This window comes from Mangifera indica, chromosome 2 (assembly GCF_011075055.1).
Source record: "Mangifera indica cultivar Alphonso chromosome 2, CATAS_Mindica_2.1, whole genome shotgun sequence".
In the NCBI taxonomy this organism is placed as follows: domain Eukaryota; kingdom Viridiplantae; phylum Streptophyta; class Magnoliopsida; order Sapindales; family Anacardiaceae; genus Mangifera; species Mangifera indica.
The window spans coordinates 5,289,009-5,361,097 of record NC_058138.1 but is presented as its reverse complement, the minus strand read 5'-3'; the positions used below and the strand labels follow the sequence as shown (position 1 = coordinate 5,361,097).

The window sequence follows — 72,089 nt, the reverse complement described above, 5'->3', positions numbered from 1 at the left end:
CCGCTATTGCCTACGATACATGATATGTATCCTACAATACAATATAATACATGTGAAAAATAATTTGTATCCTAAGGTGTATTAAATTAATAAGATACAATGAATGTATTATACGATACGATACATATTTTATGATACAATACATATTAATAATTTAGATTGATATACCTTTTTAGATAAAACAATGATGTTGTAAGGGTGTATATGAGAAATTTTAAAATTTTAGGAGTGTTTGTAATATTTTTAAAATGATGACGTGTAAATTAAACTTTCATTATTTTATTTTTTAAAAGGTGTATTCCATAATACGATTTGATACATGATACAGATAATTAAGTTTAATATATGATACAATACACAATTTGATTATCATGATTTTTACTTAATATTAGGGCTATTTGACGAGATCAGCGTTGGCTCTTGTTTGGCCTAGTGTTAAGCTCAAACAAGTCAAACTTCAATAAGAGTAGTCCCAACTTGAGATTGAGTCAAGCAATTTGACTTAATTGAGTCATCAACAAATTCATTTTCTTTAATAACTTTAATAATTTTTCACTTAACATAATAATATGAGATATATCTAACATAATTTATTTGGGTTAGGGTTGATAGTATAACTATATTCATTCAGTATGTTTATTAGGGCTCTTGACCTGTATTTGTGGTTTGTCAATTTTTTAAATTTAAATTTAAGTTGAACCAATTCAATAATGATTGGTTGATAAATGTCATGTTTAGTCATTGATTACTTGAAAATGTCTTGGGGGATTTGCGTTTTTTCAATTTTTTTTTAAGAATATATATGTATTAACAAAAGCAATGTGTCCTTTACAAAGATAACTTAGAAATAACCTACACTCATTTTTCCATACGGGATGATACCACAAACCACAAGATAAACTCAACTTAGGCCGGTACAACCGAGGCTAAAGTAACAAAATACTCCTCTTGAAGGTTTATCAAAATTGTTTTGTGAATTTAGTCAAAATAATTAGTTTGGTACACTTAATAAAAATAATTAAAGTTTAGTTTTTTTTTTTTTAAAAGTCATTGTAATAAAAAAATTTTAAAAATTCAATCTATTTGATTGTAAAGTAAAGTTTAAATCTTTTATAATTATAATAAACAACAATTTATATAGATAAATATTCATTAACTCATAATATTATAAAATATAATTATTTACTAATGCGTTATAACAATAAATTTATATTTTTATTGATTCAAAAATTATATAAGATTTATATATATATATATATATATATATATATATATATATATATATATATATATATATATTTAAATTGTTTTACTCGAATTGTACTCTGAAGTTATATTGACTTTTTAAATTAAAAATTTTATTTGAATCAAATTATTTTTTAAAATTGAATTAACCGATTTAAACACATAAAACCTCGGCAATCAACTCATAACTAAATAATTTTATTTTAACTCATATATAATATGTAAAGAAACGAGACCTGTTATGAGGATGTAACCCCATAATAAAAGGGTCCAAATAGCCTGATATTGTCAAGTAAAGTGACCCTACTAAAATTCATGCCCTCCCTTTATCTCTCTATTGGTGGGTCTTTGTCATTTTGAGTTTCACCTACGATAAATTCAATCTCAATTGCAAACTAGATACATTTGATGTATACACGGCTTCATTGTCATTTTTGGGTTCCAAGTCATCCTCAAGTCTCCATGCAACTTTTGAAGCCAAGAAGAATGAAACTCTAGCAAATCTCAAGCAAAGGAAGCATTGCACCTTCAATTTTGGCCCAAAACCTATAGTTTGCTCTAATTGATCCAAAAGTGTGACTTTGGAAGTCTACCAATGGCCCAAATGTTCAAGCATCATTTTGAGAAGCCCAAAGGGCTCAAAATTGGTTTTTAGTTACATTGAAACTAAATTAGAATTTGATTGTTCTAATTAGGAAACATCATTCCTAAAGTTAAAAAAAAACAACTAATTTTTGTTTTTAGTTAATTACTATGTATGAGCTTGGTTTAGAATGAATAGCTTAGCTTAATTCATGCAAATTTTAGTTGACTTTTGTAGGAAATATTGTATCATTGTCATCTGTGCCTCTTATATAAAAGGATAAATCTTCATTTGTAATTGGTTGGTTGGCATTTTGAATGAAAATTTTAAAAAAACTTTGTTAGCTTTTATCTCATTTCCTTTATCTAATCATTCTTGGTGGAAGATTGGTGGTGGAAGACCCCAAAGTTGGTGAAACTTTCCTTTTTATCTTGGTTACATTTTATGTTTCCTTAGAAATCCAAATTAGAGTGTGTATATGTGTTAATTTTTCTTATGACAGAGAGTTGCACTATAATTACGTTTTCTGCCACTGAATTTGATTAATATTTTGACCACTTTATCTATTGAATCTTGAGCGCTACCATAGCTTGATAGAAAGTTTTTCGAGTCCTCTTTGCATTGATATAATTTCAGTGTGAATTGAAGATTATTTGGATGTTAAATTTGAAAACAAAAGAACTGCACATATTAAATAAATAGTAAAAACAGTTTTTGATTTTTTAGTTTTTTTGTTGCATGTTTGGATGAATATGCACCAACATTGTAATATGTTTGTTGAAATGTAAATGCAGGGTGGCCTAACATGCTATTTTCTTTAAGAGCACAGTCATTATCATGTGGCTGCTGCTTGGAAAATGCATTTGTTTTTGTCAGAGTAATTGTCTACCTACTTTTGACAATTTATCAAATAGTGTGTGGAATTGCAAAGAAAAGAAATTTTATTGAAAATATAATGATGAGTCTATCCAAACAAGGGGCATGTGTATTCATAATTTATTGAAAATATAATATCAAATTTTTTACTTTTTTTGGTGTAACAATGATAGTCAATTATTAGATTTAAGTTTTTCTTTTATTTGATAAAATCTGATTAAATAAAAAGAAAATAATTCTTTGTTATATACAACATAAATGATTTAACTAAAGTAACAGTTTTTCCTTAAAAAAAAAAATTGTATACAAATGAATTTATCAAGTATGAATCTAGAAAAATCAGGGAAGATACAAACATTGAAATGGTTGTTGAGACATTTATCTCTCTATTGGTGGGTCTTAGTCATTTTGAATTTCACCTGTGATAAATTCAATTTCAATTTCAAACTAGATACATTATAATATGGTTGTTGAAATGTAAACGCAGAGTGGCTTGACGTGCTATTATCTTTAAGAGCATAGTCATTGTCATGTAGCTACTACTTGGAAAATATGTTTGTTTATATCGGATTAATTGTCTATCTACTTTTGACAATTTATCAAATAGTGTGTAAAATTACAAAGAAAAGCAATTGGAAGTAATTCTTTGTTATATATAAAATGAATGGTTTAATTAAAATAGATTTTTTTTACACAAAAATAAAACAAAGTATGCAAATGACCTTTGACGGATAGCTTTAATGGCAATTTAAAAGTGAGGACACCGACATGGCTGAGGCTGAAGCCACGGACTCGGTAAAGCTTGGAGCAAGGCGAGCTCGAAGGAAAGCTATGTAAATTGTACACTACGTTACGTGACGGCTGACAAACACGAGATTAACCTGCCGTGTTTTGACTGTAAATAGTGTAGTTGTCCACCATTTTCGCACGTAATCTGTACGATGGCAATAATTTTTTTATAATATCATAACAATTAATATAATTTATTTTTTTCATCTTCTTTCTTTTGAAGAAATAATTTGGGAAATCAATAGATAAAAAATATTACCAACATATGATCCTGTGGAAACAAAATATATTTTTTTTGTTTTCATATTCTAAGTTGTATTTGGTTGACAAATGATTTATTTTGACAATAATCCTATTGTTTATTTACTAATTTATCTCGCATTTGAGATAGAGGAATGAAATAAATCTTTTTCCTGAGCAATTTCATTCAATTTCAAATAAGCAATGTTATATATACATATTTTTTGTACATATTTTGAATACATAGATGATGTATTATTATGTAATTGAATATTATTTAATTTTTAATTTAAAATTATCTGATTAAATGATAACACATTATCTGTATATCCAAATTATTTATAAAAATATATACGTATAATTTTATTAATTTTAAATTATGATTTCCCTAAAAAAAATCATAAATATCATAAATATGCTATAAATTAATGAAATGAGATAATTTTAAGGAAAAGTAATAAAAAATGAAGATAATACATAAGGTTTGTGAATTGTGTATTGATAATAGATAAGCTACCCATGGCAGCTTGCATGGGCCGAGCCCTGGTTTTTTTTACGCTCTTCTCCCATTCATCTTTACCGATTATATTAACAAAAATTCATACTTTCTCTCAATAGTTTTTAAGAGAGTCTTATTCTTGACTTTCAATATCCACAGTTAATTTCATCTAATATGGATACCCTTGTATTGATCCACCTTCACGAAATATATCCATTATAAAGATTATTAAAATTAACAGAAAACCCAAGATAATAAAAAGTTTAAAACCAATTAGTGAATAGATTTATTGAATATAGAAAATTCAGAGTCTGCTCTAATCATATCAATTGAAATGATACATATTGGTTATGGCACAATTTGTGAACATACTTTACGTATGTAATAAAGCTTTTCACACAAAAAAGTAAGGACATCGAAACAAAAAAACATGAGTTTAAAATTTAGTAATGATATATTAATATCAAAATTTTTACTTACCTAAAACAATGATCTTGAGGTTGATTACTAAATTTAGGATTTTATCTAATTTAATATAATCGGTTCAAACTTAATTAAATTGAATTTATAACTATCAGCTAAATGTAAAATAAGTGATTTAACTCAAGTAAGAATTAATTGCAAAAAGATAAAAAGGTTATGCGAACGAATTTATCATTTATGAATCTAGAAAAAGCAGGGAAAATAAAAACATTGAACTGGTTGTTGAGATATTTCAGTTTCTACATTATTTCCTTTCATTCTGCACTTCCTTCATCAGCTCCATATCTATATTACATAGCAATAGACTTTAAAATATTATCCGATTTCAATTATTTGAAGAGACATTCACTGCTTGGAAAATGAGTTTGTTTAAATAATCTAACTACTTTATTTTGAGGTCAATAAGTGTGGGGATTCAGCTTCTCCATTTTTTATGAAATCAAGCCATGGAGGTCAATAACTGTCATTGGATAGAGTTCAACAACAATCTTACTGTCGAAGAATGAACTTCAGCTGCTAAATAATGGTCAACGATCTCTGGACTGCAGGTCGCAATTCCAGCTTCCCTAAGACCTCAATCCTTTGCTGATTATAATCTTTTTGCCCTCTTCATGCTACCCAAAATATACGATTCCACATAATCTCAGCAATGTAAATAGCAGAAACACGTATTAGAAATGTAACTCAGAACAAATACTGGAAATGTAGTCTTTATTAATTTTCTGTAATGAGAACAAGTTTACATCAAAGTTTCAATACAAGTTTTCTGAATGCTTGAAAGACAAGCTGGTTCACATTACACGACAAACATCAAAGTGCCATGCAGTTTTTTGAGAGACCTGCAACTCTCCTTCTACTTCTTCAAATTCTTTCTCTAAGGAGACTCTTGCCCTCCTTCTCCCCTTTTATTTGCCCCCTGTTCCATCACAGCTTCAGTCTCCTCATGTTTGTCATCTGCTGCTTTTGTTTGTGGTGGACCTCCTTGGCTGCCGCGTCTTGGGAAATAATTTCTTCTTTTGATTTCTCTTCCTACAGAACACATAAATGTGAGTCCGAACAAAAAGTAAAATAAGTAATGTTAAGCTTCTGCTTTGGAGGGAAACTGAAAAATTTTTTCTTCGATATTGATCCAATATATAAAAACAATTCTAAATCATACAGTAAAATTGAAGTTAAATATAGGCAAAAATGTAATGGACCACAAGATCATTTTTCAGAAATTGACTTGACTCAAATTAAATACCCTAGCACTACCCTCATTGATATCCTATCAAGCATGACTTAGCAAAAGGAGATTTCCCAAGTGCATATTGACCACAAGTACTTAACAAAAAAATACAGTGGACCAAAAAGCTTATGATGCCACAACGTTTATGGAGATTTCGACAAATAAGTTTCTCTTTGGAATTTACAATGCAGTGGCATCATGTCACAGATTATAAGATGGCTAGGTAAAGTACAACTAATCAGGCAATTTTACAATCATATGACATTATAGACTGATTTCTAGTGCAACTCGACCAAAACTGCTAAATTAGATCCCAAAGAAGCTTACATCCCATCATGGCGAGTTTTCCACCAGGGTAATTTAGAAACTTTCTAATTACAGTTTCATTTCTTGCATTGAATCCAAAGACCCAACCAACAGTCTGTGAGTTATAGCTTCTGGTACCCAACCTTTTTCCAACATCAGATCCAATAATCAGGATGCCTCACATTTTAGACCCTCTTTCCAGAGGCCATTGATAAGTATGTTACACATAGATGAATCCAAAGTATCACTATTAGAAACTAGTTTATCAATCCCACTTAAAACCATGTGCAAGTCAGATTGGCTAGCCAAACAACACAGAAGTGTATGCATTCTTTCTTGGTCAGGCACTAAACCCTCATTAACCAGCACATTGAAAAAGAAAGCAGAATCCTTAGTTCAATTTTGTGCACTCATGCTTTGTATGAGGATGCAATATACCTCCACATCTATAGCACAACTGTCCACCAAAATTTGTGAGAGAATTACCATTAGTCCTATAGCCATTTTTAATTTTGACAATCCATGCATGATTGTCGTGTAAGTTAGAGTAGTATAAGAAGTATTAGAACTGTAAGAAAAACCCCGTAGCCAAATTGCTTTATCCACTTGTCCCATGCTACACATGCCACCTATCAGCATATTGTAAGAAGGACTGAGGGAGCATCTGTTCTTCTACATGACATGAAATACTTCAGCAGCCTCCAAATCTTTCCTGCCTGGCAAAGGCTCTCCATAAGTCCTAATAAAATATAGAATCCAGAACCCAATTTTTGATACAAACCCGATGGAACACCTACAGAGCATCCTCATACTTTCTCAACCAACAGTTGCCTACAACAAGAGCTGAGTATGTCGCAGAGTCAGTAACTATGGAAAATATAAACATTCTACAAAGAAGTTCATCAGTTTTCCTTATTTCCATATTCTCAGAAAGCCATGTGATTAGAATATTCCAAGAATCAGAATGGGTTATCTTTCTCTCATCCATTTTGTCCAGGATACTTTTTGCCAAAAAAACTTTACCAGCATTACAGCAGCCTTCAAGCATAGCACAAAGGCCTACTACTAGATCAACAAGCACATCAATAGCAGGTGTTCTACCGTTTTCCATCATCTCTTCAAGAAGATAATTCGCATCATCTAACGTATGGGTCTCACTCGTGCATCTAATTAACTCCCTATAAATCAACCCATCTGGCAAAAGATTTGAAGCTCTCATCAACCTTAAGAGTCGGATTACCTCCCCCAGTTTTTTTTTTTTCCCTACAAAACTGTGGTATTATACGGTATAGAAACTTAATTTCAGCTCAAATCCAGCATAAAATCTTGCCTAAAATGATAACCGAATGATCCACTCGATTGCTCAAAATAAGACCTTTTATAATTATTATCTCAAAACTTCTACTACTAGGACTGCACCCTTTCTTGTTCATTCTACTAAACTACAAAATTATCTTACCATAAGTATCAGCTGTGTTGAAACCCTTTTTGGAGAGATACCCATTTAAATATCTTCAGAGCCGCGTTCAAGTCGCCAGTGCTATCCAAAACCCGGATAAGATTATCCGGGTATGGCTTATTCCTCAAAGATTGAATCTTTGCTTCATAATCAGTAACTTGCAGTGCATTAGCACACGAAAGTGAGGATATACAGGCAGTTAAATTAACCAATTTGAGGATTTTGCTTGAAAATGTTCAAGATAAAAACTTACTCGCCATTGAAGGCGCTCATGAACAAGTTAAGACAATTTGGCATCACTCAAACAGCACCCTAAACAAAAATAAGAGAATATTAAGACTTGAAATAAGCAATACATGGAAGCTTAATCACTAACTACCAGTGATAGAGATTGAGTCCGGGAATCTACTACACTGTTTGTAAAGGAGAACACATTCGCGGGTTTGCCATCTTGTTTTTATTGCTGTTATTTGGATAAGTTTTGGGTTGAAGTAGGGGAATAGGCCCATTGGGCTTTTATGGGCTGCATCTTTACCTTATAAAGTTTGCATAGCAACATTTGTATTAATATCATTAATAAATTTTATCATGATTATCAGTATGCTATTATAAAGAATAGATCTGAGCTTTGTGAGAATAGACCAGATTTACCCTCAAATTAAGAAAAATATTGAAAATTGATGTCAAAGCCCACCCTCAATTCAACATAAAAAGAAACCTCTTTATAGTCCACTTCAATTTCAAGATATGATCAACTCACTTGCCACCTTAAAGATTACTACCAACCGAAACTAATGGAGCCCACAAGTAAATTTCTTTTGAATTGAAGTTTAATGTAAAAACATAACTTTCTTATGAATTCACAACAAAAAAATATGAATTTGAATATCCCGACGTTTGAATATATAAATACATATATATAAACACACATATGCACATATTCTTCACACTCTCTATGTTCTTTCTTATTATAAAATCATAAATTTATTTTACTTTTAACTTTTCAATTTAATCTTTTAGCTTTAAGTTAAGGTATGCAAGTTTACATATTTAAGATTTTTAATTGAATATTATTTTAGTTATTATGAGAGATATTTTAGCATAGTTAGAGATGGTAGTAGACCAAACTGGGTTGACATTAGCAAGACTTACGAGGCCTACAGGCTAGACTGAGCTAGAGCCTGCACAATAGCAGATTGTATAAATCAAACCGATCCAAAGAAAGCTTGAGGCCCACAAACCAACCCTACATACATAGGGCCTGACCAAGCACTACAGTAATAGGTCAGGTCTAGGTCTATAGTAACAAGTCAGTCCATTAACTTTAATAAAAAATATTTTTTAATTAAATGATTTATCTAAATTATTTTTTCTAATAAAAGAAAACATATTAAGAAGTTAAATTGTGATTAAAAATAAGACAAATTTATTTATAATAGGTGAGTTGAGTTCTCATTATTAATCTCACCAATGTGGATTTCAAAACTTGAGTTTAACTAAACTTTTTACTTTACTTAACATTTATTTATAATGAGTGAAAATAGTGAGTGATTGCATTCTTTTAGATGTATGAGTTTTGCACTTATATTTTTGCACTTTGTAAAGAGTCTTATATCTAAAAAAATAAAATCATTTACTTCCTTTACCCATTATAAAAAAAATGGTTAAGTAAAATGTTTTAATCAAACTAAAATTTTGATTATCTCATATATATGAGATTGATCATTGATACAAAAAACTCAATTCATTTTTTTAAGTCTAAAATTTTTATTTATAATTTTTGATTATCTCATATTTATAATTTTTTATATATTAATTAATTAATTATATCATAATATATTTTAAAATTGTGAATAGTATCAGAGCCAACCCATGAGCTTGTGCCTAGGCCCACAACCAAACTCAGACAACCCATGGGCCTAGCCTGGCTCGCTCACTTTTATAGTGGGCCAAGCTCTTTCGTGTTAGACTTTCTTTTGGGTTTTCATAGCCGGACTCATTTGACATCTTTAAGCGTGTAGGTGTAAATGAATGTTATTTAGTATTAATTGTATAATTATTATAGTTTATTAGGCATAAATGTTTGAGAATTAAGAAATATTTTACAAAATGAATTTTAGTTGTACAAGGAAAGGTAACATATAGATTCAATAACAAGTTTTATTGTTTTAGATTTTTTCGAATGAGATGAAAAGAAGTCAATCATATAAGATGCAAATTAAACTTAATTTTTAAGCAATTCCATAATAATTAAAATTGATTAATTTTAAATGCACATTGATGAGAACAGGCAAAATTGTTTTCAAAACAAAGATACCATTTGGATGTCTTATCCCCTAAAATTAAAAGAAATATTGTTAAAACTGAAAAGTTTGATCAATTTTCAGAAACCCCCTCTAAAGTAACTGAGAGCAAATTGTAAGGTCAATAAGCTACCAATAATTCAAATGATTAATTTAAATTTCTTAATTGTTTTAAGGATCAATTCAAATACACCATTTTAATTTGTTTTTATTTTTAAATAATTGAAATTTAAATATCTTAGTTTGTTTTTATTTTTAAATAATTGATATTCAAATATTTAAATATTTAGACATACCATTATAACTTAATTTTTTAATCATACACAACGAGATAAGTGGATCTTTAATATGGACAATTGAGTTTTGATTTTAATAACTGCATTTGAGTTATACAATGTAAAATATTTTTTTATGGATTGTGATTGTTGTAAACATTTCTTTTATCATATTGGATTTAAGTGAATTGTTAAATTTCCACAATTTTTTTGCTGACTTCATATTGAAGAGCTTTTTTCGTATAAATAAATTAGACATGTTTTATATTTTTTCTTTTAGTACACTATTTCATTTATTCAATGTTTGGTGGGTTTTTCATAAGTTTTCACTAGGAGAGCCCCTTCTAACAAAAATCTTGGATTCATCATTGCGTATGATACACGATACATATCCTACAATATAATATAATATAATACAAGTAAAAAATTATTTATATCTTAAGATGTATCAAATTAATACGATATGATGAATATATAATATAATACAATACATATCCTATGACACAATATGTATTATTCATTCGAATTGATGCACATTTTTAGAGAAAATGATGTGTTATAAGGGTGAATATGAAAAATTTTAAAATTTTAGAGGTGTTAGTGATATTTGTTAAAAAGATAACATATAAATTTAAATCTCGTTATTTTATTAATATTTTGTTATTTTATTTGTTAAAAGGTGTATTCTACAATACAATATAATATACAATATAGATAATTAAGTTTTAAATATACGATACAATATGTAATTCGACTATTATGATTTTTACATAATATTAGGGCTATTGGACCAGATCTGAGCCAATTCTTGTTCGGCTCAGTGTAAAATAAAGTTTAAATCTTTTGTATCTATAATAAATAACAATTTACATAGATAAATATTTATTAACCCATAATATTATAAAATATAATTATTTACTTACAGGTTATTAACAGTAAATTTGTATTTTTATTGATTAAATAATTTTTTAGATGATTTAACTTGCATTGCACCTTTGAGGTTATATTGACTTTTTTTAATTAAAAAATTTTATTTGAATCAATTTTTTTTTTAAAAATTGAATTAACCAATTTAAGCACTTCAAACTTTGACAACCAACCAATAAATAAATAATTTGATTTTAACTCAAGTATAATCTTTAAAAAAGGAGATTAATTATGAGGATCGAATTCCATTAATGAAAGAGTTCAAGCAGTCAGACATTGTCAAGTAAAGTGACCCTACTAAAATTCATACCCTCCCTTTATCTCTCTATTTGTGGGTCTTTGTCATTTCAAGTTTCATTTGTGATAAATTCAATTTCAATTACAAACTAGATATATTATAATATGGTTGTTGAAATATAAATGCAGGCTGGCTTGGCGTGCTATTATCTTTAAGAGCATAGTCACTATCATGTGGCTGTTGCTTGGAAAATACATTTGTTTTATTGGATTAATTGTCTACCTGCTTTTGACAATTTATCAAATAGTGTGTGGAATTGCAAAGAAAAGAAATTTGAAGCAAATAGCCATCCAAGAAAGATTAAGTAGTAATGATGAGTCTATCCAAACAAGTGGTGTATGAATTCATAATTTATTGAAAATATAATATCAATTTTTTTACCTTTTTTGGTGTAACAATAGCAGTCCATCATTGGATTTAAGTATTTCTCTTATTTGATAATCAGTTCTAATATGATTAAATAAAAAAAAATTCTTTGTCATATGCAAAATGAATGGTTTAATTACAGTAAATGTTTTCCCTCACAAAAAAAGTAATTGTATACAAATGAATTTATCAAATATGAATCTAGAAAAAGCAGGGAAGATACAAATGAATTGTTTGAAGAGGCATTCACTGTTGCTCGGAAAATGAGTTTGTTTAAATAATGTACTTACTTTATTTTGAGGTCAATAAGTCAATAATATTCTAATGGCCAAAGGACTTATTCCCCCCCCCCCCCCCCCCCCCCCAAAGTATGTTGTTTTTTCAAGTTTCTCCCTATTAACTTTGAAAATCTTATTTACACATCTATGACCTATTGAATTAACTTTGAAAATGAGAAGTTTGCTTTTTTGTTTGAACCCTTTTTCTCACATCTCTGATCGACCTATCAAATTAAAAATTCAAATTCAATTCAATTCGAATTAAACCAAAAATTAATTCAAATCGAGTTGACTCTGTTTGAGGTATTAAGAATATATAAATTATTATGAAAGAAAATAATAATTAAAAGAATGGTGTTTTAATAAATTTATCAAATAGTGTGGTCCTATGTTCACACAATGGTAAGTTTCTATTGTCAAATCAATTGAATTTATTGAATTTTGTGAAACTTTGAGTTGATAATGAATCATGACCAATTGATTCTTCTTCAATGAAATCTCTCTCCATCTTCAATTTTCTTCTCTCAATCATTTAGAAACCACTCAGAAATTCCTTCTCTCACAAACCTCTTTGAACCCATATCCTTTGATTTCTTCAGTTTGTACCTTACTTGCCCTGTGGTGGACTGGAAAACATATTTTACATGTAATACATTAGTATAGAATATTGGAATGCATTGATTTACAAGAAGAAATTAGAAAATTGAGTTCATAAGTAGAAGGTCACTCATGTTTCAGATTATAGATGACAACATTTGAACATGGCCCTTGCTTTATGAACCAAATTTCTTTAAAACTTCATTGAAGAAGATTATAGATGACAACATTTGCAATGGGCCTTGCTTCATGAACCAAATTTCTTTGAAACTTCATTGAAGAAGATGTAATCTCAATCATCGTATTAAATAAGAAGACAACCTCTTTCCCTCCAATTACTATGTATAATATAATGAGTCTTTCACTAACATTTTAGGTTTTTGGATTGTATATATTATTGTATTTGTCCTATATTGTCAAATTCAGGACCTTGACTATGGTTTTGTAGATCAAGATACACAAGACCTTGGATAATTTAAGGAGTTTGGTGGAGCTCAAGAAAACATCAAAATTCCCTTAGATGGTAAAATAAAGGTATAGAAACACCTCTAAGTGGGAAGATGCAAACTGGATATTGATTGGAATGCATGTATGTAACTTAACAACATTTCAAGTGTAAAAGTTTAACTTCTCATTAACATCCATTACCAGGCCAAAGTAAATGTCATACTAGTTACGAATGCTTATGAAAGGAAGGCAAATTGGTATGTTTGTCAACTGGAATTCTTGAAGGCACTTGAACAAACACTTGATGTGTCAGCTCTCTAGTGTTTAATGATGCTGACCATGACAAAGAGATGAATTCAACGATCTACCCTTGCTTCTAAATAGATTCATGTAGCAAGATCATCCCTTGTATTAGAAATAGCCAAACCCAATGAACTAAATGTTGTCATATTTGATGCGGAAAACATTTTGGATCGTGTTCAACAAATGTTGGCAAGTTAAGCAAACTTTTTTGTAGTTTGATTAGAAAATTTCAAGCACACTTTAAAACCCGAATAAGCAAGCTAGAGGATGTTGTCACAACATGACAACATAATTAGGTCAAAGGTTATGTAAAATGTAATTCCATTTTGTTTATATGTAATATTCTTTCAATTTATGTTCATTTTATGCTAATATTATGCCTTTTCCCAGTAGGAAATTAGGAATGATGTTAAGATTGACATTTGCAAAGAAAATTCAATAAAAAAATGAGTTAACAAAATTAGTATAGTATTAAAATTTTTAGAAAAAAATCTTTAGTTTAAGTTTTTTTCATGTTTGTGAAACATTTTTAATTAATTACTTAACCCAAAAAAAATGTTAAGATTAACTAACTGCCTTTTCAAGAGTAGACACCATACAAACCTTAGGGTCATAAGTTAAGAGGATATGAAAGAAATAGGCTAATAGAGGTTCCAGAAACGATTATATTCAACTCTGAACAATAATATGATCACAAATCCATATGAAATTTGGCCCAAATTTTTCTGAAACTTCCTTGAAAAAGATACAATCTCAATCTGCGTATTAGATTGTAGAGGTCAAGGCAAGCCTAAGTCTGTCAAATCGCATTTCCGTCTAAATTCAAAAAGATTTGTTTTCTTCATAATGCTTTTAATTAATGTTGAAATTGGGATAAGGATAACCACTATTTTCCACCGGTTGAAATTGGGATAAGGATAACCACTATCTTTAAGTAAAAAATATCAAATTACCATTTTCCATCCAAAATTTTCCAGTTAACTATATTCTGTAAAGGGTATAATCGTAATTACAGTATACTAAAAAATTCAAGGATTTAGTGAAAAAATCAACTGGCAACGAATCAGTGGTGGGGGCATTTGGCCGTTATAATTGACCTAAAGAGAAAATTACAAAAATAAAATTATAAAAAAATTCAATTTTTGCTAGACACCACCGCAACCTTTTTTATTGGATTCATCTTGTGCATCCATTTCAGTCATTAACCACTGTGAATAAATTCTTTATTATATGCAAAATGAATGATTTAACTAAATTTTTTAATTTTTGGTGCAAAATGAATCAATTCTTTAGTATATGCAAAATGAATGATTTTAATTTTTGCCGCCCAATGATGATTGTCAAGGTGATGGTATGTAATCAAATTTTTTACTTTTTTGGTGCATACGAATGGGGACAATCATTGGACCCAAGTTTCTTTCTTACTTGATGTGATCGATTCAAGTTTGATTAAATGAAAAAAGTAATTCTTTATTATATGCAAAATGAATGATTTAACTAAAGTAAAAGTTTCTCCCCACAAAAGAAAAAAATAATAATGCTAAAAGATAGCTTTAGGGGCAAGGGAGGGACACTCAAGCAAGAAAGCCTGGGTTTGAAATAAGTGATGATATATTAATATCAAATTTTTGACTTACCTAGAATAGTAGTTTTGAGGTTAATTATTAAACTTAAGATTTTCTCTAATTTAATGTGATCAGTTCAAATTCAATTCAAACTCAGTTAAGTCGAATTTATAACTCTCAATTAGATGTAAAATTTTTTATAAAATCTATTTAATCAATAATGCATTCAGTCAATTATATTAAAATGAATTAACTACTTTATATGATAACTTACAAAAACAAAAAGCAAAAGCTTGATATCACTGTAACTAAAGGATATTTTTTAAAAAGTGAGAATAATCCTCGAGATTCAACAAGCTCAAATAAAATTTCTTAAAAATGGTAAAATGAGAAGAAAGAGAAAATAAAATATATTGACCCAAAAGTCAAGAAAGAAGACAACAAGAAAGGTGTGTATCTATTAAGAAAGGGAACTCCATTAAAGAAATAGCCTAAGCAATCTGATTTTGTCAAATAAAATGACTCTACTAAAACGCATACCCTCTCTTTATCTCTCTATTGGTGGGTCTCAATTTTCTTCTCTTTTATCTTTCCTTTCAAATACCCTAAAAAGCATCATTTCTCTCTAAACAATGTCCTGTCAAAGTTTCGTAGGTGGAATTGTTTAAACATCCTTGTCTCTACCCTGTTGGTGGGCCTCTACTCTCTTTATCTTTCAATTTTCTTCCCTCCCATCTTCGCCTTCAGATACCACTAAAAATATTGTGCCTGCTGCCTTGGAAGATGCATTTGTTTTTATAATTGTCCACCTACTTTTAACAATTTATCAAAGGCCAAAAGACTTTTTCCCACCCAAGGTTTGATTTATTTATTATCCCTCTTACTCGATAAATTTTAAAAACTCAAATATCCACTAATCACTTAGTTTCTATTAAAACTTACTATTAATTATAAGAGTAAAAAAGTTATTTAATCAATAATATTAAAAAATTAAAATTTTATTATATTTCTCCCTTTTTGTTAAAAAAACTAATAATTTAGCTATACTCAAAAGTTTGAAAAGTTATGGTTTCCCCCTTTGGGTTTAATTCCATCTCTTTTCTTCTCCGACAATGTTCTCTGGCTAACCTCTTATCTGCCACAAAGTCGACAACTTCAAGCTTACGAAGCCAAAGACCCTTTTTCACCCATGAAGCAACCACTCAAAGTGGAGTAGTTGAAGATCCGTTGTACGACGAATCATCACACTTCACCCAGATCCGTCACGCGATGGTCAATGATCAATAAATCAGTTATATAATTCTATTTTTATTTAACAAATATTGTGTTCACACCGTGCTGAGTTTCCATTGATTGAAAGCCAAAATTAAAATCCCAATTTATATAGGTAAATATTCATTAAATCATAATATTATAAAATATAATTATTCACGAAATTTATATTTTTATCGTTTATAAAATTATATGTGATTTGTATAATTTTTTTTAATCAAAGACTTACTAAAGCTAGATTACCTCTTTAAAATTGAATCAATTTATTTTAATTAACAAGTATTATTTGAATCCAATTATTCTTTTATAATTGAACTAACTCATCCAAACAAAAAAAAAAATAGTAACCGATTCCATATCTGATTAATTTAATTTTAATATATCAGATTTCAACCCAACTATAAATTATAAAGAAATGGGATCAATTATGAGGATGACACTCCATTGATGAAAGGGTCCAAGCAGTCTGACATTGTCAAGTAAAGTGACACTACTAAAATTCATACTTGCCCTTTATCTCTCTATTGGTGGGTCTCAATTTTCTTCTCTTTCATCTTCCCTTTCAAATACCATTAAAAATATTCTATGTGTGCAGTAGTGAGTTTCCCTGTTAAATCTAGGGCTGGATACGAGCCGAGCTGAGCCCGAACAAGGCCCAGCTCGTTTTTGGCTCGTTTTCAGTTAAATATTTTTTCATTTGAGTGAACAGCTAGCGAGCCAAGCTCAGCTCGTTTAATTGGTGTTCGGATTCAGGCTCGTGTTCGTTTTTGCTTAAAATTTAGGCTCACGTTTATGTTCGGGCTCGTTCAAGGCAAGCTCAAGCTCGGGTTCATTCCAGCAAAGCTCGTTTCGAGCCCGAACAAGCTTACTTTGAATCCAGTCCTAATTAAATCAATTGAATTTTGTGGAACTTTATGAATTATTGCATTAAAATTATGAGCAATTGCCTCGAATGGGATAATGCAAGGAATTTAAAGTACAAGAAAGGAAGAATTCAAAATTTTTTTGATAATATTTTAAGATTAAATTTTTAATTTATTTATTATAATAATTATAAAATTGTTGACTGAATTTAAGTTATCATGTGCTTAGTCGTGATGAATTCTATTTTAAAATAGTGATTAAATTCAAATAAAATTTCTTTATTGTCAAAATCATAATGATTAGAGAGTCATTTCAAAATGTAAACACAAGCTGGTCTGGCATGCCATTATCTTTAAGAGCATAGTCATTGTCATGTGGTTGTTGCTTGGAAAGTACCTTTATTTTTGTTAAATTAATTGTCTACCTATTTTTGAAAATTTTACTAAATAGCGTGTGGAATTACAAAGAGAAGAATTTGGAAGCAAATAGCCGCCCAAGAAATATTGAGTGGTAATGATGAGTGTATCCGAACAAGAGGCGTATGTATTCATAATTTATTGAAAATATAATATCAAATTTTTTACTTATTTTGGTGTAACAATGGTAGTCAATCATTGGATTTAAGTTTTTCTCTTATTTGATAATCAGTTTTAGTCTTATTAAATGAAAAAAGTAATTATATGTTATATACAAAATGAATGGTTTAACTAAAGTAAATGTTTCTCCTAAAAAAAAAAAAGAAGTATAAAAATGACCTCCAAAGGATAACTTTAGCAGCAAGATAGAGGGTTAGTAAAGACGCCGAAACAAAAAAGCATGAGCTTGAAATTCAATAATAATATATTCATATTAAGCTCTTTATTTAAAATAATGGTTTTGAGATTAATTACTAGATCTAGGGTTTTCTCTAACTTAGTATAATTAGTTTAGACTCAATTAAACTGAATTCATAACTCTCAACTAAATGTGAAATAGATAATTTAACTCAAATACGAGTTAATTGTAAAAATAATAATAATAAAAATTATGCAAACAATTTATCAGGTATGAATCTAGAAAAAGTAGGGAAGATAAAAACATTGAAATGGTTGTTGAGATATTTCAGTTTCTACATTATTTCCTTTCATTCTGCACTTCCTTTCATTTTGCACTTCCTTCATCAACTCCATCTTTTAAAGTCTATTACATGGCAATAGACTTTAAAATATTATCCGATTTCAATTATTTAAAGAGACATTCACTGCTGCTTGAAAAATGAGTTTGTTTAAATAATCTACCTATTTTATTCTGAGGTCAATAAGTCAATAATATTCTAACTCTACCATCCTCTTTTTCTTTGATAAATATTCTGGTGAGTTTCCATTGTCAAATAAAGTGAATTGCGTGGAACTTTGAAAAGATGATGAATGATTGCATTAAAGTTACGAGCAATTGTTTGTTTAAAGGGGAAATCGAGGAAATTACAAATAAGAAGGGAATCACATATTTTTTATGAGATTTTAACATTAAAATTTTAATTAATTTTGTTTAGATGTTTGTAATATTAGTTTTTTTAAATTATAATTTGTTTTTTAAATATTATTATATTTTTTAAATATAAAAAATATGTATTTAAATATAATGATCTAATATCACTCATCTAGCTTTCTCTTATTAAAAATACTTATATAAATAATTGATTTATTTCAACATACCAAAATCAATTTAATTCAACTCTGCTCTCTAATTAATGTTTGTTTATTTTTAATAAGTCTTCTCTTTTTAATTAATATTTGTTTATTTTTTATGATAATTTTTTAACTTTTAATAAAATAATCAATCATAATCTTTTAATAGTATCTATTACCATTTTGATATATATATATATATTTTTAGATGAATCGAATCAAACTAAGAGCAAATTTATAGATGAACCAATCGAACCAACTAATTTTATCCGGTTCTAATAATACTATGTAAAACCATTTAAAAACTCATGGTTCACATGATGGAGCATCTAATGCTTCATCATCACCCATTCACTTTAATGACAAGTGGTGACTACCTTTTACTTTTGGTCAGACAACGATGCTATGTGCTTAACTTTTCTTTTGTGAAATATCTTGTGCAAGCCATGTGTTCATGGGGTCTTATTGTCCTCTATGTCTGCAATAATCATTCTGAATGTCTGTACATTGAAATACGATTGTTGAAATGTAAATGCAAGCTGGCCTGGCCTGCTATTAATTTTAAGAGTACAGTTACAGTCATGTGGATGCTGCCTTGGAAGATGTGTTTGTTTTTGTCGAATTAGTTGCCTTAGTTGCCTTGTTACCTTTATTTTATTTATTTATTCTCTATTTCCGGTTCTTCTTTTCTTTGTAAAAACAAAATCCTTTTAAATATTTCTGGTATCTTCAAGAAAGAAGAAAAACGCATATACTTTTGGTTATATCTTATCTGGTTTACTAGAATTAAGGTTCATTTATCTTATTTATTAATTTCTCTTTTTTCAGACTTGAAAAATAAATTAAAAGAAAAATGATTCATGTTGCCGGGTGTTTATCTTGTTTAAGGATCAATTAATCGAATATTAATAACAAGAAATATGCAAGATTATAGATAATAAAGCATAACAACAAGAAATAAAGTATGACAAGATATTTACTTAATTCAAGTCTCAAATTAAAACCCTATATGAAAGACAAAGAAAACCTCTAATTGAATCAATTATAGAATCAAGATTATTAAAACTGATAGTATTAAGACACTCCAAATTGTATGATATACAACCTAAAAACTAAACTTATCAAAGATAGAATAAAACCAATAAATTTCTCTTAACAAGAAAGTAGTTAGGAAGAACAGACCATATAATCCTCGGGTTATATACCAAGGGTTGTTACAAATATTTGTCGTACAAAATCACTGTATCCTTGAAAAGCATTCGGAAAAAGGATAACTATTATTTCATACTTTTGTGTACCTATATTATTCTCATTTTTATTTAGGATGATGATCCACTAAATGGAGATGTTTCAGAAGTTAAATCGATGCTCCTCATGGCATGGGATTCAACAACCACTAGAGTAAGATATGAGATAACTCTTTCATTGGACTTGGTATGCCTAATTGATGGAGTTCACTGTTGGTTGTTAACTTATTTTTAATATCATTCCTTTGCTGCAACTGTTTCCACATCAATTTTATTGACCAGTTTCACTCTCTCCTCCCCCTTTTTGGGCACCTCTCTTGTCGAAGACCATTGTTTTCATTAGAGATGAACGTTTTAGGATGATTCACATCAAAATTATTAGCAATTGTAATAAGATCTGTCCTAAAATATAATCTAAGTCAATATAAAAGTTTTTTTTTTTTTTTAAGTTATGAGCCCCACTAAAAACATTGAAATAAATGGTTGAAATGTAAATGCAAGCTGGCCTGGCTTGCTATTATTTTAAGAGTACAGCCACTGTCATATGGCTGTTGCCTAGAAGATGCGCTTGCTTTTGTCCGATTAATTGTCTACCCACTTTTAACACTTTATCAAATCGCGTGTGGAAACAAACTTTGGGTGGGAATTTACTTTAAGAAAAAAACAAAAAACTTTGGCTGGGAATAAGTCCTTCGGCCTAAAATAGACTTCTTATTGCACAAATGCCGAAGCAGAAAGCACATGCACCATATTCAGACTCAAGTAACTTGAAAAAATAATTGCTATTACACTACCAGAGAGAGAAGTACTCACAAACGGCAAAAATAATACAAGGCCTTGAGCTTGAAATTTGAAGTAGGACTTTTTGTCCAGTTTAATTAGAAGCAGTATAGGGAAATTACTTGTAAAAAATTGAGAGAGGAATAATACTATGGTAACAATAATGTTAAAAATTATAATAATATTAAATTTTCTTCTCTCGTGTCTTTCCCTTCAAATACCACTAAAAATATTGTGTTTACACGGTAGTGAATTTCTATTGTTTTGAGAAGATGATGAATGATTGCATTCAAGTTACGAGCAATTGCCTAAAGGGGAAACGAGGAAATTACAAAAACAGAGGAGAGTCAAATTTTAAAATTAAAATTTTAATTAATCTGATTAAATATTTATAAAACCAATTATTAGACTTGACTAGATCACCATTACGAAACACATGGTTCACATGATGGAGCATCTAATGCTTCATCATCACCCATTCACTTTAATGACAACTGGTGACCCAGGACCACAACTCTGTACAAAGAATGTTTGTACCACCTTTCACTTTTGGTCAGGACAACGATGCTACGTACTTAACTTTACTTTACTTTACTTTTGTGAAAAATCCTGTACGCGCCATGTGTTCACGGGCACTTGGTGTCCTCTATGTCTAAAATAATAATTGTCCTGAAGGTCTGTCCATTGAAATACGATTGTTGGAATGTAAATACAAGCTGGGCCAAACCTGCTATTAATTTAAAGAGGACAGTCACAGTCAGGTGGATGCTGCCTTGGAAGACGCGTTTGCTTTTATGGGATTAATTTATCAAATAGTGTGGTCTTGTTCTTTAACAAATCTGTTATAAAATTATATGAGGTTTGTATAATTTTTTTAATCAAAGACTTACTTAAGCTAGATTATTTCTTTAAAATTGAATCAATTTATTTTAATTAAAATGTATTATTTGAATCCAATTATTTTTTTATAATTGAGCAGACTCATCCAAAGAAATTAAAAAATAGTAACTGATTTCATATCTAAATAATTTAATTTTAATATATCAAATTTCAACCCAACTATAAATTATAAAGAAATGGAATCAATTATAAAAATAAAACTCCAATAATGAAAGGGTCCAAGGAGTTTGATATTGCCAAGTAAAGTGACCCTACTAAAATTCATATCTACCCATATCTCTCTATCAGTGGTCTCAATTTTCTTCTCTCTCAGCTTACCTTTCAAAGACTACTAAAAATATTCTCAGTGCATGGTAGTGAGTTTCTCTTGTTAAATCAATTGAATTTTGTGGAACTTTATGAAATAAGAATTTTAAATTTTTTTGATAATATTTTAAGATTAAAATTTTAATTTATTTATTATAATAATTATAAAATTGATGACTGAATTTAAACTACCATTTGCTTAGTTGTGATGAATTCTATTTTAAGATGATGATTAAATTCAAATAAAATTTTTTTATTGTCAAAATCATAGTGGCTAGAGAGTCATTTTGAAATAAACACAGGCTGGCCTGACATGCCATTATTTTTAAGATAGTGGTTAGAGAGTCATTGTCATGTGGCTGCTACTTGGAAAATACATTTGTTTTTGTCGGATTAATTGTCTACCTCCTTTTTTGACAATTTATCAAATAGTGTATGGAATTGCAAAGAAAAGAAATTGGAAGCAAATAGCTGCCCAAGGGAGACAGAGTGGTAATGATGAGTGTATCCAAACAAAAGGTGTATGTATTCATAGTTTATTGAATACATACACTATGTGTAATTGGTTTTCTACGGTTTTCTCTAACTTAGTATAATTGGTTTAGACTCAATTAAGCGGAATTTATAACTCTCAATTAAATGTGTAAGAGTTAATTGCAAAAAATAAATAAATAAATAAAAATTATGCAAACAAATTTATCAGGTATGAATCTAGAAAAAGCAAGGGAGATAAAAACATTGAAATGGTGGTTGAGATATCTCAGTTTCTACATTATTTCCTTTCATTCTGCACTTTCTTCATCAGCTCCATCTCTATATTACATAGCAATAGACTTTAAAATATTATCCGATTTCAATTATTTGAAGAGACATTCACTGTTGCTCGAAAAATGAGTTTGTTTAAATAATCTACTCACTTTATTCTGAGGTCAATAAGTCAATAATATTCTATTTCTACATCCCCTTTTTTTTAATAAATATTCTAGGGAGTTTCCGTTGTCAAATCAATTGAAATTCATGGAACTCTCTCTTTTTCACTTTTTTTATTTCAACTTTTTTCCCCCAACATTTCTGGTTCTCATTTTCTTTGGGAAAAAAAATTATATTTCAATATTTCTTATTTCTTCATTTAAAAAAAAAAAAGTCTCACTTTCAGTTATTTCTCATGTACCAGAAAAAAATTCATTTCTCTTAAACTACTTTTTTTAATTTCAAATTAAACCGAACTATTCTTCAACCCAATATAAACTAAATCACAATTTTTGAACAATTTCTAATCGACCTATCAAATTAGAACTTCAAATTAAATTCAGTTCTAATCAAACCAAATACTAATTCAAATCAAGTTGACTTTGTTTGAGACACTAAAAGTATATAAATTATTACGAAAAAAATAATAATAAAAAGAATGGTGTTTTAAGAATAGCAGCTAAATTAATGTTGCAGAGGGATAAATTTACAAATCTGATTATTCTGAGAATACCTGAAAATAAGATGAATGAAGACTTGTCAATTCAACATATGCTCAAGAATTCTATTGGGAAGATCTTTACAATATTGTGCAATCTTCGCATGACTCATCTTGATATCTTCATGGTTTGATTTGATCATAGGAGAACAAGCATAGCTTCCACGGGAACATTTTCTATGTTTAGCTAATTACATTTGGATGTTTTCTTCATATAATTCTATAATTTGTGTCATATGCTTCTCTAAAAAATAGCCAAAGTTATTGCCTTTTTTCTTGAAGATACAACCAATGTCAAAATTTCTAAAATAAAAATAAATTGTAAAGAGAATGTTAAAAATTATAATAATATTTGAAACAATTTGAGTAAAAAGTAAGAGCAGAAACTAGAAGGGCAAAAATGTATTATTTCTCTCTTAACGTACACTTCAATTTTCCATTATCAAATGGATTGAATTATATGGAACTTTGAGAAGATCATGAATAATTGCATTATGAGGATGAAACCTTATTAATGAAAAGGTCCAACCAGCTTGACTAAAATTCATACCCTCCCTTTATGTCTTTATTAGTGGGTCTCAATTTTCTTCTCTTTGATCTTCCCTCTCAAATATCTTAGTTAGTAAATATGAAAAAAAATGATACAAAAATTATATAAATATGTTATGATAAATAATAAAAAATATATTTATAAAAAAATGTTAAAAATTTTGGATGCAAAAAAGATATAAAATATATATATACAAGTTTAATATGATACATTATTAATAATACATTTTTAAAAATATGATAATATTAATAATAATTTTAATACATTTAATAAATTTTTTGATTAATAATTCAAATATAAAATATTTAACTGACTATTAAACTTAATGTAATATAATATATAATTAAGATTTAATCATTATAAAAAATCATCAAAATATATTAGATATTTAAATAATAAAAAATTAAAATTTTTATCTTATATAATTATGATATAATAGTAAATAATTGAAAATATAAATGCAAGCTGCCTGACTTGCTATTAATTTTTGCCTAGAAAATAAGTTTGTTTTTGTCATTGTCTACCTACTATTTAGCAAATAGTGTGTGAAAATGAACTTTGGGTGGGAATTTACTTTAAAAAAAAAAAAAAGGGTCCTTCGGCCTAAAAAAGACTTCTCATTGCACAAATGCCGAAGCAGAAAGCAAATACAACTTAGCCTAAAAAAGTGTGGCCTATTCAGACTCAAGTAACTCGTAAAAATAATTGCTATTACCAAGGTTTTCAAAACCGGACCGAAATAAAAACCGTTTTAAGTACTGATTTCGGTCGGACCGCTTGAACCGTATGAACCGGCCGATTGGACCGTTTGGACCGGTTTAATGTAAAAACCTAAAAAAATTATGTTTAATTAGTAATTACATATGCTTTACAGAATAAATTTTATATTGTGCATACTTTTCAGTTTTCACAATTAACAAAATATATATATCACAGAAGACTGATATTCAACTTTCAAATTCTTAAAAACTAACCATATTACGAATAAAATACATTCAATGCAGACATTCAATCCAGACATTCAATACAGATGCATAATAAAATTACAAAACACCAATCAACATAATTTTGGCATAGTCACCAGATTTTTAATTACACTTTTATATTACGAGTATAAATTGCAGGCGGATGAAAATTGTGTACTTATAAGTTAATAATTTTATTCATCAAAATTACTGAGTTTACAGCCATCAAAATTATAGAGTTTAATTTAAAACTTTCAAAAGTTTTACAGCCTTAAGCAATTTATCCACCAAAGAGTTTACAAGGCCTTACAAAACACCAGCTTCCCGTCGTTGCCTGAGAAGTCGTTGGTCACAACAGCAACGGAAACTCGCCGTCGTCAGCCACCGTCTGAGGCTGAGAAGTCACTGTGAAACTTGTAAAAATAGCCATGAAACTGCTGCCTTGTGAGCTTGCAAACCAACACCCCTCGGCGGCAACGTCGTCATCGGCAGCCGTATTTAAACAGTCATCGGTAAGGAACAGGAAATTCGTCAGAGAAAGTCGTCGGGTGCAGCAACTGAGGACTGCGTCTACGTCTGCGTGCACTGCAAGGAAGAGGAAAAAAGAAGAACAGTGCCTCATATGCAGCCTTGAACCGGTTTCTGCATAGACCGGTTGGACCACGGTTTAGGAGAGAACCGGCGGTTCAACCGCGGTCCAACTCGATTTTAATACTAAAACGGTTTTGCCTTCAGCAGGACCCGGCTACAGTACCGGTTCACGGTTCGACCAGCCGGTTCGGTCCGGTTTTTAAAACCTTGGCTATTACACTTTCAGAGAAGTGCTCACAAACAGCAAAAATAATACAAGGCCTTGAGTTTGAAATTTGAAATAGGACTTTTCCGCCTATAATATCCATTTTTGTCCAGTTTAATTACTAGCAGCCAAGGGAAATTACTTGTAAAAGATTGAAAGAGTAATAAAACTGAAATAATAATAATTTGTAAAAAGAATGTTAGAAATTATAATAATATTTGAAACAATTTGAGTAAGAAGTAATAACTGAAACTAGAAAGACTAAAAGTTATTTCTCTTTAAACAACGTCTCGTCAAAGTCTCGTAGCTGGAATTGTTCAAACTTCCTTGTCTCTACTCTACTGGTGGGCCTCTACTCTCTTTATCTTTCAATTTTCCTCCCTCCCCTCTTCGCCTTCATACCACTAAAAATATTGTGGCTGGCCTGACTTACTATTAATTTTAACAGTACAGTCATTGTCATGTCATGTGCCTGCTGCCTTAGAAGACGCATTTGTTTTTGTAACTGTCTACCTACTTTTAACCATTTATCAAATGCCAAAAGACTTATTCTTACTCAAGGTTTGATGTATTTACTTTCATCAGTTAAATTTTAAAAACTCAAATATTTACGTATTACCTAATTTCTATTAAAATTTATTATTAATTATAAAAGTAAAAATGTTAGCTAATAAATAATATTAAAAAAATAAAATTTTATTATATTTCTCCTCATTTATTAAAAATTAACAATTTATCCCTATTCTAAAAGTTTAAAAAGTTATAATTCCCCCTTAAGATTTAATTTCATCCCCTTCCTTCTCTGACAACATTCATTGGCTGACCTCTCATCTGCTACAAAGCCAACGACTTCTAGCAGATAGCCGACCACTCAAAGTGGAGTAGTGGAAGATTAATTATATGGGATTTGTATAACTATTCATTAACTCATAATATTATAAAATATAATTATTCACTAAATTTATTTTTTTATCCTTTATAAAATTATATGGGATTTGTATAAATTTTTTTTAAATAAAAGACTTAATTAAGATAGATTACCTCATTAAAATTGAATTAATTTATTTTAATTAAAAAATATTGTTTGAATCCAATTATCCCTTCACACAGTGGTGAGTTTCCCTTGTCAAATCATGAGGATGCTGAATTTGCATTTAAGCATCAGAACATGGCTTCTTTGGGGGTATTCGTCCACTTACATTGTTATAAGAAAGAATAGATTAATATTAACTTTCTCAGGAAGATTTTCTAAACAAGCTGGAGTTGAACCACTGAATAAACTATGGGACAAATCAACAGCTCCTTGCAAACTGGTTACTGGACAAATTTCCCATGTTGCAAGGGATTGGACCATTAAAGTTATTGAATGAGAGATCGATCAAGTTTTTCAAGTGATAAATTTATTAAAGTTCGAAGGTACTTAAGCTTGCCAATCTCATTTGGCAAAGACCCAGAGAAGGAATTCCCATAAAGGACCAAACTTTGTAGCCCCTGAGCTAAAGAAAGCCATAAAGAAGGAAGAAAGCCGTATAATTTCTATATGTATTTATTTTAAGTACATAAATAAGCATACACTTATGTGTGTTATCACATAATAAGATATTATTTTATTTTTTTATTTAAACTCATTTAAACAGATATTGAATATGTGTTTATTATTTCAAATATATAAATAAATATACATAATTTTATCGATAAAATAAATATAAGCGATTTTAATATAAAGAGAGAGAACAATCCTCGAGATTCAACACACTAATATAAAATTTTTCAAGAAGAGTAATATCAAAAGAAAAAGAAAATAAAATATATTGACCTCAATAGAGAAGAAGACGATAATAAAGAATCTACGAAATATATTGAAAAATAGGAACTCCATTGATGAAAGGGTCCAAACAGTCTAACATTGTCAAGTCAAGTCAAGTAACTCTATTAAAACACATATCCTCCCTTTATCTCTCTATTGGTGAGTCTCAATTTTGAATTTTTTTTCCCAAGATAGTGAGTTTCCTTTGTTAAACAATTGAATTTTGTGGAATTTTATCGATCATTCACATTAAAATTATGAGCAATTGCCTGGAATGGGGATAATGCAAGGGATTCAAAATACAAGATAGTAAGAATTCATTTTTTTATAATATTTTAAAATTAAAATTAAAATTTATCTATTATAATAATTATAAGATTGATAATTGAATTTAAAGTATCGTCTATTTAGTTATAGTGAATTTTATTTTTAAAAAATGATTTAATTCAAATAAAATTTTGTTGTTACCAAGATCACAGTGGTTAGAGAGTTATTTTGAGTTTCACCGGCGATAAATTCAATCTCAATTGCAAACTAAATACATTGAATATGAGATTAATCACTAAATTTGAAGCTTTATTTATTAAATTGTGATGAATTTATAAAAATATATAACTTAAATAAAGTTTCTTTGTTAAAAAGAAAGTTATATGCCCAACTACAAATGTTGAAATGCAAATACAAACTAGTCTGATACTGTTTGGTTGTAATAAGATCTGTCTTAAAACATAATCTAACTCAGCATAAAGTTTTACTTTTTTCACTTTAAGTTATGAGTCTAACTACAAACATTGAAATACATTGTTGAAATGTAAATGCAAGTTGCTCTGACTTGCTATTAATTCAAAGAGTACAATCACTGTCACGCGGCTGCTACCTAGAAGATAGGTTTGCTTTAGTCTGATAAATTGTGGAAATGAACTTTGGGTGGGAACTTAAAATAAAAAAACAATAAGTCCTTCGGCTTAAAATAGACTTCTCATTGCACAAATGCCGAAGCAGAAAGCAAACGCAACAGAGCCTCGAAAAGTATAGCTCTACAAAATAATTGCTATTACACTATCGGAGAAGTGCTCACAAACAGTAAAAATAATACAAGGCCTTGCGTTTGAAATTTGAAATAGGACTTTTCGGCCTATAATATCTGTTTTTGTCCAGTTTAATTACTAACGGTAAAGGGAATTGACTTGTAAAAGATTGAAAGAGGAATAATACTAAAATAATAATAATTTGTTAATATAATGTCAAAAATTATAATAATATTTGAAACAATTTGAGTAAACAGTTATAAGGAGATTAAAGTGATTGCCCTAAAAAGCATTATTTCTCCCTAAACAATGTCTGTCAAAGTCTCGTAGCTGGAATTGTTCAAACTTCCTTGTCTCTACTTTGTTGGTGGGCCTCTTCTCTCTTTATCTTTCAATTTTCTTCTCTCCCATCTTCGCACTAAAAATATTGTGGCTGACCTGGCTTACTATTAATTTTAAGAGTACAGTCATTGTCATGTGCGTGCTGCCTTGGAAGATGCATTTGTTTTTGTAATTGTCTACCTACTTTTAACAATTTATCAAAGGCCAAGGTTTTATATATTTACCCCTCACCCGTTAAGTTTAAAAACTCAAATATTCACTTATCACCTCATTTCTGTTAAAACTCACTATTAATTATAAGGGTAAAAAGGATATTTAATCAATAATATTAAAAAACTAAAATTTTATTATATTTCTCTCTCTTTGTTTAAAAAACTAATAATTTACCCCTACCTAAAAGTTCAAAAAGTTACGATTTCCCCTCAAGGTTTAATTCCACCTCCTTCCTTCTTTGTTGACACTCTCCGGCTGACCTCTCATTCGCCATGAAGTTGACAACTTCAAGTGGATGAAGCCAAAGACCCTTTTTCACCTAGGTAGCTAAACACTTGAAGTGGAGTAGTGGAAGATCTGTCACATGACAAATCATCACGCTTTATCCAGATTTGTCACACAATGGTCAGTGATCAATAAATCAATTATATAACTTTCTTTTTTTTTTTAAAAATATTGTGTTCACACTGTGATGAGTTTCCATTGATTGAAAATTCAATCTGTTTGATTGAAAACCAAACTTATAATTCCAACTTATATAGGTAAATATAAATTAACTCATAATATTATAAGATATAATTATTCACAAAATTTATATTTTTATCATTTATAAAATTATATGAGATTTGTATAATTTTTTTTAATCAAAGACTTACTAAAGCTAGATTACCTCTTTAAAATTGAATCAATTCATTTTAATTAAAAAGTATTTTTTGGATCCAATTATTCTTTTATAATTGAACTAACTCATCCAAACAAATAAAAAAATAGTAACTGATTTCATATCTAAATAATTTAATTTTAATATATCAGATTTCAACTTAGTTGTAAATTATAAAGAAATAGGATCAATTATGAGGATGAAACTCCAATAATAAAAAGGTCCAAGCGGTCTGACATCATTAAGTAAAGTGACATTACTAAAATTCATACCCACCCTTTATCTCTCTATTGGTGGGTCTCAATTTTCTTCTCTCTCATCTTCCCTTTCAAATAGTATGCTAGTGAATTTCTCTTGTTAAATCAATTGAATTTTATGAAACTTTATGAATTATTGTATTAAAATTATAAAATTATGACTGAATTTAAGTTATCATTTACTTAGTTGTGATGAATTCTATTTTAAAATGATGATTAAACTCAAATAAAATTTCTTTATTATCAAAATCATAGTAGTTGGAGAGTCATTTTTTGAAATGTAAACACAGGTTGGCTTGACATGCCATTATCTTTAAAAGCATAATCACTATCATGTGGTTGCTGCTTGGAAAATATTTTTGTCAGATTAATTATCTACCTACTTTTGATAATTTATCAAATAGTGTGTGGAATTGCAAAGAAAAGAAATTGAAAGCAAATAGCCGCGCAAGAAAGATTGAGTAGTGATGATGAGTGTAGCCAAACAAGAGGCGAATGTATTCATAATTTATTGAAAATATAATATCAATTTTTTTTACTTATTTTGGTGTAACAATGATAGTCAATCATTGGTTTTAAGTTGTTCTCTTATTTGATAATCGGTTTTAGTCTTATTAAATCAAAAAAAGTAATTCTTTATTATATATGAAATGAATGGTTTAACTAAAGTAAATGTTTTTCCTCACAAAAAAAAAAAATGTATAAAAATAACTTCCAAAGGATAGCTTTAGTAGTAAGATAGAGGGTTAGTAAAGACACCAAAACAAGAACGCATTAATTTGAAATTTAGTGATAATATATTAATATCAAAACTCTTTACTTACCTAAAATAGTGGTTTTGAGGCTAATTACTAGATCTAGGGTTTTCTCCAATTTAGTGTAATAAGTTCAAACTCAATTAAGTTGAATTTATAACCTCAACTAAATGTGAAAGAGGTGATTTCACTCAAGTAAGAGTTAATTGCAAAAATATATATATATAAAATAAAAATTATGCAAACTAATTTATACAAAAAAAAATTCTGGTGAGTTTTCATTGTCAAATCAATTCAATTTTGTGAAACTTTTTCTATTTTTCAACTTTTTTTTCCCCAACATTTCCGGTTCTTATTTTCTTTAGAAAAAAAAATTACGTTTCAATATTTCTTATTTCTTCATTAAAAAACAAAAAATCTCACTTTTGGTTATTTCTCGTGTGCTAGAAAAAAATTCATTTCTCTTAAACTATTTTTTAAAATTTCAAATTAAATCAAGTTATTCTTCAACCTAATCTAAACTAAATCATAATTTTTGAACAATTTGGTTTGAACCCTTTTTCTCACATGCCTGATCGACCTATCGAATTAAAACTTCATATTAAATTTAGTTCAAATCAAACCAAACATTAATTCAAATCGAGTTGACTTTGTTTGAGACACTGAGAATATATAAATTATTATGAAAGAAAATAATAATTAAATGAATGGTGTTTTAAGAACGGTAGCTAAACTAATGTTGCAGGGGGATAAATTTACAAATTCAATTATTCTGAGAATACCTGAAAATAAGATGAATAAAGACTCGTTGATTCAATATATGCTCGAAAATTCTACTTAGAAGATCTTTACAACATTGTGCAATTTTCGCATGAGTCATCTTGATATCTTTGTGGTTTGATTAGATCATAGGAGAACAAGCATAGCTTCCACCAGAACAATTTCTATGTTTAGCTAGTTACATTTGGATGTTTTCTTCATATAATTTGTGTCATATGCTTCTCTGCAAAGTAACCAAAGTAATTGCCTTTTTCTTGAAGATAAAACCAATGTCAAAAATTCTAAAATAGTAATAATTTGTAAAGAGAATGTTAAAAATTATAATAATATTTGAATCAATTTGAGTAAAAGTATTAGCAAAATCGAGGATGATGAATGATTGCATTAAAGTTACAAGCAATTACCTAAAGGGAAAATCGAGGAAATTACAAATAAGAAGAGAGTCAAAGAATCTTTGTACCACCTTTTGCCTTTGGTCAGGACAACAATGCCGTGTGCTTAACTTTAGTTTAGTCTTGTGAAATATCTTGTACGAGCCATGTGTTCATGGGCTCTTAGTGTCCTCTGTGTCTGCAATAATTGTCCTGAAGGTCTGTACATTGAAATAATGTAAATGCAAGTTGCCTGCTATTAATTTTAAGAGTACAGTCACTGTCATGTGGGTGCTGCTTTGAGAGATGTGTTTGCTTTTTTGTCGTATTAATTTATCAAATAGTGTGGTCTTGTTCTTTAACATATATTGTGTTCACACGGTGGTAAGTTTCCATAGTCAAATCAATTAAATTTTGTGAAACTTTGAGTTGATAACAAATCATAACCAATTGATTCTTTTTCACGGAAATCTCTCTTCATCTTCGGTTTTCTTCTCTCAATCATTCAGAAACCACTCAAAAATTCCTTCTCTTACAAACCTCTCTGAACCCATATCCTTCAGATTTCTTCAGTTTGTACCTTACTTGCCCTGCTACTCTCGCTTTTTTACTTTCTTTATTTCAAATTATATTTTTGCCTATTTCTGGTTCTCTTTATTTTTGAAAAAAAAAAAATCCGTTTCAATATTTCTCATTTCTTAAAAAGAAAAAAAAAAATCTTTGCATTCGGTTATTTCTCGTTTACTATTAATTTCGACAATTGTGTTTACTCTTGTTCTGTGATTTTTTTTCATTTGCTGTACTTCTCATCTGTTTTTCAAACTTGAAAAAAAAAAAAAAAAACTTTTTAAAAATGGTTGATTGTGCCGGAAGTATTGGGGGTGTGTTGAGTCCTGTCCTTGAAGTAGGCAAGTGGTTGGCTGTTCCAATTTGGCGTCAATTCAAGTACTTGTACAACTACAGTACCAATTTCAAAAAGCTGGAAAAGAAAGTTGAGGAGATGACGAACACAAGAAACGAAGTTCAGCATAAGGTTACTGTTGCTGAAAGAAATGTGGAAGAGATCACACCGAGTGTTAAAGGTTGGCTGAAGGATGTGGAGAAGACAATTACAGAAGCAGAGCAGTTGATTCAAAAGAAAGCAAACAACCCTCGATGTTTTAACGGATTGTGGTCCAACTACAAACAAAGCAAGAAAGCTTTCAAATTAATCCGCGATGATATTGATCCACTCCTCCAGCAAAAAGAGAAATTCGGTGGAATTTCCTTTGCTACTATTCCAGAAGATATCCGGCTTGTAACTAGTGAAGATTATTTGGTACTCGAATCAAGAACCTCCATTATGAAGAATGTATGGGATGCATTAAATGATGAGAATGTGTACACGATTGGTGTTTATGGGATGGGCGGTATTGGGAAGACCACTCTTGTGCAGAAAGTTGGTGGGGAAGCGAAGAAATTATTTGAGGACATTGTTTTTGTTGAGGTATGTATGAACTTTCTTATGATTATACCGAGTGATAATTATTTATATGATTGCTATTATTTGAGTAAAATTACTAATAGACAAATGAAAGAAAATAAAATAGCTATAAAACAGAATTATTTTTCTCTGTTTGTTATTCTTAAACTGGCCATCTTATTCTTGTCTTATAGGTAACACAAAATTTGGATATAAAAAGAGTTCAAACAGAAATTTCAGACACGTTAGGCGTAAAATGTGCTAACGAGACTGAAAGAGCAAATAAGTTATATCAGAGATTGAGGAGCGGTAAGAAGATCCTTCTAATTTTAGACAATATTTGGGAAGATGTTGATCTCAAGACTATCGGTATTCCTTCTAAAGCGGATCGTGGAGGATGTAAACTAATGTTCACAACAAGAGACTTACATGTATTGGAGAAGATGGGTTCTATGCGTAATTTCAACATGGGCATTTTAGCAGAAAAAGAAGCTTGGGACCTATTTGCCAAGATGACAGGTAATTTATCTTACAGAATTTTCACTTGTATGTTTTCTTAAGTTTCCTTAAAACCCAAGAATGCATGTAAATACAAAATGCAATTAGTATAATCCTAGCTCTCATTACAGGTGACGTTATTCAAATAAGTGAACTGAATTCTCTAGCAAATGATGTATGCAAGCAATGCAAAGGGTTGCCTGTCGTTATTTGTGCTATAGCTAAAGCATTAAGAACCAAGACTCATCCATCTGAGTGGAAAGTAGCCTTAAAAGAATTGAAAGCTCCTTTGCCATCCAAGTTTGAAGGATTCCTAGAAAAGGAATACATGAAAATAGCCTTAAGTTACGAGTATTTAAGAAATGATGAACTTAAGAAAACATTTTTAATTTGTAGTCTAATGAAAAATAATGCTTCCATTTCAGACTTGTTCATACATGTTGTGTGTCTTGATATACTTAAAGGAGTTAACTTGACAATGGAAGATGCACGTGATCGACTGGATAAATTGGTCCGTGATCTCAAAGATGCTAATTTGTTACTTGGCGAGGTTACAAGCAAATATTTTGCTATGCATGATGTTATCCGTGATGTTGCTATCATAATAGCATATGTTGATCATCATGTATTTACAACAAAAAATGACATTGAACGACATTGGAAGAATAGAGATAAACTCAGGAAATCCACAAGAATCTCCCTCCCTGGTTATAGTAATATTATTGATCAACTTTGGCCTGATGATTTGGATTGTCTAGCTCTTGAATATTTCTATATGCCAAACTCTCATTTCAATTTCCCAAATGACTTCTTCAAAGTGATGCCAAACCTCAAAGTTTTAAATTTAGCTGGATTGCACCAATCGTCATTGGTGCCATCCATTTGTGATTTGAAAAAACTTCAAACACTATGTTTAGATTTCAGCAGAATTGAAGATGTTGCTATTATCGGGGAGTTAAAGAAACTGAAAGTCCTTAGCTTGAAATATTCAGTTATTAAGGAGTTGCCTATAGAAATAGGTCAGTTGACTGAATTGAGGTTATTAGATTTAAGCTATTGTATACAGTTGCATGTTATTGTGCCAAATGTGATATTAAAATTATTGCAATTGGAAGAATTTCATATAGAGGGATGCCCTATTGAATGGAAGGTTGAAGTACTCATGGAATTAAAACTCTTGTCTAATCTCACGAGTGTAGAATTGGATGTCAGAGGTAACATGGTGCTACATGAAAGCTTATTTGCCAAAGAGCCTACAAGGTACAAAATATCAATAGGAAATTATTGGGAGCCTAGAAGGAGCTTATTTCCAGAATATGCCGAAGAAGAGAGGATGTTGGAAGTTACAATTAATTCTATCAAGTTACTAGAAGAATTTAATATATTCAAGAATGTTGAAGTCTTAGGGTTGGCTGAAGTTTCAGAAGATAAGAACTATGTTGAGGATTCAAATTTGGATTTGCAGTCCAGTGAAATCACGCCTTTATTTAATGAAAAGGTTTGATTTCTTGTATTTCTCTATTATATATTCTTGTTTTCTTTTATACTTATTTACATTTATTCACATATAGTTGTGATATTGTATTATTATTTTCTTCTTTTTTTTTCTAGTGATTTAAATTTTTAATTCAATTTCACTACCAAGTCCACTTGAATCTCCGTACAATGCAATTTCTGTCAAATTGATTTTATTAAATTATTTCTTTTTAAATTTCTTCTCATATAAGTTCATATATATTAAAACCACAATTAATTTTGGTTGCAGGTTAATTTTACCAAATTTAGAACGTTGGTATTGTACAATATTAGTTTGGGAAGGATTTGGGACAGCCAAATTTCAACTTTCTCTCAAAATTTGAAACGATTGAAGTTGGAAAAATGTGGAAAGATGACATATGTGTTTCCATTTTCTATAGCCAAAACCCTCAGAAAACTTCAAAGCCTAGAGATAAAAGCTTGTGAGGTTTTAGAGAAAATTGTTGAAGAAGAAGAAGGAGCAGAAGTTGTTGTTAATTCTATCTTTCCTCAGGTAACCGAATTGGTGCTCATAAATCTACCAAAACTTACAATTTTATATCCAGGAATACATGCTTCAGAATTCTCGATGTTCAAAAGGTTGCATATAAAATATTGTAAAAATTTGACTTCAAGATATTTGGGCTTGCAAGATGATAACAAGAAGGGTGCACTTCCAATATCAGAGAATAAGGTACGAATCTCTTGTTTTAAATATGTGATTCTTAATGTCTATTTTTGCTTGAACCGAAATCTGTAAAAAAAAAAAAAATTGAATGATCAATTGAATTTGGACAATTTCGTTACGGGAATAGACAGGAGCAAAATATTATTGCAATTTTGAAAAAAATTGTCTATAGACACTATCTAATATGAGTCACACATTTTAATTGCATTACACTATCTAATATGAGTCGCACATTTTAATTGCATTATGTGATTTATAGCATCTCTTTTATTTTTTTATTTTATTTTTTTGTTGAAGTAATGCTAAATTGTAAAAGCCAAAAAAATAATTTTATTTTTTATTAGAAATATATTTATTATTTAATAGGTGCATGGTCTGTCTTATTATTGGAAAGCTTAATGAGTTGACTGATTTTTCATTATTATTGATCTTATATACGACTGAAGTAAGAGGAAACAGGAAAAAATAAAGATTTTCCAAAAAAATAAAAAGTATGTAATAACGAATAAGTCTTTAATTAAACTTTTTTTTTTTTTTATGAATATGTAGATCAACCATAATTTGGAGGATTTTGAATTGACGAATGGTGCGAGAGACATTACTTGGCAGGGTCCAGATAAATCTCTTACAATCTGGAACGATAACTCAGCATATATTCCACTTGGACTCCTCCAAAGATTTCAAAGTGTGAAAAAGCTTGAACTATATGTGTGTGAATACAAAGAAATTAAGAGTGTATCTAATCTTCCAAATCTTGAAGGTCTACGTGTATGGCATTGTACGAAACTGATGAGTCTAGTGCCATCTTCAGCTTCCTTACAGAATCTTAAAGTTCTCGACGTCTTCTGTGCAAATGCATTACTTACCTTAACAACGCCTTCAATAGCTAGAAGTTTGATGCAGTTAAGAGAATTGATAATATCTAGTTGTGAAATGCTGCTTGAAATAATAGAGAATGAGGGAGATACAACAACAGGTAGCGAAATTGTTTTTGACAATTTGAAGTTGTTGTCACTTACAAAGTTAGAGAGTCTCGAATGTTTTTGCTTTGGGAATTACTCTTTTAATTTTTCATCACTAGAAGAATTAATTATAGAAGAATGTCCTAATTTGAAGACTTTTTCTCGAGCAATGTTAAACACTCCAAAGTTGCACAGTGTCAATTACAAGGAAATAGGGAATGAGGGGAATGATCTTAATAAAATCGTACGTGGATTGTGCAAAAATAAAGACGAGGTATGTATGCAATCAATTAATTTGTTTTCTATAATTACTTATTTATGCAAGTTTAGTTAGTTTAGAAAAAGTGACAAAGAATTTATGCAAATTTTAATTACTTTATATTGAAACAATTATCAACTTCTAATTGAAACAATTAATGCAGGAAATCTCAATTGATCCTTCTATCAAAATTTGCTCCAATGATAATTCTATAGAAATTTGCTACGACCAACATCCAATTTCCTTCTATCAAAATTTGACACACTTGATCCTTTGGAATTGTGGAAATATAAAATACGCATTTCCACCTACCATTGCCAGAACTCTCCACCAACTCCAACAACTAAAGATAAGGGATTGTATGGCTTTAGAAGAGATTGTTGCAAAAGAAGAAGGAGCAAATGCTGTGGTCAATTTTGTCTTTCCGAATGTAACCATATTGAAGCTTAAGAATCTACCAAATCTTACAACGTTCTATCCTGAAATACATACTTTAGAATTGCCAAAGTTGAAGGAGTTGGTGGTGAGAAATTGTGACAAATGTCTGAGCTTCAAAAGCAGCATTGAGGAGAGTGAAATTGATAGTTTATATCTAAAAGCTATTTCCTTGGACAATAAGGTATGAATATCTTCTTGCAAAAGAATTAATATTTTCTGTCGATATGTTTTAACACTTTATTCAAAACTTTAATTGTAGAATTCTTATCTTCTTTGACTTTCCTTTGGAACTGAAGTTTAGAAAAATTCATGGTTATTTGATTTGAAAATTTTCTCTTTAGGATTATATCAATTAGAGTCATTTAAGTCCTATTTTTTAAAATATATTATCCATTATAATTTTAGAAATCAACAATAAAATTTTGTTTTTACTCAAAAAAAATTTGCAACTTGACTGCATACTAAACAGGTTATAGAAATCAACAATAAATTTTGATTTTTACTTTTAGAAAAATGTGCAACTTGCATGCATACTAAAAAGGATGATAAATTCAAAATTAGTGTAACTGGATTGAAGTTTTCTTTTAAGAATATTAAATACTAACTGAATTTGGTTTTGATGAATTTGTAGATCAACTCTCATTTGGAGGTATTTGAATTACGGAATGGTTCAGCAGAAATTACTTGGCAAAAGCAATCTAAATCTCTTTATATCAGCTCTATAGATGAGTCAGCATATATTCCACTTGGACGTTTTCAAAGATTTCACAATTTGAAAGAGCTTAAACTAATTTGCTGTAATTACAGAGAAATTAAGAGGCAATTGGATCTTCAAAGTCTTGAAGTTCTAGATGTATCTCAATGTGAAAAGTTGTTGAGTCCACTACTATCATCTACACCTTCTTTCCAAAATCTTAAAGTTCTTAAGGTAGAAGGTTGCCATGGGTTGGTTAACTTAACAACACCTTCAATGGCTAGAAGTTTGGTGCAATTAAGAGAATTGAGAATATCAAATTGTGAAATGTTGATTGAAATATTAGAAAACGAGGGAGATGCAATGTCGAGTAGTGAACAAGTTGCTTTTAACAATTTGAAAAAATTGTCACTTAAATATTTATATGGCCTCTCATTCTTTTGCTCTGGGAATTACTCTCTCAATTTCCCATCTATGGAAGAGTTAATTATAGAAGAATGCTACAATATGAAGTCTTTTTGTCAAGGAATGTTAAGCACACCAACGTTACACAAAATCAATTATGAGAGAGAGGAGATAGAAAATGAAGGGAATGACTTGAATTCAACTATACAACAAGCACACAAAGAAAAGGTATGCATTAAATTAATTAGCTTAAGTAGATTTCTACAATTTTTTAATAATAATATATTTTGGGTGTTAATTATAATAAATTTGTTTTAAAAATGTTGACCTTGATTCCACATAAAAAAAATATTAGTTTGTGCATATACTGAACATTATTATTTAACTAGTGGTCACTACACATTTTCACGCCCCTTTACTAGGATACAATTGACTATCAATTCATTATATTTTTTTTCTCCTTGGTTCCTATTGAAAATAATTAAATTTTTTTGCATGTTTTTAAGATAAAATTAATTTTAAATTGATTGACACATGTTTTTTCTTTAGGTTAGCTTCAATATAAGGACATTGAATTTAAATGGAAGGGATATCATGGCGATTTGGCAAGGAGACTTTCAGGAGAACTTTTGCTTAGTAGAAACTCTTAATTTGATTATGGATGAATATACATATATTCCAATTCAAATCCTTCAGAAATTTGTCAGACTTGAAAACCTCATAGTGAAAGTGAGTTCATACGAAGAACTATTCTCGTTTGGAGAAGGTGAAGAGGACATTGGAGTAATCACAAACCTAAAACAATTAGAATTGTGGGGGCTTTTTAATTTAAAGTGCATTTCAAAGCAAGACTCCCAACTAAATTCAGTTCTTCAAAATCTTCATTCTTTGGATGTCAAGTATTGTCACAATTTGACTACTTTGCTACTGCCTTCACAATCTTTTGAAAATCTAAGGACTTTGACGGTATACTATTGTAATAAAATGCAAAACTTAATGGCATCCTCAACAGCCAAAAGTCTAGTGTGTCTTGAAAGTTTGTCAATACAAGAATGTGAAATGATGGTAGAAGTATTAGCGACTGAGGGAGATATAGAGAATGATGAAATTGTTTTTAAGAAATTGAATTACTTGTCCTTAGATGGTATAGAAAGTCTCACACACTTCTACGCTGGGAATTACACATTAAAATTCCCATTCTTGAAAGACTTAGATGTGTGTAGATGCTCTAAAATGAAAACTTTCTCTAGAGGAGGCTTAAGCATGTCAAGGTTACTAAGTTTGAACGGGAAAGATTGTTCAAGTGACCGAAATTCAGTTATACAACAATTACAAAATGGTACGTATTCATTTATTTAACAATATATTTTTTATTAGACTTCTCCATTCTCCTTAATTGAATTAACAATAATCAATCTTGTATGGTCTTTACTATTGAATCAAAATCCTTAAAGTGAGAAGCTATAGTAATTTCAAGTGATTTCAAGTAGTAGTGAGGTGTTTATTGACATAATTCTTCATCTTCTAATATAATTTTCCACAATTTTTGTTTTTACCATTAATGCATTGTTCTCTATAATTACAGATTGTGCAAGGTTATGGGAAAGATTGCCATAGTAGCAAACTGCAAAGTCACATGGTAAGTGTGTAGTATTAGATGAGTTTACATTGTCTTTTTAAACATAATTCATAAGAAGTCAATTGACTAAATAGATTTTGGGTATTATATTTTAAGATATTGGAAGGTTAAATATAATATTGATTAATAATTCAATGGACTATAGTGACATTAGCTAATCATATAAGTTTTGGTAGAGTTAGGGGTCTAATGGAAAGGGTGTTTAAAAAAATTATGTAACTAAATCGAATTGATTTTTAAATAAAAAATCGATACAAAAAAAGGTTATTTGAAAAACTAGTTTAGGTACCAATTAAAAAAAATACAAAAATCCGGTTTATCAATTTTTTATAAAAGGTTAACCAAATGAAGCCGGTTTTAAAAAAATTAAATTAAAAATTAATAAAATATTGAACCTATTTAAAAATATTGAAAAAATAATAATGAAAATAAGATTCAAAACCGATTAATTGAAAATTCGGTTTGATTAATTGATATTTTCAGCTCGATTTCAGTTTATGATTTTCTCCAAATCATAAAGTGATTTGGTTAACCAGTTTTGAACACCTTTATCTAATGGCAATGACTCATGTCAAGTTTGCTCTGGTATCTAGCTTAGTAGCTTCATTTTACCATCAATTTCAAACCGTCATAACAATTACATGATAAGAGTTTGATTTGAGCCAGGCTGACTTGAGCTCAAATGTCAACTTAGCTCAATCGAGCCCAAAATGAGCAGTCATGGCTTGAGCCATAGTGTTAAGAATTTCTCTGAGTTAAAGCCTTTTTCCTTTTAAAGCCTTTTTCTCATATGGTTGTTCTTCATAATGGCAATGCATTCTAGGCAGTGGTCTTATGCATTCAATTACAATGTACACGTGTTCAAATTTTTTTTACTGGGTCCGGGTTTGGTCTTTTTTGTTGCATTCAGTTGTAGTGGTGGTTAAATCCTTTAACCCTTTATATATCATTAAATTTTAAAGATTCATTAACAACCGTAATTGACTACTGTATGAATTAGAAAAGCAGAGTTTTTGCAACCCAAAAGGATTCATGTGACGTGGGATGTTCATAGACAAGCAATATCTCTCGTGTTTTGTCAATGCGGAATTCCCCTATGATGTTACACATTGGTATCACTTTATGTGGATATTCGAAGGTGTTGCTTTTGATAATTTCTCTGTTCCCAATATTCTATCCGTTCGTTATCTCTGCACCTTAATCACTGATGTGGGAAATATGCTTTTTGTAGCAATCTTTTCTTTGACTTGGATATATCTTTCCACAGGTGTCTGTTAAGAAGAGAACGCTGAAATGTGTTGCAGATTACATTGTTGATGTAGCTTGTAAACCGGCTGGACTCAGTCACAACTATGGAGCCATATTTATCGCGTAAACTGTCTTGCTAATTCTCAAAGTATATTCACTTCCACGTTTGATTCTGAAGTTTCTAGTCTCAAATCCATGTTTCCTGCCTGTTTCCATCTTCTGGTGTGTTTTCAGCCTTTTCTCTCTAATTCCCTAGAGGTCTCTGGCTCTCTGTGGTTCTCCTTTGCATCGGCCTAGCTTCTTCCCGTGAGTTCTTGGGTCCTGTGGAGGCACCGTTCTGCTGCTGGTCTGTTTTGGCTTGGGTTGGCTCTCTGCAGCTGCTTTGGTGCTGAAATCCTCTCCTGTTCTCTTGCCTTTCTCCTTCTGTGGAGTTGCTGATTCCTGCATCCCTCTCCCCTGTTTCTCCCCTGCATCGGGGTTCATTGGGTTTGTTGGGGCTTCTGCTGCCTTACTGCTGCCGAATTTGAGTTCTTGGCTGCCGGTTCTGCTGGCACCTTCCTACGTTTGATGGTTGCTGCTTTCTTAATCCTTTCTCTCCCAGCATCTTTACTTGTCTCTCCTGGAGCGTTCCAGCAGTGTTTTTGCGCGGTTCCAGTAAGTTGCTTCTTAGTGAAATGGTTGCACATTGGTCCATTTCTGTCCTTGCTCCTGGTTCCTGGGATGCTGCATGCTGTATCAGGTGTGTGCCGGTTGACGCTTCATACTGTTGGCTGGGTTCTTCTTGCTGTCTTTGGCGTCCTGCCATGGCTGGATGTGCTGGGTTCATGGTTATTTTAATTTCAGTTGGTCGTCTCAAGTACGCTTTCTGTTCTTAAGTGGTTTGTTGTTGGTTTGCAATTAAGTGAGAGTTTTAGCCATTGGGCTAGTGATGTCTTGTACTTGGAGTGTTTTTTGGCAATCTTGTGGGATGAGCTTAGGATGTCTTTGTGCCCCCTTTCGGGTTTTTAATATATATATATATATATTTACTTATCAAAAATATATATATATATTTGAGTTGCAAGTGTTTCTGCGTATTCTCGTATTGGAGTCCTGTGATCTAGGATGTAAATTCTTGACTGCAAACCATGAATGTTTATAGAATACAGGCTATTTTGTGTGCATTGCATGCGCTTTGTAATCATAATTCTTATACAAATATCTATCACTTGAAAAAGTTAGTTTTTTTCACTACACTTGAAATACACTATACTTCCTATTTTTCTGGCACAAGTAGACAGGTATATTGTAATCTATTTAGACAAGTGGCACCAATTTATGACATGAAGTTACTATACATAAGCCAGCTTCTCCTTTATTTTAAATTGACATAAATATTTTTCATTCTTCCAAATCTTATAATGTTCTTCAAGCTCCTTCTATACAACGTTTTTCACTAATTTTGTTTCAATATCTTTTAATAGATCACATATTTATATGTCAGATGATGAGCAAAGGTTGAAGAGATTTCAATCTTTTTCAAATTAAAGGGACTTTGGTTGAATGTATAGGGGAGCTTGACCATTTTCACTTAAGTTGGATGTCTATGTGATAAATGAGTGGGATGTTCGTGTTCTTCTACAAATCTGTGTAATTTTTTGTTAATTGAGGTTTAATATTTTAGTTTATGCTTTGATGATTTGTTGTTGAGAATTTTGGTTGTATCGATCAATTTAGTTATAGTGAATTTGAGATTTTCAGACTTGGTCTCATTGATATAGACTATGTTTATAGTTGAACTATATGATCATTATTGTTCCCACCCACTACATGTAATGCTCGTTTATATACATATTTTGACCATAACCAACTTGTATAATTTACAATTGGTGTAGATTTATTTTAATGCATACACATTTTCACAATTTTATGTATTTTTAGAAAGAAAAGATCCTAACAATATGTTTCTTTAACATTATGAAATCAGATTTTTTCATTAAGTTTTAGAAATTTGAAATTCGTGTTTCTTTAACATGTTGGAGATTTTATCCACGAATCCATCTAGTTTTAAAATGAAGTATGGTAATTTGGAGATTTTTATGATGATTTCCTCATTTAATTAAGGTTGTTGATGAATTTTAGGCCATATATATTACAATTCTAGTAACTTGGTTAAATCTTAATTTGGTTTATGTTTTTTACTGTGTCTTTGTAAATAGGGTATTGTTTGTTGTAATTGAGAGTACCTCTGCAAGTTTGTGATTTTGTTTTTATTTTAGTTGTTTGTAATCCACCCCTAGTTAATATTAATTAATGCAACATTAACAATGGTAGCCTCGGAAATAATTTTTCACTTACTTGATGATATATAGAGTTGAATTTGAATCAAATTGAGCTCTAACTTGTTTCAAAATTGTTTGAGCTTAGCTCGCTTAAGAGGAATTAAGTCGAGTTTGGGTTTAGGGTCGAGCTCAATTTAAGCAAAAAATGACAAAAATAAAATCATTTTGATGTGTATTGATCAAGACAATGTCGTTTCAATTGATTCATATAAAAAATTTTCAAACTCGAAATCTTGGCAAGTTGAACACCCCTAAAACTCAAGTTCAAAAATATTTAACTTTCGAATTCAAGCTTGAGTGCATTTAAGCCGAGCCCATTTCTGGTCGTTTGAGCCAAATTTGTTTTCAAGCTCAAACAAATTTAGCTCGAATCCGACCTAATAATATGATACAAATCAGACATATTTTATTTGGATTTTAAATAATTGAACTAATTCAATAATGTTTTCAAGCAAGTACCATAAAATATTGGTATTTACAGTATGAAACTTGCTATTTTCCAAGCTTGAAAACCTTAAAACTGGCAGCAACTTAACAGAAAGAAAAGTTTCAATGCAGAAGTGAAAGCACTATCCAAATGGGGGCAAAAATAAGAAACACTTGATTTTTCTACCAAAGTTTGCATACAGGAGACTTAAATATAAGGATTATAACCAAAGGACTAATGGTTTCAAAAGCTCTGAGAACCATACAGCTTTCAAAGAAGAATAGCAAATACAGTGGCAAACACCTAAACTGATGCTGCAGAGGGATGAATTTACAAATCCAGTTATTCTGAGAATACCCGACAATAAGAAGAACAAAGACTTGTTGATTCAACACATGCCCGGGAATTCTATTAGGAAGAACTTTACGGCATTGTGCAACCTTCGCGTGGCTCATCTTAATATCTTCTTAAAATGATGTGATCATAGGAGAATGAGTAGCTTCCACCAGAACATTTTCTATGTTTATCTAATTGCATTTGGATGTTTTTTTCATAAATTTCTGTAATTTGTGTCATCTGCTTCTGTGCAAACTAACCAAACTCTTGCTTCTTCGATGCCACTTTTAAATCACGCCTTGCATTTAGAGTTCTCATGGCACCACGAACTATATGAGAGGTAGGAAATTTTTCTGCAGAAATATTCCATCCAAATTTGGAAACAGCAAGATCATCCTTGCAAGTGTCGATAGAATCCAGAAGATGCAACAGATGATCAATTTCTTGTACCTCAGAGCCTGGCATTGTATACTCTTTGACACATCAAGCAAATTTTCAATTGAAACTTCATCTCTAATCGAAAATCTAGATGGTATCCATTATGTGTAAGAACTTTCATCACTAGTAAATCTACAGAATGAGTCTTGGCATGAGGAGACTTTTTAGTAACCTTATTGCAACAAATCATCTATCTATATACACTTAATACCCTTCAAACTATCAAGTGGCCACTTTCCCTTACCATGGATAGCTAGTCAAAACTTTATAAACCAGATTTAGTGCCTAATTCATGGCTGCACTTTGCAACAGCGAAGATAATCGGCTGCCATCCTGCTTGATTATGAATAATCCATTTCTTTATGGTAATTACCATGTTCAAGATCTGGAGTATGTCACCTAATGTAAGCTCTGTCAAGCACATATTCTTCAAAATAGTACCGGCTTCATACCTATAAACAAAAATGCAAAAGCACACAAGACTGAATGAAAAAACAGTCCAATTATAAATCCTAGAAGCTAAGTAAGGCTAAACTAAACAAACAAAGGAAATTTACCTGCATTGAGAAGCCATTATTGTAGATTGTCCTCCAGGAGACACCGGAAACTTTTTAATTTTTTCCCATGTCATTTCCGGTATTTGCATAGGATTACCAGCAATAGGGTTCACACATTTCCAGAGTTTCTCATTCTTACCAACATACAAGTTCATAGCTCCAAATTTTTGCTTCACTACCATCTGCTGATCAACCGCAATTTCCAAGGCTTTTTTAATGTCAATACTCCGATGCTTTGGATCCCCATATCGAATGCAATCAATTATATTACCTTCAGTCGGCATTATCTTTTCAATTTTCAAGAAGTTCAATGTTAGAAACACAAAACCTATGAGGCTTTGGACACAATGAGAAGGTTTTGGACACCCCGACGTCCCCCATATGACACTACTAGGAATGTTAATCGAGTTCACTGGTGAAGAAAACGAAAGCTTCCTATGCTGTATATGTCCATTTTGTGACTGACTCAATAATGCAGGCTTTGGATTCATGCTAGTAGGATCAAATCTGGTGACTCCACTACCCTTTTGGACAGCACTAGGAGGTTGATTAGGGAGATTGTTTAGCCCTAAAGGCTGTGGTGGATATTGATTTCTACAACCATTCTGAACAACACTGAAAGGAGCAAATCCATCCGGGCAAGGCCCCATCAGGGAACTCTTGGGATTATAATTAGTACCAGGGTGGTGATAATTTAGTGGTTTCTGATCTTCCAGAATATCAACTAGTGCGTTATTACTAAATTTCTCATTAGGATTTCCTAATTGGGGAACTTGTACATGAACAAAAGGCATATCATTAGGGACAGAAATTTTGTTACCAAGTTTAGTTGTTAATGGAGGGCCTCCAGCCACAAGACTTGTCCAGAAAGCAGAATGTTGTATCTTCTCATCCTCAATTGATGGAGAGCATTAGAGAAATCTCTGTCTCCAGAAATTAACATTATATTTGCAGGTGCAGGATTGTCCACTGCCCAGAACAACATGTCCACTAGAATTTTCTTGTCACTTGCATCTTTAACCCTTGCTCATTCAACAAAACAACCCATAAATATTCATTGAATTTTCTGAAAATCTTCAACCCAGAAAAACAAAATTCCTCAAAAAAAAATGCAAATTCTAGGAAAACTAAGTCGGTAAGATCAAATTTAGAAATGTTAATCCAAATCCATCCTGATCAAAACAGAAAATTAAGTGTAAGTAATAAATTTTTTTGTGAGTCTAGAGTTATAAGAATCTTAATCTCACCTGCACTCCATCTGCATAAGTTAAGAATCGTAACAGTAAAAGCAAGAAAAGTAAAGTTGAAAGACGGTAATTATATATGATGATAAAAGAGGTACCAGGAGGGACTTGGTTGAGGGAGATGCCGGTGCTGGAAAGGGCATGTTGCACAGATTGAGGGATCCAATTGGTGTCACCATAGGCAGAAATGGACAAAGGTCCACAGTAATTCAACTTAGCAACGGCAGAGCTGATATTCTGAGCAATTGCATGAGGCTCACACCCTTTTGGGACCTGACAATTCTCTATATCCCACCACACTGAAATCTTAGCCTTCACATATTGCTTCTCTGCAACTCCTCCTCCAACTCCCATGGCTGAAATCTCCACCTCCTTCTTCGTTCAACAGCTGTTCTCTATATGGATGTAAAACTTAACGCTGAAGAAGATGAGTTCAAGAAGCAAAGAGCAAAGAAAGGACCAGTAATGTCTAGCCTTTTCTAAAAATCTATATATATAGGTGCATTGTAAGTATATGCTTCGGTGCTTTACCTGTGGTCTGGGGGATGACTAGGTCAAGTCTACTTGATTCATTTTCTTTAATTTCCATGCATACGAGACTTTTGATTCTTTGCATTTTAGTCCTTGTGGGTCCAAATATTATTCTTAAACACTAAGAATGCTTTTGGATTGAGTAATTTTTTATTATCTTAAATGAAATTTTAGCCTACGAAATTATCTAGAGGATTATTAAGTATCAGACTTTTTAGTCTTTCATCTTTTTTGAATCGAGGCCCAACTCGGTTCACGTTATTAGAACATTGTTTGTTCAATTAATTAACATATATAAATAATTATAGTATTTGATTGGTAATAATAAAATAAAAAAAAATATTACTTTTTTGAAATACCCTAAAATATGTTAGTGGGAAACTATAACAAATCAAAGGTGGGAGATTTGAGAGAAATGGAATAGGATATATTGTAGTAAATCAAAATGTGTGGATTGAATAAAGAGTCTTAACACTTATGGTTAAGTTATGTTGACCCACCTTGGATCAACATCGAGAAAGCAATGTCATGGGATTAGGTGGAGGGCAATATCAAAGTGGTGATGGTTATCCGGTGGAAAACAAAAGGGTGGTGACAACAAAAAAGGGACAGTCTCATGAAGCCAACCAGAGAGTTTTAGTGATGTAAGTGAGGGCGATGCAACCAAGAAATAGAAATCTTGGTGAATGACATTGTGAAAGAGGAAAGATTGCAAAGGTTAAGGGTTACTTATTATTTGAAGAGTAATATTATGTATATTCATTTTTTATACATAATTTATATATGCAGATAATATATTATTTCATAATTTAATATTATTTTATCTTTAATTTAAAATTATACAATGATATATCATTTGTATACTACAATAAATATACATAATTTTATTATTATTTTATTTAAATAATAAGATATTTTTATCCTAAAATAATAATAAATAAGGGAAAAATTGTAATTAATAATTAGATTATTTCATATTACCTTTAAATTATTTAAATAATATTTTTTATTATTTAACCAACTAAATAAAATAATATCAATAATAACAAAAAATTATTTGGAACCAAACTTACCCACGAACTTCTCAGCTCGTTGTAACTCGAGATTACACATTGAAGGTGAAGGGGAGAAAATTTTGCAAAGATTGATGGAACAAGTGGGTTCTTTAGATAGAGGACCAACGACTATTATTTAGTATGTGCTTTTGACTACACATGCAAAAATAATAGGAATATTTTTCTATGAATTTCAGGGGCCAATGAAGGAGCTCGTGCACGTCAGACAACCTGATGTGGCGGTTCCTTATTGGTTCAATAATTTTAGGACGATAGAAACCTTTCTTCACGTTTTATCTCAAAGCCAATAGCATGAAACTTTCTATTACAACCACTAGCTTTTTGTTTTGAGGTCATTTTCAAATGTGGAATTTCCCTAATGGACTGATTTGACTTAATGATGTTACATCTTCTGATTCTTTCTTCACGGATAGGTTCAAACCAATATGGTTCGAAAGGAGTATGATATGATTAAGTTCAAATTTAAGTTTAAACTCAATAATTTAACTTAAATTTAATTTGAATCTTACACAAATATCTCAAGAGCATTCAAATTATTTAATTAAATTTTCAGTTGAGAGAAATTTTAATTAATTAAAGAAAAAGAGACAAGGAATAGTTGTTTGATTTGATATTTGGTTTAATTCAAATTTAATTTAAGTTAAAGTTTCAGTTTAATAATTGATTTAAATTCAATTTGAATTTTCTTTCAGTAATATTATATATCACATTGATAATATTATTTAACTTATCAACAACTCTATTACTATATATTCAATCATATTAAACGAGTTCGAGATTGAGTTATACATTATAAATTTAAATCAAACTTAAGTTCGAATAAGTCTATATTTAGATTCAGTTTGGTTTGAATTCAATCCTTTTTTTTTTTTTGCATAATTTTTTTATTTATTTGATAAATTATCATTGACTCTATTACAAGTGTCTGTTTGTGTGTGAAAAAATTTATTCTTGAATTTTTATATATAAATATGATATAAATTAATTTGTATTAAATTTTTTTCAAAAAAAAAATTGTATTTAGCAAGTGAGTAGCATTACATACGTGTATTAATAATAGACATAAATTTATGTATAAATATTGATATATTACTGTATGATTCTGTATTATTTTATCTTTAATTCAAAATCACCTGATGACATAATGACGTAGTCAGGGATGGCAATGGGGAGGGGCGGGGAGGGGATATCAATCCCCGTTCCCGTCCCCGTAGGGGATATCAATCCCCGTCCCCGTTACGGGGATAAAAAATAATCCCCATCCCCTCCCCACGAAGGAAAATCCCCTCCCCATCCCCTCCCCGTCCCCGTGGGGAAAAATCCCCTCTCCATCCCCGCCCCGTCCCCACGGGGAAAAATCCCCTCCCAATACCCGTAAATATAAATTTTAATTCTTTTATGTATTTCAATAAATAAAATAAATCATATTCTCCCAAAATATCACTTGCTACAAGAGCTACAAAATATTCATTATTATTTTAGTTCAAATACAAAGTTTTCATAAAATCTAATAATATGCAATAATCAATCTCTTCATTAGTAGCTCTTCATGTATGTGATTTAGGGTAATTTTATAATAACATTAAATTTAACACTTTTCATTCACTTCAATTGATTTTATCAAGTTTATAATTTGTTTTTTTTTTTTTTTGTGTAAAACCTGGTGGATTGACTAACTAGGTTTTGAAGTTGAAATAAAATTAATTTGGTGCATTTGCATTTTATGATAATGAGATTCTGGGGTCTTTTTAATATATTAGATTAATGTTCAGAAATTAGTAAAAGCTGATAATTGATAATTCAAAAATTAGTAAAATTAAAGTTATAGTTTTAATAAATCATAATGTAAAAATTTCTAGAACTTAATAGTTTAGAAATTATTATATTAATATATTAGATTTAAGGGGTGGGAAGGGGTGGGGTGGGGAGGGGATGGGCCGGGAGGGGAGGGGAGGGGAGGGGAGGGGCGGGGCGGGGCGGGGAAATATGTATCCCCGTCCCCGACCCGTCCCCGACTACGGGGATTTTTTTCATCCCCATCCCCGCCCCTTTCCCCGTTTTTATCGGGGAATCCCCTCCCCGATAGGGTCGGGGCCCCTAAAATCGGGTCCAAATTGCCATCTCTAGACGTAGTATTATTTTTTCACAAGTTATCCTCATTATTTGTACAAATAATTTTACATGGTCATCTTTTTGTGTTGTCTAACTATCAAACTAGTAAACTCCCAGTTTAAAATATAAAATTAGTAAAATTTTTAAAAAAAAGTCACAACAATTTGCATATTATTTAAAATGTAAAATTAGTAAACTTTAAAAAATAAAATTAATAAAATTTAAAAAAAAAAAAAAAAACTCCCAGTTCTGTAAATTAGGTCAGCACCCTTCTTCCAAGAAACTTAATTTCCAATTTGCAGAACAATTGTCACCATCTAGCCGACTTGATCATAGCACAACAAAATGGAAATATACGTTAGTTCAAAATCCACTAAATTCTAAATTCCAAAAGGACACAGTCAACTGTTAGTCAACTATAAATTTTTATTTTTTTGTCAATGGAGTATAGAATGGGTGGATATTTTTAAATAATTATGTGGATGTTTCCTATTCATTATCACATGATCCTATAGGTTTTTATGTATGTTATATTCGAATCGAATCACTATTTTTTATCCGAACTTTGATAAAGGGACGATTTTATATCATTTAAATTTGAAAAGTCTATTATCTCATCTATTTATTAGGCTTGTTGGTATAATCAGTTAATTTTTCCTTTTTATAAAATGTATAAAAAGATAAACTTTTTGTCTATACTGAAGTTAAACAATAATTTTACACCTAAAAAGGTTATAAATTTGTTTATCCATCCCTGATTAATTTTTATAAAAACTAAAAATTATATTGAAAAACATTGGAGAATTTGTCACTTCTTGCTCTGATTTATTATTGGCGAGTTTTGTTTCAGTTGGATCTTATTATTTTCACCAACTCTAAAATGTCTTGTTGCCCACATGAGCCCCAAAGACGTCCAGCTTTATTAGCTTTCCTTATATGTTTTCCAACAACCAAGAATTTAGTTAGAAAAATATAAAATAATTAAAATGAAAATATTTTGTTTCTACTATAAGAGATATAAATAATATATATCTTTTGAGTATTAAAAATAATGTTTGATTATGTTAAATATGTGAAAAAATAAAAGTCGTTGTCAAAATTCGGATGGGAAATAGTCATTTGGCCTGTTATATTCTTGGTTATTTCATTTTCTCTTTGGAGATTAATAATTTTTTCAAAATAATAAAATTATATGTATTAATAATATATACAATTTTAAATATAAATAATGGTATATCACTATATAATTTAGTATTATTTTATCTCTAATTTAAAACTATCTAATCATATAATTATATATTTTTTTATATATAAAGTTATGCATATTATTTGCTCTTAAAATTATCTATATTATTTGTGCATAAAACTGTACATATTATTTGTGTATATAATACTACTCTTATAAAAAATGTGTAATAGTTTAAAGTTGTTTGATACCCATCTGTCTCTATTTGCAAATGTAACAAAATAGACTAGTTTTGTTAACACTTAACATTTTACAAGATTATCTTTAAGGGTATGTTTGGTTTAATTAATATTTTATTATTAAAAATAAAAAATTATCACAAACATATATTATCTTGGAAATTACTAGGTAGAAATTATTACTGTGTTTGAGAAATTTTGATAAATTTAAATACGCATAAATAATTATTGTGAGATAATTAAAATATATATATAACCATTGACAATAAAAAATTATTAGAATTTTTTATTATTGATAAAACAAACAAAAAAATATTGGTAATCTTTATATACTTTAACTAAACATTCTCCAAAAATTTATCTTTAAAAATAATATTATATATATAAATAAATTATAAATTTTCTTTTTTTACAAAATAAGGTGATAGAATTTGATTGCATGATTCCGAAATAAGAGAAAAATTAAACACACATCATCTTATTACAAACTACCACTTTAGTTTGTAAAAATAAATTTATATAATTTATTTATACATATAAATTTGTTATGTATTTTATTATTAATATTATTTTATTTGGCTTACATTTTAATAAAATATAATAATAATATTTTATTAAAATAAGATTTTATTATTAAGGCGGTGGGAATCTTAATTTTTTCATATGAGTTAATTTGATTAACGCGTTCTCAATAGGTTTTAGCAAATTAGTAACTTGATGTTAATTTTTTTACCATTTTACCTTTGTTCAATAAATTAATTTTAATATATTAAATATATTTAATTAAAATAATATCTTAATATAATTTTAATATAATATCTTACCATTTTCCCCTCTTTTCTTTCCTTTCCTTTCTTTCTTTTTTTCCTTTTCTTTCCCTCTTCCCTTTCTTTCTTTCTTCCTTTCTTTCTAGAAACTGTAATAACTGTTTATTTGATAAAATAGTCTTTTTGTCCAAGTATTTTAATAGTCCAAATAGTCTCCAAATCATATAAACTATATGTCATTGAAAAGAGGGTTTAAAGAGGTTTCCAACGAGCTATAACAGCATTCATGATTCATCAAATAAGATAGTCAAAATGAGCTTTCTTTCTCTCTATCTTTCTAAAAACTATAATTATTGTTTATTTGGTAAAACAGTATTTTTGTTCAAGCAATTTAACACTCCATATAGTCTCTAAATCATATAAACTATATATCATTGAAAAGAGGATTTAAAGAGTTTTCCAACGAGCTATAGCTACACTTATGATTCAATAGATTATGTAGTCAAAAGGTGGGATGAAATTAGTGGTAAAATTGTAAATATTTCCTAACTCCCTACCATGAACCAAAATGACACACATAGACACCCCAAATGGCAACACAACATTTCTCAACCTCAAAATCATCATTTATAATATAGAGCAAAAGAACCAAAGGCATAAAACATAAAACATGGTGTTTATTTAGCAAACTTAGGGCAGACCAAGAATGATTCCACTTACCTTGCTTAAAGCCAACACTTGGAAACTTGCACCCTCCTCTTTTCTGTAACATCCGAATTCAGGTGTGTTAGTAAACTCCACTTCCAAAATTACCCCTAGAGTTGATTTTGTAACTTGTTGTGTAAAGAAATTGCAAAAGAATTATAGAAAACTACTAAATGAGCAATATTTTTCAAAGGGGGTAAAATGGTCATTTTATAAAGATTCAAGGGACAAAGTGGGAATTAAAATTGAAGGGCACACTTGAAATTATATGGTGGTGCTAAGGGTTTTTGGTAATTGGCTAAGGATAAAATAGTAATTTATGGAAAAGGTTAAGGGCAAAATGGTCCAAAAGGCTTATAAAATATATAATCTATTCATCTTCTTCCTTATTGCCGAGAACTCCATTATTTTTTAGCTAAGCTTTTTCCCTTAACCAAAATTCGTCCAAAAATCTAGCTAAATCACCTAATTTCCAGAGGCCCCAGTTATAAAAAGTATAGATCTGTCAATTCTGATTAGTTCTAAGGTAAGAAATTTAATTTTTAAGATATGTGAAATTTGGGAGTTTGATGGATGATTATATTTTTGGTTGATTAAGGTTGCCAAGAAGAAGAAAAGAAGGTGAATAAGCTTAAATCACCTATTTGGCAAAGAAAAGGTAAGAATTTCATACTTTACATACTTGAAGTAAATTTGAGTTAGGTTATTTAAATAACCTTTACTTATATCAGTGTGTAAGGTATTAGAATTAAGGTGATTTATGCTTAAAAGGATAAAGAAATTCATTAGGATTCATGATGTAATTTTTGGCCATAAGGGTAAAAAGGTAAATTTTGGCCATAAGGGCAAAAATGTCATTTTATGCGATATAGGTTAATGTTGCTTAATTATGTGCATGTTATGTGAAATAACCCTTATATTAAGCCTATATTGTAAATTGAAATTAATTTGAGGCATGATATATATATATTTATATAAATGCATGAGAAAATAATATGATGTTTGAGAAGGAATGAAAAGAATAAGGGAAAATAATAAATGCGCATATTTCATATTATGGTTATATATGCATACATGAGGAATCATAACATATGCATGATTTAGAAAAATAAAGAAAGAGGAAAAATATTTTATAAGTCACGCATGCTTTTATAATGACTCATTTGATACAGGAAAGCAGAAAACATACTAAAAATCCTTACACGCCAGTTGTACTGTGTGGACAGCAAAGAAAATAATCGGTTGTACTGTGTGGACAACCAGCTGTACTGTGTGGACAACAAAGAAAAATATCAGTTGTACTGTGTGGACAGCAAAAGAAAAATATCAGCTGTACTGTATGGACAGCAAAAGAAAAATATCAGCTATACTGTGTGAACAACAAAAGAAAAATATCAGCTGTATTGTGTGGACAGCAAAGAAAAATATTAGATGTACTGTGTGGACAACAAAGAAAAAAAAAATATATGCGTGTAAGAGAGAATTATACTTTGTATGGTGACTGCAAGTACTATCATATGTAGTCTAGATCGATCAATGAGAAAGAGAGAGAAACAAATTAGTAAATATTTTATGAAAGTCATTTGCATTAGAATTATGCATACAAGCCTGTGTGGCTGATAAAGAGTTGAGAAAGATGTACGATCAGAAAATAGAAATGTCATGGCACTCATACATGCATAAATCATAACGAGTGAATCATATCTGTATAGTAAGGAAATGAATAAATGTGTGAAAGGAAAGAATTTTGATATGTGTTTAATGCGTGTCCATGTCAATAATTTTATATATGAATAGCCCAGACATGCTGAGTATGAAAGAGATTAATACTGGTATGAAATACTTTAAGTGTTTAGTATGATTTTCTTACTGAGCCATAGTCGCTCACTCCGTTTAATTTAACATTTTACAGGTAATGAAATGCAGCAAAGGTTCCCGGGGAGCACTAATGAGACATGAGGCTGAAGGAAGGAAGGCACCATATTTTTATTAATATATATATGTTTTGATGTATATGTGAATATATGTCTATATATATATATATACTTGATGTAGATATTGGTGGATATGTATATATATATATATATACAGCTAGTTATGAAAATTGATTATAAAGTTTCTGTGGGTGATAATTTTATAATTGTCATTATTATGTATTTATTTTACTAATGGTAATTAAGTTGATGAAAATCCAGTCGATTGGTAGGACTGGTTTGTGTGAATTACAAATTGGGAGTGTTACAGGGCATAATGAAAAAGAGAAAAATATTCCCCGGACCCTCTACAATAGGGGAACTCATGCCGTTTTTCTGTAACACACCCAATGGTTAGGAAAGGTTACATTTTCCTTACTTATTTCCTCACCAAGAACCATCTCAAATCACTACCAAAACACACTAATATATTCATATAACATACTCCAATATATAAACATAGGTGAAGAGAAAAGAAAGAGATCTCTTGGTTACCAAGGCCTCCAAAATGTTTGTTCTGCTTTTATTTCCTTACTTGTCTTCCAAAACCCTTTCAAATCATCACCTTTTCTTTAAAAAACAAAGCAAAAGCATAAAAAAGGCTGAGTTTCTAAAAAGGAATGGAGAAGAAGATGAAAAAAAGCATAAATTTTGTCTTTTATCCTTATATATAGAGAGAGAGAGAGAGAAAGAGAGAGAGACACACACACACACATTTGAACATATATATTTAAGACTAAAAATGTATCAAAGTAAGACCAAAAGACATAAATACCCCTAAAACATACTTGAGAGTGGGATGCATACTTGGCTAAGTGCTCCTAACACCAATCTGCTCCAGCCCTATCACATGTCTGTATGTTTTGGTAATGAACAAAAGAACTGTGTTCAATTTATCACATTGCTTGCGCTTTTGAGTGCAGTATCTTCTTCGTTCACTTTATCAGTTTTGTGAGGGTTTCCCCTTTGATAAAGCAACTAATAGTAAAAATGACTTATCCCAGTTTGAGAGTTTCGGTCTTCAGTCTTCCATGTTTTACTACTGTGCTATTGTCTGACATTATTAATAAAATTATGTATACTTATAATAGGTTTCAATTTGAGTAATAATGATGTATCACTATATAACTGAGTAATTTTGAATTAAAGATAAAATAACACTTAATTATATGGTAATAAATCATTATTGATATTCATTGTAAGTTTATATAGTATTATTCCTAATGTTATTGTGTTGGAAAAAAAAAAAGAAAGTGTGTATTTCACACATGTTAACACGGTATGCACCTATCAGTTGGTTGGTTCTATGCACAAAAAGTCTCTTTCTCATGGTTGAGCAAGTTCTTGGATATAAAAATGGTTGGACATTCTTCACCAGTTTTCTCCTTAGGATCATGTTCCAGGGATCGTGGTCAAGGTTTGATCAAAGGTGAAAACTTGTACGATATATTATGTAACCAATAAGATGGTATGTTTGGATTTAAGAGACTTAGAAGAAGTAAAAAGAAATTTATGTTTACGTTAAATAAAAGGGTGGATTTGAACTAAGTTGTCTTGGGTTCGAGTCCATTTTAAGCTAGAATGAGTTAAACTTAAATTGAAGTTTTAGTTTAACTCAAGTTCAAGGATTCGTCAGTATTATTGCATTGAAAATTTTGTCTTTCAACAATTCTACTTCTTTGACAATTTTTTATTCTTTGGTGATTTTTCTCTTCTTTGGCGAATCTTTTTCTTGTTGATGTTACCATTTACCGTTTGAGATGGTTCAAATAACTTTGAGTCAAATTCGAGTTCACCCTTGTCAAGTTTTGTTTGAATGTACTCGTACTTGAATGTATGATTGATGTTAACATTAGCATGTTTGAATTTAAGAGATTTAGAAAATGAAAAGAAAAAAGAAATATGTTTAATGTAGAGGTGGATTCAAGCCAAATTGGTTCAAACTTGAATCCATGTTAGTCTTAAGTGAGTTGAACTCGAATTGAAGTTTTAGCTTGGCTCAGGTTTGAGGCTCGTTAGTGTTGTCATATTGAAAATTTTCTTTTCTGATGATTTTTTTGTGACTTTTTTTTTTCTAAAAACGACTCTTCTTCTTGCTAATGTTACCGTTTATCATCTGAGCTAATTTGAATGGGTTTAAATTAAATTTAAATTGAGTCGTATTCAGGGACGGTACAAATCCAACCATAGTTTTTTTTTTTTTTGGGCTAAGTAAAAGCAAACTGAATTCAACATAGTTGATTGTGAGGTTGATGGACCAAAATATTATATTATGTTTTTATTTTATGCAATGAGATTATTAGTTAGGAAAAGTCCAACAAAGAAGGGTTTAGTCCAATAATGAAAAATATTTTCAAAATAATAATAATAATTAGAGATTCACACCCATAATATGTATAAAAAAAATATCATATTAGAAAATTCAATTTCTAGTTTTCTTTATAGTAGTAACTTATAGCTATCTTAATCATGATAGTCGTATTGTGTATGGAAAATTTAATTTTTTATATCATATATCTAGTATTGTATCGCATAATACACTTTTTAAAAAAATAAAAAAATAAAAATCATATTTGACAAGTTATCATTTTAGAAAAATATCACAAATACTTTCAAAAATTTAAAATTTCTCATATATACTTCTATTGCATCATCTATTTCTCTAAAAAAATGTATTGATTTGTTTCGGTAGTATATATTATATTGTATGATACATATCATATCGTACACTATGTTTACTATATCATATTAAGTCGATACACTTTATGATACATATCGTTTTTCACTTGTATTGTATTACATCATAAAATATATATTGTATATCGTAAGATTCTTGATAACTATGATCCTAATAATTCATATGATTGTGCAATGAAAATTCATTAATTTGTTATACTATAAGTTAGATATTTAATGATTTTTTTAATTTTATAAGAAATACATTTTAGCTCAAAAATAGATTTCTAAATATATCCAAGCATGGTTTCATAAAAACATTATGTTTTATTAACAATATATAATTAAAAAAAGTAGACTAAAAACATATAATATAACAAGTCTATTGGGAAATTTATTATTTTAATTTGACATCTTTCAAGTTTAATATGTTCTTTAATGGTTTCTTGATAATACTAAAATAAAAATACATCATCTGTATATCTAAATTATATACAAAAAAATATATACTCATAATATTAGTCATTTTGAGATGGTGGATAATGAACTTCATCATCTTTCAAAGATGATAAAACTAAATATTATTATAAACTCATTTTTGTAACATTTAATTTAGATAATAGAAATTGTAAATGGTGGATATGACCCGGCCCACAAATAACCGTAAGGCATAAAGACTTGAAATCCCACCTAAGGTATAGTGAAATTTTAAATACATATACATAGATTTTCAAACCAAAACACCCTCCCATCACTCAATTTCAGTTAGAATTTTATTTTTATGGTTTAAGGTAAAACCATCATTTTATTAATAATATTTAAAAAGTTATAATTTCATTCTTTTTCCTCTCCAGTTTTGAAAACTAACAATTTCATATCATTTTCAAAACTTTTCCAATTTTGAAAATAGTGATATATGCCTCTTCGTCTCTGTCGATAAAAATATATCTTTGTCGATGGAGAAGAATAAAATTATAATTTTTTTAATATTACTGATAAAATAACTTTTTACCCTTAGCTATAATATAAAATTCTAATAGAATTTTGATGATAAATAAGTGTTTATATTTTTAAAAGTTAGCAAGTGTATGTTTGAGATTTTACTATACTTGGGTGGGAAGAAGTCTTTGGGCCTAACTATAAAAAAGATTTTAAAGCCCAAATGGGCGAATTTGTGATGGGGGCGACTTGGCATAAAGCCAACTACTAGCCAAATTTTTGATTTGCCGGACCACAAGTCAAACTCAAGCGCTAGGTGTGGACTTTGTCATTTATAAGCTACAGCTTTGGAATCAGGTTCGGATTCTCCACTAAACGGTAAAATTCAATTGCCTCCCTTCAGGCTTTCTAATTTTCATTTTCCCCCATCATTTGGAAAATATACTTGGACTACACTTGTAAAATTAGGGTGTGCATAATTTGGTTTAAATTGTAAAACCAAACTAAATCACTTAAAAATTATGGTTTGATTTAATTTGGTTTGTAAAATTATTTTGGTTTGGATTGATAAATTTTTAAAAAACCATTTTCAGTTTAGATTATAATTTGAATAATTTTTAAACTGAATCACACTATAAATCGTATTTTCTTTAATATATATATAACTATATTTGGCATAATTTTTTAATAAGTGATAAGATATACAACTTATTTTTTCATTTTTTATATTTATATTGTATATATAATTCATATTTATTTTACATATTTATATTATGTTCTAAAAAATTATAAATTTATTAAATAATAATATTTTGAAGGGAATGATTTTAATAAATTCAAAGCATAATTTAAATCAGATTAAACCATATTTTTTATGTTTGGTTTTATTTGATTTGGTTTGAAATTTTTCTAAATTGTTTTTTTAGTTTAGTTTAAATTTTTTTTTAAATCGTATCAAATCAGACTATAAACACCTTTATATAAAAAGATGATGTATCATAAAAATTAAAATATTATATGTAAATTAGTCATTTTTAATACATATGTAATTTTGAAAATTTTTTGAAGCTAATGAATTTACTTTTGTGTGCTGTAAAAAAGAATGAGCACAATAGCTAAAATATTTAATGGAAGTATGTAACGTAAACTCACCCTTTAACGTTAGACTTACCTAAAGCTATTGTATGCTAATAATAATGGAAATTTCAAAAAGACCGCAGGCCAAAAGCCCAACAGCCCAAATCGGCGTACAAGCCTCAAATATTAGCTCTTGATGTTAGATCTATACTATTTCTTTAGATCTGATATTCATTTCACTCAATCTACAACATATCTGCTATTTGCTATTATTTGTTCAGATATTTCATCAAATCTCAGAAATTCCTTGCAAGTTCACGCAGTTGAGACATGTTGTTACAATGCCAATGTATGACATTCTCTGTTGTGTTTACTTTCTGAGAATTGCTATCTTGTGAAATTGCCTTGAATCTGTATTATGTCAATTTATGCTGCTATGTTTCCCATGTTCACACCTGCTTTTGTGATTTCAAGTGTTGAATTGTTATGCTAGTGTATGTGGTGAAATGCTGACATTGTGAAATTGCCCGAGTTCTCGTAATTCTTGTTTTTTCTTCTTCTCTTCCTTTCTTTTGTCTTCTTCTTCTCCTGCTCCTCCTTTTTGTTGTTTTTTGTTTTTATTGTGAAATTGCCTATGAATGTAATTTTGGGTGGTTTCTAAATGATTACGAGAGAAGAAAAACTAAATAGGATGAAGAGATATTACAGTAAAAGTCTATTAACTGTAGTGTGAATGATCGAAGAAGACAGTAGAGACCTAACACGTGAAAATAGATTGAAATGTAAATTCTGTCAATTTGATTGAGTGTTTTCCAACTATAGAGACTTTGACAAGACATTGACATTGTTCACAAAGACCAACAGAAGAAGAAGAAGGGACTAGAAATGCGAGAAAGGCTTGAGATAATTTTTTTCTTATCTTTATGGTTTCAAGTTTTTTACATTTAGTCTGATTGTTTCAAATATTATATTTTGAACCTTCTTTTTATCAAATTGTTTTATTTTTATCCTTTAAATGGTGTTGGTGGAAGCCATTGCTTATAAGAACAAAATGGTCAAACTATAGAATAACAAGCTATTGTGGAAGCAAGCCCTAATCAAGCCCATAGAATGTTGGAGTAATTAATGATGGACTCAATTTGAATCTATAACTAGGAGTAGATTCAAACTAAATCATCTTGACTTAAATTAGTGTTTGACTCAGTTTGTGTTGAATTTATGTTGGTGTTTCAATTTGATAACTCGATTGCAGTTTAGCTCAAATTTTTCTTTAACAATGCTCTTTATTTTGTCAATATTATTGTTCATTATGTTGATAACATTATTCATTTAGTCGGTAACTCTCACTTTAACAATGACCTTTAACAATACTTTTAACCAATTCAATCAAACTCAAACTAATTATTTAAGATTCAAGTCCAACTATGTTCAGACTCAATTTGAACCCATCCCTCTATATAATATGAATTGTGCAAAGTCAAGATATATTTAATAAATGAACTACCAATATTTTGGTAAGTAAAAGTGAATTCGAACTATACCACACCCAAATAAGAGCCAATCAATGATCAACATTTTAGGTGGCCAATTTGGTGAACAGTATCACCCTAATTCTAGTAGGTTGTCCTAACTATAGAAATTAAATCAAGAAAATTCGAAAGCTACTTAAAAATTCTATTCCCATACATTCAAGTATTCATAACCAAGTGAAAAATTCAACTTCACTCATGCACAAACAACACACAGTACTCAAACTTATGGATTGCTCTAGTATCAAGTAAATAAAAGTGGATTCGAACTAAGCCACACTCAAATAAGAGCCAATCGGTGATTGATATTTTAGGTTGCCAATTGGATGAATAGTATCACCCTAATTCTGGTTGGTTAATCTGCCTATAAAAATAAAATCAAAAAAAATTCTAAATCCACTTAAATCAAAACATCTAAGGTTCAACAAGAATAAAAATGTACATTCATTTAGCTTGGTTGAGTGCTTTCCAGCTAGAGAGAGCTGTGAGACTTTGACTAGACATGGACATTGTTTAGAGGCTAAAAGAAGAATAACAGCCTGGAAATGAGACAAAGATTTTGAGATAATTTTTTCATCCTTATGGTTATAAATTTTAGCCTGATTGTTTCAAATATTATATTTTGAACTTCATTTTACAAATTATTATTGTTTTATTCTTATCTTTGACAGATGTTTAGTTTGAAAAATATTTTATTATCAAAATTGAAAGATTACCTTGAAGATTACTAAATATAAATTATTATTATGTTTGATAAAATTTAGTAAAAATAAGTATGCATAAATAATTATTGTGTTTGGTTAGAGGTAATCAAAGATACTAGTATGCTATTTTACTTAAATGTCCTTGGGTATAATTATTCTAAAATATTTCTATGTTATAGGTTATATTAATTGAAATGAGATTTTTTTGCATAAAAAATATATATATATAATTATAATAAAATTAAGATTACCTTGTAGAGTTGGTAATCAAATTACCTCTTATGTTAACTACTATATCATTATTCTTATAAACTAAAGTAATGTAAGTAATAAAAAATAGATTACTAAAGTAATATTTATTAACCCCCAACCAAACGCTCCTTTAGGTGTTAGTGGTTCTCAATATCTAACAGAACAAAATCCGCAACTCATAGAATAGATTTGGTTAACCCAAACAAGTTATTGTGGAAGCAAGCCCAAATGAGGCCCATGGAAGGCTAGATTAACGATGGACTTGAAGAAAATCTATAACTAAGGTTACACTCAAACCAAACCATCTTGACTCAAATTCGTGTTTAACTTAATTCGTATTGAATTCATGTTGGAGTTTTGATTTGATAGCTTAACTCAAATTCATCTTAAATCTCCCTTTGACTATGCTCTTCATCTCATCAATGTTACTGTTTATCTCATTGGTGACACTCATCTTAATGACAACCTTTAACAACATCTTTAATTAGTTTGAATAAACTAAAACTTATTATTTAGGATTCAAGTCTGACCATGTTTAAACTCAACCTAAATCCAACTCTATTTATGTTTTAACAGGTTATCAAATCTTATTTTTTCTCACCCTTGAATAATATTGTCTACTATGATAAAATTACACAAACTATTCACGTGCATACAAACTCTTAATAACATTGTTTCTATAAAAGCTACATCCATATTAAGTCAACCTAGTATCAGAAGTGAGCTCGACTTGATTCTTAAGCAAAGTGGTATTCGAGCTTAACTTGGTTTATATCCACTCCTAATTATATGTTTAATTTAGTTTTAAAAGGTGTATTGGTCTATATTGTTAATTTTATCAATACAAATAGACTTAATAAAATTTGAGACGACCTATTAACTTGACACAATACGATACAAAAAAAAATCAAGTTAGGTTTATGATTTTCAACATTAAAAGTAATTTGGGACGAATTAGGATTGACCCTTAAAAAATTGGGTTGGGTTAGGTTGACACGAGGCCAACTCAAATTGACCCGAACTAACCCGAAAATTTTAAATAAAATATTGCATAACATCATAATAGTAAAAAGAAAAAAAAATCAACATCCTTTATTTTTTTTCATTTAACCAAAAAGGTTTCAATTCATAAAATATATATTCCCTAACTTGAATCAATAAAGAAATCAATATTTTATCATTAAAAACAAAATATGCATTACCCAAAAACATTCATTTTAATTTAATAACTCATTTTGGGAGACCTACAAAAAACTATTTGTATTTTTTTTTTGTTCATGTGTTATAAGTATTATTAATTTGAAATTATTATGTTTGGAGTGTCATATTCATACAGTTGTTAATAATTTTAATATTTATGAGAATGACATTCATCATATGAATTGAAAATTAAATTTTTTAAATATTTGACAAATAGTTGTTAATCTTGTTGGTTATCAGGTGCATTATTTTAAAATTGAAGTAGCAGATTTACTTGGGTCGTTGATTATAATATTTTGTTTTTTTATCCTTACAATTGATCACATAAAAAGACAACAGATAAATTATTATGTAATGTTTGTGTTTGGTTAGATGTAATAAAAAAGGCTAAGATATAATTTTAATTAAATGCCCTTCAGTATAATTATTTTATAATATTTTTTATATTACATATTATATTAATTGAAAATAAAAATAATTTTGTCATAAAAATTAATAAGTAAGGATCTAATAGTAATAAAGTTTAGATTACCATGGTAATCTATTAATAGCTAAAGTAGAAGTGGTAATCATATTATATTTTATATTACCTACCACATCACTATTGGTTATAAAAAATTAGCAAAATTTTTTATTAATGACAAACCAAATAAAATAATGTTAATAATAAAAAATAAATTATTAAAATAATCTTTTAATATAGTGAACCAAATGCCCCTTTAGTATCAATTTGAAATAGCTCAATTTTGTTTTGAAAAAAATATCATTTCATATTAAAATGTCTTTTTTTTTTTTGTGTATTATTGTGTAATAAATTATGTTATTCCTTAGAATTTGACAAAGTGCATTTTTTTGTAACAAATCATGTTATTATATGTGTTTTGACATGTCTTTACTTATTGTATAGTTTAGGTTAATTCAGATCTGATCAGGTCAACCCCGACAATATTTTGGTTTGATTTAGGATTGAAAAATTTTGACATGATTTTATCTTGGATTGTGTTAGGGTTTAGGTCTAGATATGAACTATACGTACATTGTATTATACTAAATTTAATTTAATTCGAATTTAATTAAATAATTCAATGTAAATTACCAATAAAGTAATTAAATGTAAATCTCGATTTGATTCTATTCGAATTATTATTTAATTTGAATTCAAACTAAATTCAAGTCAAAAGGTTTTGTTCGTTTCGAACTATAAATCCAAACCAAATAAAGCTACATCAATTTCGAGTCAAATGAATCCAAACCATCAATTTGAGTCAAATCAAATTAAATCGAATCATGTTATATTTAAGTCAAACTTAAGCCAAGGGATGTTCGAATGAGTTTGAGATAAGCACTGTAAAAGCAAGTTGGAGCCCAAATCCGAACTTTACACATTCTTATAAATGAGTTTGGTCTCACACAAAATCTTCCACTGTCACTCATCACTTTCAGTCTCTTTGCTAACGAACGAAAGGCCTCCCAATCTTCCACCGTCACTCCTCCCTCTCAATCTCTTTGCTTACCTTCTCTTTGTCGACTTTATCAAAAAATTGTAGCAGACTTCAAGTAAGTATGAGTGAGAATTGAACGGTTTATGATTTTAGTTTGTTGCTGTGTTAATTTATTCAACCTAATTTTTGGTTTGATTTGTTGCTACACTAAAAAAATAAAAAATGGTGAGTAGATAAATATTCGATCGTTAAAAATACTATTTTCATAATGTTAGCAGCCGACTATTTATGCTCCTACTAAAACTAAATAAATATATACTTTTAGCGATGGACCTTATAAGTTTCTCATTAAAAAACTTAGAAACTTGTTGTTATTGGTACAATTGAATTGAATCGAGTTGACTCGATCTCAAATTCAAGTTGAGTTTGAATTGGGAAAGTTAGCGCATTTTAAAATCAAGTTAGACTCAAATTAAAGGAAATTCTAGTCAGTCTAAATTGTGATATGTGGGATAGCTCGATCCAGTTCAAATATAATTCACTACTTAATTCAAGTTATATCAAGGAATTATACAAAACGCTATCATTTTTTCCATTGTTAGATGAAACAATAATGTTTTGTCAATAAACTGTGAACTCGAACCGCATAACTGAACCACAAATTTAAGTTATAAACTCAAGCAAAATTCGAATTAAATCATTTTTAACTCGAGTAAAACTCAATCCATATTTATAATAAAGTACTACCAATGAATCATATGAATGAAACCCCCAGCCTTGAATACATATACCACCATTCTTATTACCTCCTCGTCATAAATTCTTTGGATATTTGCAAAAGCTGTGTCCTTCCATTCACATTTCAAGTTGCCTTCTTCACTGGCCATTTTACCAAAATTTAACTGCCTCTTGAAGACTCTTCTGAGGTATTTCATCAAACATTTTGTCTACTCTATTTTATTTTTATTTCACCATAAATTTCAATTCTCTTGATCTGATAAACCCTAACTTCTTCATTTGATGATGCTGCTGAGTGGCACGCTAAATCTGCCAAACATTTCAAACTTGCCAAATACTGTATGTGCAATTAATGAATTAATCTTCCGTTTGATTGTGCTTTACACGTTAATTAATTAGATAATTAATCGTTTCTACACTAATTTTCAGGAGACCGAGCTAGAACACTTTGGTAGAATCGGCATTGCTGCGAGATATTGCAAGGTACATTTTGATTTCATGATTTTGTTATTTTGTTAGAAATCAGTAAAATCCATCAGTGGCTTCTCCTGATTGGTTGGAATTTCGTAGCTTTCATTCTGCAATGTTTCGAGTATGTATATTGCGTCTCCATTATGTTTTTATTTCTATGAAAGATAAAAGACATTGACACAAGGGAATATTACTCTTATAAATTTTGTATACAGATTGATAACACAATGAAAAAACGGAACTAGGAAAGTCAGTTTAATATAGATGAATTGTGTTGTACAAAGTAATGGTATGTGATATATCAATTTGTTGCAAAAGTTTGTATAAATAATTTGTTTGTGTAACTTCAGTAATTGAAATTACCACGAGCTGAATTAACTATTCTTGTATTATCTAGGATTTTGGTGAGTTATATGAACTTGAGGAGAATGACGAGGAGGCTATTCTATTCTTTGAACGGGCGTCTGAATATTTGGAAAATGCAGAAGCAACAACCTCAGCCAAATAGTGCAAACTGAAAGTTGCTCAATTTTCTGCTCAACAAGAACGGTAAGTTGCATTTAATAATTTTATGCAATTATAATATGAAGTTGTCATAATCTTAAGTTGACTTCAGCGTTTAGTAGGAGTGAGTTCACTTTTGGGGCTGTACATGTCATATGTTCAATCTAGAGGCCTAATCCAGAAAGCCATGAATGATGCCCCTGGTTCATATTAGTTAAAGTAGAATTCTTTTCATTTATCAGATACCAGAAGGCGATTGAGATATATGAAAAAATATGGAGTAAGAGGACCACTGCTTAATGCTGGCATTTGCCATCTCTGTAGAGGTGATGTTTTTGCAATAATGGAAGTAGCTAGGCGCAAATATATTGATCCTGGTGTTGCAATAATAGAACCGCTTCTTAATCCTACTCTTCTCTCTCACCAGTCCCTAACACTCGCTCCATTTTTCTTCAGTTCATTCTTCGGTTCGTTCTTGCTCTGTTCTTCTTCAGTTCATTCAGTTTATTTTTATGCAAAATTCATGAATCATATTTCACAAGTCTTGTGATTGATTCTCCAGTAAATTCATCCAGTAGTGACGACTTTGCTGCATTTCTTGAGACAGAGCTAGAAGCTACTTCAGCTGAATCATCACTAGATGAAGAAGCTGAAGATGACAACTATAAAATGAGGAAGCAAGGGATGAAGAACCTAAGGATGAGGAAGCCAGAGATGAAGAAGCCAAGGATGAGGAGGTTGCAGATGATAATGGCCTCAATCGCAAGAGGTATTTATATTTATATGTATATATTTGTATTATTCTTTTTAGGTTGTAAACGAGGCATGTCAGGAAATGTTCTGATCTTTTGGAATTTCACTGTTTCTGAATTTTAGATAAAAACAAGATTTAGGTGTTACCTGCTCTTCATGGGTAAAAGTTTTCAGGCTTTCTGTAGGTCCACTCAACATTTAGATTTTAGTTTATTGGCAATAGTGCCTTCTTTGGTTTTTATATTGTTGAAATTTTTGGGTTGTTGAAAGGCAGGTTAACATGATTTAGGTATGGTATGAGATTTATTTATGTATATTTATTTAAGGCGAGATATACTTTCTGGTTTGAATTTAATATTGAATCCTTTTTATATGTGTGCATAGAATTACTATGCAACTCTTGTGAGAGAAGTACTGTTTTACTTTTAATGGCAGAATTTTGCTGCTTTAGTTTATTGTTTAGTATTAACTTCATTGAACACTAATGGTTTGATTCACTGAGAAAGTAAAGTTTTATTTTCACCATGTATAGTTTTTGTTCCATGCCAAAAATATTATCATGACGATGGGGATATTCATCATTAATATTATGTTTAGCGACCATTAAATATTATTTTGATGATAGGGATATTTATTATTGATATTATGTATAGTGACGGGTAAATATTGTTATAACAATAGGGATATTCATCATTGAAATTACTCTTTTTAATGACAGAATTTAACCTCTTGTTATTTATATTAATGCTGGGATTTTTCTTCCTGTCGTTTATATTTTTAGTCAATAGAGGCTACAATGACAAGTGATGACGAGAGTTTTCTCGTTGATAAAGAGTTTTAACGATGGGAAATAAATTTTTAATAACTAATTTTCCTCTTATTGTAACCCTTTTTTTTTTGTGGTGCTGGTTGTGTCAAAGGGTTTGGTTGTTAAAATAAGAGGTTTGCTTTTGTGTTGCTGACTTGCTGTTGTGTAGTTAGAATCTTAGATTGTCTGTTTTGTGTGTGAATTGGGAGTGATTGTTTGGAAGAAGATTGGTTGTTATTTACTAACTGTTTGTAAGGTATTTGAATAAAGGTCTGTGTGAAGTTACAGTAGTTTTGTGGTTAATGTTTATCTTTTATATATATTCATGTTATTTGTTCTTGATACAATAAAGTGAATGCTTTTCATTTATTAGTGTTTTACAGAACTAAAGTGAATGTTGTAAAAACATGAATGTTAATATCACAAAGATAGAGTTAACACGTAGCAAATTATTTTGTACATTTTTTGTCTTCAACTATATGCATATCAACTTCAATTTCACCTGTAATCTGTTTTATATACATGACTAGTGAGACAAACAAGTGTTTGTAAGTGGTCACCACACGCAAACTGATTTCTTTTATATCTTCTATGAAAATAGGACATTCAACAAAAATTTTAAATTAAAAGAGAAAACCAACCAATAGATAATAGTAATGTTGTAGTATATGTTTGGGAAGAATGTAGAGCACAAGTTCACAGGTATCCAGATGCTGCTTATTGTGCTTTTGAGTGAGAAAATGATGCTCGAGCTGCTTTCATTACTTTCTGTGAAGAAAGTTAATGGTGTAAAGAAGTAAACAATCCTTGTGCACATTTTTTTAAATAATGTTTTGGTGTAACAAGATGCTATATAATATTGGTTTTTTCTTAATATTTCCTTTGCAGAATTCTATTCTCGTTTGTTCTTTATGTCAAGGTGGCATGGATGTGGGTATTTCCATTGTAAAGACACTATCGGTCAACATTTTTTGAGTTGTCAAATTGCAGTAATTGCAATCATTCCTTTTATGTTATAATTATTTAATGTTTGTATTTTTATGCATTAATTATGTTTGACTTCCTATACTTGTTGAGCTTAAGGGTTGTAGTCATTTGTTATCGGCAAAATATGCCAAGAAGAGTCACCATAAAATGAGCAAGGTAAAATTTGCTCTGGGAATTGATGGTATTATACATATTTGCAATATTCATTTTTAAACATTGTATTAAAAAAGTCTATAATTTTGTTGAATCCTTTGGTTTTCTTTTTTAATTTTTATAAAAATAATTTTCTCTTTCCGTATCATATTTGAAACTTTTTACTTCTCATTTTCAATATCTCTTCCATCTCTTAGCCTTTAAATTTGTTTGTTGTTGGTTCCAAGATAAAGATGGTAGCAATAGGTCTTTATCGAATGATATTTCAAAAATGGCAAAAAGGTGTAAGACTTTTTAGATTGAACTTCAAACTGTTAGTGAGCAAAGAGACTTTGCAATCATAAGCTACAATTTATGTAAGGATTTGATGGATGGATTTCATAATTTGAATTTCAATGATGATTAAGTTAGGGAAATGAATTGGTAAAATAATACGTATCATATGATATAATATAGATAAAAAATGATATATATTTTAAGGTATATCAAAATTTGATACGACATAATATACATATTATATGATACAAATAAAAAATGATATATTATATCGTATCAATTTTTCATATACCTTAAAATACGTATCATTTTTCATTTATATCATATTATATGATACGTATTGTTTCACTAATCCATTTCCCTAACTTAATCATCCTTAAAATTCAAATTATGAAATCTATGCATCAAATCCTTGTGTAAATTGTAGGTCATGATTACAAAGTCTCTTTGCTCAAACAGTTTGAAGTTCAGTCTCAAGAGTCTTACACCTTTCTGCCATTTTTGAAAAATCACTCGATAAAGACTTGTTGCTACCATCTTTATCTTGGATCCAATAACAAACAAATTTAAAGGCTAAGAGATGGAAGAGATATTGAAATTGAAAAGTAAAAAGGTTCAAATGTGAAAAGGAAAGAGAAAATGATTTCCATAAAAATTAAAAAAAGAAAACCAAACAAAATGATAGATTTTTAATACAATGTTTAAAAATGAATATTGATTGTAAGTTCGGTAGCTTATAAATTAAAATATTTATGAACTTGTTCTAAAATATGTCAATTTTTGATATATACAGATCACAACGAAAAGTAAAACAGATAAAAGTATACTATGTATGAACTATTTACGAGTGTGAGTGTAACAAGTGACTGTCGATAGAATCTGGTTCGCTTCTCCGTCAATGACAACACAATCAAGCCCGACTAAAATATACTATGTATGAACTATTTGCAAATAAACAACACAATCAAACCCTAAATCAAATGCATCAAATCGAAATTGAGGAGAAAAACCCATTCTCAAACTTAATAACCCTAAATTGAGGCAAGAAAGCCCATTTGAATCCTTAACACACCTTGAATTAGACTTACCTCAAACAACATTGTCGAATGCTATTGTCTTTGTCAATGTTCGAAATGCAAAAAATGGTATTATCGTTATGTGTCGTTCCAAATGCGACATTGAGCTGTTGCTTCGAATGGGAAAGGGTTAAGTTTTTGTTAGATTTTGCATAGGAGGGTAAAATAGGTCATTCATATTTATTTTGTTTATAAAAATAAGTGTTTCCAATATTTCCCCAAAAAAATTTAAACTCAAAAATATTTACTTAACTTTAATTAATATCCCTCGAAACAACATCATTTCCCTTACAGACAACATAAATAATTAAAAAAGAACAATGAAATTCTCTGTAAGCGAAAACGGTCTGAAGACATTCGCCAGGTTCATCACTGCCTTGCACTTGTAGGAACGAGCTTGTCGTTCAATCTTCTTCTTCTATGGCTTGACTTGATTTGAATTTTCTGGTGGATTTTTAGTTGATCACACGTAGTGTTTATTTGATTATTCCTTAATCATGCTTCGAAATGCAACGTTTTGATCTTTATTAGGGTTATTGCTTCTTGGCTGTAGATTTTGGAGAGTATAAACTGATTAATTAGATTTATTTATTAAATTTTTCGGAAAATAATCTGAGATAAAGTGAAAGAAATAAAAAGAAGAAGAATATGCTAATTACTACTTACCGAGCTCTGATTAGTTGCTGAG

General features: G+C 29.7%; 5 protein-coding genes across 23 annotated transcripts in view; 3 read left to right on the top strand and 2 right to left on the bottom strand.

Annotated features, from left to right (window-relative positions):
* Positions 1 to 32,470: 32,470 nt before the first annotated feature.
* Positions 32,471 to 43,067, top strand: LOC123209127 (probable disease resistance protein At4g27220). Of its 8 annotated transcripts, none has more exons than XR_006500965.1 (11): positions 32,471 to 33,582; positions 33,753 to 34,077; positions 34,188 to 35,554; positions 35,822 to 36,265; positions 36,809 to 37,495; positions 37,644 to 38,099; positions 38,550 to 39,245; positions 39,567 to 40,356; positions 40,603 to 40,656; positions 41,665 to 42,027; positions 42,139 to 43,067. XR_006500965.1 is itself a non-coding variant. In XM_044626917.1 (10 exons), the coding sequence occupies exons 1-10, from the start codon at positions 32,950 to 32,952 to the stop codon at positions 42,158 to 42,160; spliced, it is 4,788 nt and encodes a 1,595-aa protein (XP_044482852.1). In that variant the 5' UTR covers positions 32,471 to 32,949; the 3' UTR covers positions 42,161 to 43,067. The 8 variants fall into 8 exon arrangements, 4 of the variants coding, with proteins under 4 accessions (XP_044482852.1, XP_044482851.1, XP_044482854.1 ...); XR_006500964.1 differs by having other exon boundaries at positions 41,657 to 42,027; XR_006500966.1 differs by having other exon boundaries at positions 41,924 to 42,027; positions 42,139 to 42,157.
* A 1,736-nt stretch (positions 43,068 to 44,803) lies between these two features.
* On the bottom strand, positions 44,804 to 46,816 carry LOC123209122. The gene is made up of 2 exons (XM_044626899.1): positions 45,984 to 46,816; positions 44,804 to 45,878 (listed from the first exon to the last, which is right to left on the bottom strand). Exons 1-2 carry the CDS (start codon positions 46,775 to 46,777, stop codon positions 45,692 to 45,694), a joined length of 981 nt encoding a protein of 326 aa, XP_044482834.1. The 5' UTR covers positions 46,778 to 46,816; the 3' UTR covers positions 44,804 to 45,691.
* Positions 46,817 to 46,879: 63 nt separating this feature from the next.
* Positions 46,880 to 47,676, bottom strand: LOC123209125. Of its 2 annotated transcripts, none has more exons than XM_044626910.1 (2): positions 47,326 to 47,676; positions 46,880 to 47,005 (listed from the first exon to the last, which is right to left on the bottom strand). In XM_044626910.1, exons 1-2 carry the CDS (start codon positions 47,579 to 47,581, stop codon positions 46,974 to 46,976), a joined length of 288 nt encoding a protein of 95 aa, XP_044482845.1. In that variant the 5' UTR covers positions 47,582 to 47,676; the 3' UTR covers positions 46,880 to 46,973. The 2 variants fall into 2 exon arrangements, with proteins under 2 accessions (XP_044482845.1, XP_044482846.1); XM_044626911.1 differs by having other exon boundaries at positions 46,917 to 47,057.
* An 18,733-nt stretch (positions 47,677 to 66,409) lies between these two features.
* LOC123209124 lies at positions 66,410 to 69,983 on the top strand. 7 transcript variants are annotated; one of them, XM_044626907.1, is made up of 7 exons: positions 66,414 to 66,712; positions 66,803 to 66,856; positions 67,242 to 67,248; positions 67,330 to 67,393; positions 67,591 to 67,815; positions 67,911 to 68,117; positions 69,798 to 69,983. In XM_044626907.1, exons 5-7 carry the CDS (start codon positions 67,614 to 67,616, stop codon positions 69,926 to 69,928), a joined length of 540 nt encoding a protein of 179 aa, XP_044482842.1. In that variant the 5' UTR covers positions 66,414 to 66,712; positions 66,803 to 66,856; positions 67,242 to 67,248; positions 67,330 to 67,393; positions 67,591 to 67,613; the 3' UTR covers positions 69,929 to 69,983. The 7 variants fall into 7 exon arrangements, 6 of the variants coding, with proteins under 6 accessions (XP_044482843.1, XP_044482842.1, XP_044482839.1 ...); XM_044626909.1 differs by having other exon boundaries at positions 66,420 to 66,712; positions 67,242 to 67,393; positions 67,591 to 67,674; positions 67,776 to 67,815; XM_044626908.1 differs by having other exon boundaries at positions 66,410 to 66,712; positions 67,242 to 67,393; positions 67,956 to 68,117.
* Positions 69,984 to 71,709: 1,726 nt separating this feature from the next.
* The window catches only part of LOC123209123 (chaperone protein dnaJ 16-like), a 3,433-nt gene continuing 3,053 nt past the window's right edge, over positions 71,710 to 72,089 (top strand). For 2 of the 5 annotated variants that reach the window (XM_044626902.1, XR_006500953.1), the window contains exon 1: positions 71,717 to 72,089. This exon is cut by the window's right edge. The gene's annotated coding sequence lies outside the window, so the exon portion shown is untranslated. The other 3 variants (XM_044626901.1, XM_044626900.1, XR_006500954.1) reach the window with 3 other exon arrangements.

Bases quoted from the DNA above. Each gene is read 5' to 3' on its own strand.
- LOC123209122 (XM_044626899.1), bottom strand. From the start codon at position 46,777: ATGCCTTTTGTTCATGTACAAGTTCCCCAATTAGGAAATCCTAATGAG. The intron at 45,879-45,983 runs GTAAATTTCCTT...TTTTGTTTATAG, and splicing joins ATAATGGCTTCTCAATGCAG to GTATGAAGCCGGTACTATTT.
- LOC123209127 (XM_044626916.1), top strand. From the start codon at position 32,950: ATGGTTGATTGTGCCGGAAGTATTGGGGGTGTGTTGAGTCCTGTCCTT. The intron at 36,266-36,808 runs GTACGAATCTCT...ATGAATATGTAG, and splicing joins TTCCAATATCAGAGAATAAG to ATCAACCATAATTTGGAGGA. The intron at 38,100-38,549 runs GTATGAATATCT...ATGAATTTGTAG, and splicing joins CTATTTCCTTGGACAATAAG to ATCAACTCTCATTTGGAGGT.
- LOC123209125 (XM_044626910.1), bottom strand. From the start codon at position 47,581: ATGGGAGTTGGAGGAGGAGTTGCAGAGAAGCAATATGTGAAGGCTAAG. The intron at 47,006-47,325 runs GTACCTCTTTTA...TGAATGAGCAAG, and splicing joins CCTCAACCAAGTCCCTCCTG to GGTTAAAGATGCAAGTGACA.
- LOC123209124 (XM_044626906.1), top strand. From the start codon at position 67,614: ATGAAAAAATATGGAGTAAGAGGACCACTGCTTAATGCTGGCATTTGC. The intron at 67,816-67,910 runs GTTCGTTCTTGC...TTGATTCTCCAG, and splicing joins TTTCTTCAGTTCATTCTTCG to TAAATTCATCCAGTAGTGAC. The intron at 68,118-69,797 runs GTATTTATATTT...TTTCCTTTGCAG, and splicing joins AATGGCCTCAATCGCAAGAG to AATTCTATTCTCGTTTGTTC.